General features: G+C 39.8%; 1 protein-coding gene across 1 annotated transcript; it reads right to left on the bottom strand.

Moving 5' to 3' along the window:
• Positions 1 to 30,168: 30,168 nt before the first annotated feature.
• On the bottom strand, positions 30,169 to 71,495 carry zbbx (zinc finger, B-box domain containing). Its single transcript, XM_028420016.1, has 20 exons — positions 71,360 to 71,495; positions 70,343 to 70,450; positions 69,783 to 69,896; positions 62,339 to 62,441; positions 61,839 to 61,890; positions 61,336 to 61,460; positions 58,788 to 58,883; positions 52,863 to 53,090; positions 51,469 to 51,679; positions 49,487 to 49,646; positions 45,878 to 45,978; positions 43,802 to 43,926; positions 43,619 to 43,671; positions 42,076 to 42,143; positions 40,685 to 41,485; positions 38,121 to 38,347; positions 36,044 to 36,212; positions 32,506 to 32,661; positions 30,323 to 30,619; positions 30,169 to 30,242 (listed from the first exon to the last, which is right to left on the bottom strand). The coding sequence occupies exons 2-20, from the start codon at positions 70,441 to 70,443 to the stop codon at positions 30,169 to 30,171; spliced, it is 3,261 nt and encodes a 1,086-aa protein (XP_028275817.1). The 5' UTR covers positions 70,444 to 70,450; positions 71,360 to 71,495.
• Positions 71,496 to 72,089: the final 594 nt, after the last annotated feature.

Below are 72,089 nucleotides of genomic sequence, written 5' to 3'. Positions count from 1 at the left end.
TTTTTTTTTTTTTTTTTTTTTTTTTTTAAATGCACAGCCCTCTTAAGGTCACACCAATATTATTATTTAAATTTAATTGAGGTGTGGACTTTGCATAAGCCATTCCAAAACCTTGATTCTTTTATTTTCCCTTGTTCTGGTTTGTGTTTTCAATCACTGTGTAGTTGCGTGACCCGACTTTAACCTCACGTTTGCCTCTAGAGTACTCTGTCCTGTGGCAGCAAAACAAGTCCAAAGTCATCACCCCTCGACTGCTATGCTTGACAGTGTGTATGAGGTGTTTCTGTTAAAATGCTGTTTGGTTTTTACCTCATGAAGGTGACCATTAAGACCAAACAACTTTGGTCTCATTGTCTACAGGAAATTGTTCCACAAGTGTTATAGTTTGTTTAGATGAAGGTTTCATGTAGCAGTAAGGGGGCACTTACTATTACCCACATGTTTTTGTTGTTGTTTTTTTTCATATGGTTTAAAAAAAAATTGAATTTAAAAAGGCACTTTTGAGCACCACTGCATTTCATAGTCTTTTGTGCTCTCTATCTCTATCTCTCTATCTATAATATAGCACAAATTGAGGAATTTAATACTTCAGTTGCCTGCAATTACTATAAACACTTAATGAGCGTCCACATCAAAAAGAGCAAATCTCTTCTCAAACTGTTTACATTAAAGTTCTTGTGCAATGCGGGTGTTAAAAATCCAATACAGACTGATAAGCTACTTCCACATCAGCAATGCCCTCTTTATATCTGATAGCAGAACCTTTGGCTCACATCTTCTATGCTGCTTTATAGGATCATCCTCAAAATGTAAAAAATCAGTCAGAAGCCAGAAGTGTGGTGATAGAGGCTGCCCTTCCTTCCACTGATTGCCTCTCACTTAAAATCTGCTGTTAGTGAGAAACCAACAATCACAGAAAGTTATTAATCACACTGCCCTGCACAATATTATATGTGTTAGATTTCATATTGATGGGCTGTAGCTCATTTACTGGTTACTGATCACCTGTTGTTGTTCCAAATGTCTAAGTTGTATTAAGAAATTATTGTGCCTTTCTTCTCTGTATAACAATAAGTCAGCATATTTTTTAAAGCATTTAGTTATGGAAACTCCATGTGCTTATTGTGTTAGGTCTGGGTATATGCTCAATAATACAAACTGAAGTTTCTCTTTTGCTGTGTTTGTGTTTCTGTCTTTCACACTGACAGTCCATCAAACCTCAGTCAGAGACACATACCTCAAAGAACTGGCCATTTATTGTCTTATAGAGCTACATTTAGTGACAACTATTTTAAGGGACAAATCTGAGCAAGATAAAAAGATAAAATATCTGAAGCTATCAAATAAATAAAGTAAAATAAGTGATGGGTATGACTTAGCTTTTTTCTGAAAATACTGCTAAGTTTGACAGCTGCACACTAAAGCAGCATATTTAACAACAATGCGGACAGCAGCTGTTCTCTGGTGACCATACGAGTTCCATCATCACACAAAGACAATCATAATTTCAGTCTGACTAAAGGTCTGACTGAGGTCACCCGTTTGTTTCTGAAGCGCTGTTTTGAGGCTTGGATGCTCTGACCAGAATCATTATTTGAACCAGGCTGTAAACAGGTTTATTTCTGCTGTAAAGTTTTTTTTGCCATGGGAGTCTATGGGTATTGACTCGCTTTTGGAGCCAGCCCACAGCGGTTGCAGTGTGAACTGCAACTTTTTACACTTGTGCGTTGTCTGCATCAAGTCTAAAGCCCAGAGGTTGCTTGGTCATGACCAGATGTTGTAACCAAGCACCTGATGAAAGAGCCAGTAATAGCAAGCTAATGCTAGCAGCCCTGCTCTACCTGAGGTAGTTCTAAACATGCACTCCATGCCTGAACAAAAATCTTATTGCACCTAGTATCTATATCTTTAAATCAGTCTAAAGGATGTGCAGTCACATTAACAGATAGGGATCAAAGTCCACTTATGTGGACCAGCTTTTGAAGTAAAACGAGATGATCCATATGTGGGTGGGGTGCAGGGGGAACAATGTGGACCGGGTTATGCTGCTGACAAAAAAGCAGAGATACAGGCAGTTTTGAACACTTTTAAATCTTGTGGGTTGGGCAAATATAACACATATTGTCACTGTCATGGGTACGCCTCAAAAAGCAGCAATCTTCCATATCCAATAAAAAAAACAAATACAAACACATACATATGTTACTGCTGTGTTTACTGACAAAAATACAAATCAGCTTCAAGTATTAAATTAACTAGTTTGTGTTAAACTGGTTTGTTTGTGGAGCTCAAAGGAAAATAATGAGGTTTTTAGCATGTGGCCAAGATGAAAGAACAATTCTGTTGAATTCAAGAGGTACATATAATAACTCGAAATAGTAGGAGAATAAATTAGAAGATAAGCACGTATGAGCTCAGATGTATGGATTTGTTTAAGTGGTGGTGAGCATGTCAGCAGTTTTTCTTCAGCTTCATGGTATGTGAGCTTGTCACTTCCAGCAACATGCTGGCTTGGACATTTCTTGCCTCATCGGGCTCCATCCGCTCTCCATCATGCTTACACTCATTAAAAAATACTTGGACTCAGCGCATTAGCATAAATACATAAATTCATGGCTTGACAGAGTAAACTGTCTTTCTAAAACACATGCAAACTCACATGTCTTAAAGGCTTATACAAAAGGAGTTCCTTCAAGGCACAAACTGGCTCCTCTCAGCTTCACTGTTAACTCCAGCTCTCTTTCTAACCATCAGTTCCAAAACAATGGTCGAGGAACTGCACATGATAAGTCTTTTGGTAGAGCAGAGCTGATCAATATGCCAATAAATACCTAGATTCAGTGTCGATGGAAAGAAGGGGAAGTTAAAGCTGGCATCTAGCTTGTTGCCAAATGTTCTGATGTGGATATGAGATGAATATAAAAAGCGCCAGAGAAAGGAACAGAGAGATTGTTATGGGGCATTTTGTGTGTGTGTGCATTTCTTGCACAGTGGTACTGCCTGAGCTCAGTAGCAGTGGAGCATGTATTGTAATCAATAGCACTTCAGCCAGAGAGCAAATCAATGGAGGCTACACTGTAATGGAATGCATGGTCAAGAGAGAAGTAGAGGGGATGGCTGAGTGGAGAGAAAGAGAACACAAAAAGAATGTAGGCTACAAGAGACAAGAGAGGTGGGAAAATGTGAAAAGGAGAATTAGTAGATAACAAAATACATTAACAGTAATACAGATGAAACAAAGACATAAATTAATGAGTCCAAGGTGTTAGGAACGAAGGTGAGCGAAAATACAGGTGTGATGGAGGAAAAAAAATACAGAGCCGTTAATCAACATTGGCAAATTTCTGCAGAAATTGTGCTGCCCTAGTGAGCTCATTCAACCCCCCTTTGGGGCTTAAGAAAAGCGATACAGGTAAATTGGCTCAGATGAGAGGAAAATTAACAATGAAGAGACAAAAACAAGAAAAAGACAAAGAAAGAAAACAGCATGGGAAGCAGGTAGTGTCTGGTGAGGGTGCATTTGCATAAAAAATGAAACAGAGGAATAAAAGAAGAAAAATCTGCATATGTCCTCAGTTTTATGTAGTCCAAATCCTTTCCCTTTGCTTCTCTGACCTGTGAATGCAGCTGACAGCAATATGACGCTGACCTGACTCCTTCCCTCTCAATTATTGGACTTTATATGGGGTCTGCGGAGCTTCAATAGAGACTGCAGATTTCCACTGGGACTTTATTGCAGTTTCACTATTACAACAGCTGCATTTTAAACTTATAATTACGGGTGGGCGATATGGCAAAAATTTTATATCACGATTCTTTAATGATAAAATCATTCAAATCTCGATTTTATCACGATTTGTTTTTACATTGACACTAATTTGCATGTTTCTGTGTAAATGACGTCAGGTAGCCTGCTCTGTCACTTTTCAAAAACTGTCAGTAGATGTTAAAGGCAAACAAAAACTCTGATAACGTGCACTCAGTATTAGTTTTCAATAAACATGAAAATTTAAATAATTTACAAAACAAAATTCATTCAACAGTCATTTAAACAGACTGAAGTGTGCCTCCTAAGGTTAAACAATAAATACAGTGTTGAGACTTATGTAACTCCTGAAGTTCAATGTGATTTAGAACAAATGATCAAACTTTAATGGGAATCATATCTAAGGACAAACGGAGCTGCTGCTGTCACCTCTGTCCACCGTTTACTAGAGTCCTCATATGGAGCCTCTTCATCAAATGCCTGCGTTATTGTTTTGGTGACGTCATTAGCTGTTGCCTCGGTCTGCATCTGATGTACACACAGCGGCCCTCCCACACACACACACACAGGTGCTGACGGCACAACAGCAGCGAACCTGAATATAACGAGCTGGAAACGTTCAGAAAGGTGGGCCCTTCCACTGCGACACACACACACACACAGGCTTAGAACACGCGCAGTACCGAACATAAAGGTGGAGTTGGTTTTAGGGACCAGTTGCTCCGTTCTCGTTTCTTTTTCAGCCGTAGCTTCCTAACAGGGAGGCTGTCAGTGGCTGGTCGTGTTCACATTAAGCGCACTGAGAGTTGGACGAGTGAAAAAACTCATGCGTCTGCGCGAACATAGAACTGCAATTAATAGAACGTGCTCTATGGACGATAAAACGATCTGTCCGTTCTGGTAGATCGCCGATACGTTCAAATCCTTCACAATCATTTATCATCAAATCGCACAGCCCTACTTATAATACAGCAGGCTGTAAGCCAACAAATGCCTTCAATGTTTAATTGTATGGAACAGGCGGTAATGGAGGTAGTTGTGAGTGTGCATACTGTACTAGGGATGTCCCGATCCGATCACATGATCGGAAATCGGGCCGATTAAGTGATTTCAGACTCGATTGGAATCGGACATTACCTCCCGATCAGGACTCGGATATATACTTATAAGGGCTCTCAAAGTTAACGCCTTCTGTGCAGGGTGGCTCTGTGTCTTGTAGTGCAGGGGTATGACAGCTGCTTTTGGTGACATGTCCTGGGTTCGAGACCTCGATGTGCTGCGTGTGTGAAATCTCCCAGTGTGGCGGCACACACACACACAGGCCTGTCGCGATAAACAATAAATCAATTAATTGCACGATAACTTTAAATGGGCTCGATAAGTTTTTCGGCCGCAATAAATTACATTTGCACGCTTGTTTGTTTTCTTCTCTCTCTCTCTCTCTCTCTCTCTCTCTCTCTCTCTCCCTCTCGCTGCCAAAGAGGCTGGATGACAAAAGGCGTCACTCCGGTGCGTCGTAGCGTATAAAGTGTGTAAAGTCCGGCCGTCAGATTTAATATGGCCCGCGGCTTCTGTTTCTTAAAATGTGTCAAATCAACATCTCTGCTATTTTATGTGTTTCTGTCTACATGGTGGCGTTTTTAAAATTCGCTGATGCGCATACACACACGCAAACGCGTGCGCACACAAACACATGTGCGCACAGGTGAGCCCACTCCCAGCAGCAGGTAGAGTTGTGTTGTTTGGCTCTCTGTTGCTCATGACGTGCTAGTTGGATTGACTTAACTCCATTGACTATGCTCAGATAAGCCATGATAATAGGCCTACCACTACTCATAATAATAATATTAATATCATTAATAATAACAATAATAATAATAGTGTTGATAATTGGGGACTTTCCAATGTTAAATGTTCTTTAGAAATTAAAGTTTATTGATCTTTGAAAGGGTGTACTTGCATTATATGTCATTATCATTATGTTAGTTGAACATTGATTTGACAATATTAAATCTGTTATCGTGACAGGCCTACACACACAAACATACACGGGTTTTGCCGCAATGAGTGCCTTTATAGAAAGTATCGGATCGGGACTCGGCAGATACTCAAAATCAAATGACTCAGACTCGGACTCGAGGGCAAAAAAACCTGATCAGGACATCCCTATACTGTACACAACCTAGTTTGGTGAACACAGAAATCCATCTTACAATACAAAGCTAGCATTAAGTAGGCATGAAGAAGTGCTGTGCAGTAAAATCATTCTGTGCATTATATTACATCTGATTTTTCAGTTCAACATTGAACAGCACATTCAAAGAGCTTATGGCGTAGATGGAGTCAACTGAAGTCTCCACCTTGGACCTCCAGAGTGTGGTCCACAGGCAGTCCACTGAACACAACCTTTACACAGAGCTAAAAACTGTAGTAACCAAGAAAGCTCAACATACTGCTGACATATTACAACTTTCTGTTGCTGTGTTATAATGTTGGATTTCCATCTTAAGTAAAACTAACTAAAGTTAGAGTAATCCCAGTCATCTGTTTAACAGTGCTGCGAATGCTAGATTTTTACACACATGCAAACAAACCAAAATTAAAAAAAAGGCAGAAAAATAAAAAAAAAAACAAGTAACACGAACAACAGCAGGAACACTCAGCAGCAAAGCAGAGATTTGTTTACCTCAAAAACTTTAATGCTGATATTGTTTAATGTTGTGTGATGTAATGTCGTCTCTCTGTCCGTATTTTAAAATGTAACATTTTAGGCTCATCTATGTAATTAATCAATCGTTAGAAGACAGAGATTCAGAAATAAAACTACAACAGGTCACACCAAAGATAAAGGGCTCCCCCTTTATGGAAAAAAACTACGGTGTCCCAGACTGTGGTAAACACCTGTTATTTGTTTGCTCGCTCTCTCTCTGTCCATATGTGTGTATGAGTGGCAGTTTAATGGGGATCGATAATTATGCGTTTGTTTTTTGATGAGCTAGGAGATGCGAGGGAATCTCTCTCAGCTGCATGTATATTAATAACGTTTGTGGTGTTTGGAGGAGATTCTACTGCATGACTATTACAGCTTGCTCTTGTGAATGTGTGCACGCGGACCTGATTTCCTTTCTAGCTCTCTCTCACACACACACACACACACACACACTTGCATCTTCTCTCTCTGGGTGTGATAAACTTGCTTATGACAGCTAATAACTCCCCTACTCCCTCTGGTCTTAATTAGAGCCAGTTATTACAGAGTGTTTGATGCTCTCTCTCTCTTTTCTTCCTCTCTCTCTCTCTCTTCTCTTCTCACACTGTTGCACAGCTTGATTCCTGCATGTTGTTCAGAGTGAAATGTGGAGAGGAAAGGAGGGAAAACGACTTCGCAAACTCCTCTCTGCCTCTCCGTCGGGGGTCTGTGCAACCAGTCAGCATCCCACACACGTATACACACACACACAGACAAACACACGTAATTACTATTCCCTGCTTTCTTCTATTTTGCATTTAGGTATTGTGGCTCAACTTTGCGTTTTGTAGCGTTGACCTTCGTTTCACTGCTTTTTTCAGTTCGGAGCTGAGAACGATGTAACAGACAGAGGGGAGGATGAGGTTATGAACTCAACTTGAACTGGCAACTTAACTGATGCTTCTTTCATCTCTCTAACTCAATATTCCAGGAGAAAGCGGTTCTGTCAGTCACCTGCAATCATAAATGTTTTCAGACTACTGTTTTGGGGGGTCAGGGTCACACAACCTGTTTGAATACAGAAAGGATGATGTAATGAAAAAAAAGGTTAAATTAGGAATAAAGAGGCCAATTACCAAAAATTCTCTAAACGGTTGACAGTCAGACTGGTGATTTAAGACTGCTGGTTGGAGGGCCCAGCAGCACTCTTAAATCACCACCAATAAAATCTGACACCAACAAACATTTGAAAAATGTATTTAAAAAATAATTTGTTTATTATTTATGTGTATAAATAATTTAAAAACTTCAAATATATAGAGAGGGCTCCTACTGCATTAATTATATTGCAAAATTTGTACATCGCCACTGCTGTACTTTAAAGTTGGTCAGGCCTCAGGGGTCTCCAACTGGTCTGGGCCCCCAAGCAGTTGCCCGCCTTGCCTGCTGACAAGCGGTGTTTTTGAGTAAGCCTGTAATTTCTCCTGCACATCTGTGGTTCTAAAGCTTACAAACTAAACTAAATGCTTTCAATTACAGTAAATTTTATTATTTATGACATTTATCTATAATCTATATAATTTGTACATCTTTTCTAAAATGTACATCAAATTATATATTTGTAACTGTAACCACCCACACACACACAAAGTCGGTGCGGTTAGCGAATATGTAGCGGCTCACATACTGTACCCACTCATGCACTCTTTCACTGCTTTATGCAGGTCATTCATAAGCTTTCCTTTACTTTCTGATAAATGCAGGAATGATCTATGCAACAACAGCCTCTAATGTTTTCCAGGGACATACAGAGTTACATGTTTAACTAAATTAGTTTTTTACAAGTTAACAAAAAAATACCACTCCATCTCCACCACTCACTTATTCTTAGGCCTTGAGTACATGGCACAAATAAAAGTGTGTTAAATCAAAAAAACAAAAACAAGAACAGAACTGAATGAGTTTTAGTTTGATTTGATGAGCAAGTGACCCTCATCTATTATGCAGGTATTATCTCTGGTCCCTACATGATGTCATGATCCAAGGAGGGGAGTATGGGCTCTACACATCAAATATTCATCATAACACACACACACACACACCATCTTACAGCATGTTAATTGGCTGTTTTGACTGCTGCAGTCTTGACTGGGATCAGATGACTCTGAAAGCTAAGGTCAACACACCGCTAGGAATACATTTTAAGAGCAAAGTTCACTAAACATCAAGCCATTTCTTGATACTTACTATGACTTAACAGACCCCTTTTATACAATGGCTGACTTGTTTTGTTTTTTTAGGACGATATTGTAGCTAATTTTCTGGTAGGTAATAACCAGTGTACCTGTTATTTTATGGCACATTGGTGCGTGGATAAAAACTGTTTTGCCATCAGGTTTTGCTTGGCAGTCTACATCACTCAGACCAGATGGTGCAGCTGAGCTGACTCTAAATTAGTTACATTTTTGCATGTTTTGTTGCCAGGGCAATCTGTGTGAACAAAACTTAAAGACATTCATGTGCAAGAATGAAAACTAAATTCATCTTTATTGCAGAATAAACTAATAAATTCAAAAAATAGCAGATGAACTCACTGATCTCATCTTGCAAAACTATATGTAGATTAAAATAAAGGTTTTAAAGAAGTAAAGTTAAATTAGCTACTAACTGTGGACAGTTCAAAAGTGTTCTTTAAAATAGTACCCCTTGAAAATGGGTTAACTTTTTCCATAACTCTACTTCATGATAGATGAAGCATGCAGTTCCAAGCTTCTCTTTTTAATAAGTTAGAATGGCTCCACTGTACATGGAGCTAACTTTATCCAAGACTACAACACGCTTTCCAACTCACTGAAGATTAAAAAATATATCTTGTTTATTTTAGGTGACAGGAAGGCAGAGCTTGTTTTGCATTGAGGGTAAAACCACATGCAGTACTCATGGCTGCAGTCTCTCATCCTGTTTGCCAATTCAGTGGTTTTATTTTTGTGTTAAAGTTGAAAGTGTCAATTAGAGCATCCAGGGATGTCATTACTCCTCTCTGAGTCTTTTCCATATGGGTAAACTGAGTGGGTTGTAATAGTGCGAGATGGCAGTTAACAACCTTGTAAGCTGCGATCCACCATCATCATGGCACAGTAGGTTATAGCCCGCAGTATGGGTGACGAGCACGGCTCAGTTTGAGAGGGAGTAAAAGGCACACTGCAGCAGAGCCTTGTCTTGATTTACCAACTAATGTGCAATATTAATTTTCCTAAGGAGGTAGTGATGGAGAGATGGACTACCATTTATGCTAATCCAACATTTATGGGTTTATAACCACTGTATTTTGCTTGTCAGAATAAAAGTTTTTTGTACTTTAATATACTTTAATAGTTTTAATTTGGGGTGTCCCAATCAGGTTTTTGTTGCCCTCGAGTCCAAGTCCAAATCATTTGATTTTGAGTATCTGCCGATACCGAGTCCAGATCCGATACTTTTAGGGTTCTCTACAAAGGCAAGTTAGGAAAAAAGTCACTCGTTGCAGTCATTTGTGCAATCCTGCACCTTTGCGCCATATAAATGATACTGCAATGCCTGCCTGTTATTGCAAGCAAAACTCGTGTGTGTGTCCAGACCGCTTTGCGCTGACTGTTCATCGCTGTCGCATCGACTGGATTTCCACATGTGCGCTGCTTCGCCAAACTGCCCACAAGGCATTGCCGCCAACTTTAAATGCTTCAGCCTTCCCAAGCTAGGACATTTCACACATGCAGTGGCTCCTTTTTTCGATTTTACATTTATTTTTTAAAATTTTATTTTTAGTCTCGTCTTGCCTTGTTTGCCTTGTTTGCAGTGGTAACAACTAAACTTTTCTTTTAGGGATCAATAGGACAAGTCTTGTTTTACCTTTTTTTGTCTCCATCTCTCTGGGTAGCACTTAAAAGGTAAAACCAGCCAGGAGAGTTGCTTTGACTGCTAGAACCCTAATACCTGTGCAACAGTCTACTGCCTTTCTCTCATTTGTTTCTCTATTAGTGAAATAAAGACAAGTTGATGAATGGATCTATATTTCTGAATCATTGCATGTTTGTCCAACACTGCAGCTAACCATACGTTGAGCACTGAGGGAGAAAACAACCTCAGCCTCATTTAGCATCTCCATGTTAATGTGTTGCACTTAAATTTTTATAAATAGTGCCATAGAGATCTATGGAGGGGCTAAGATGTTGTCTCTTTATAGATCTCTTCCAGGTAGATAAAACTATTTGATTTCCTGTCTTAAAGAAAGGAACACCCTCCTCCATACAACAGTAAGTGTCGGACCACTCACTCACAGGCCAAGAGTGTTGCCCCTAAGGGACGTTGACACTGCAAAGCCTTTAGCGTTGACAAGATAAAATGGCCAAAGCTTCCCTGAATGCTTCAGACAGGATCTGTCACCATGTTCAGGAGCTCCTTAAAATGTTCATCTACTGTCTGTCTTAATGTTCAATTCAAAAACAATCACAGTCACAGAAAATCTATTGGTAAGATGTATGATTGTCATTTGGGTCTAACGCAGGCCATGTAATGCTTCGTTAATGTAATAGATGGACTGTGACCTTAAGATACTGTACTACAACACTACAAACATTACTTTCGTATTACTTAAACTCAGCATTAAAAGGATTATCTGTTAATACGACTTTCATTGACAGAAAACAGACACACAAACACTCACACAAATCTCTCAGACTACAGCTAGGATGGCTCATTGACTTGCCATTAAAAGAGAGAGCCTTCATTATTTAGAACGTTCCTCCTAAAAGTATACCAACTGTGCATATTTGTGCGTGGGTGTGTATCAGAGTGTTGTGTTCAGAGACATATGCATCTACCCATCCAGCCTGGTCTGCAGCACAACGCAACACACCAAACAAAGGCATATTCATTAGCAGGAGGGGTGCTATTTCCCGGCCCTTGAAAACTCAGTGGAGCATTTGTGACTGTGGCTGGATGCAGAAAGTAAAAAAACAGATTGGAAGAGATTCAGACGAGCTGAATGGAAGAATGCAAGCGGAACATTAAAGAGCATTTCAGACCAGAATGTTAGCAAGAGACAATCAGCTCCGGTCAGGGACAACCAGGATCCGAGATGAATTCAGGCAGGAAGCGCACACATTTTCCAGGCAAGATATTTTACAACAGGAAGGACGAATAATGATAAAAAAAATCATGCTCAGCAGGCTGGACATAATATAATAGTAAGTAGTCTTCTGTGTCAAGGCGTGATTCTCTCTAACCAGTTTCCGCTCTTGGATTCAGAGTCATCAGACATCAGTTTAATATGTATAGCCTTGTAGTTTGGCACCTGGCATATATTTAGATTAATCTCACCTGCCTTCCATGTAGGAAAAAAATATAGGGTGGAAAATACTAAAGCATAAAAAAGCTTGAAAACATCCTTACATAACAGCTACTGGGTCTTTACTACCCTGATACTTTGCATCTGCTTCCAACCAGCGGAGACCGGTTGAACTGAAATCAAAGTCTCCTCAGAGAAATCGCCAACAACTATCCAGCAGATCGCAGCAGCAGACGATGGTCTTATTTATCGTAGTTTATTCGAACAGCAAGAAAACAATCCCATGTTTTCAGATAGAGACAGCCATCATTAATAATCCGTGGTCACTGAAGTGGGGCTGTATTTAAAGTACCTGATAGAGCTGATATATTGATGTATAGTGGTAAACTAAGAAGACCTGCCTCAAAAAACACAGCACACAAGGCTACAACTTATTTATAATCTAATGACGATAACTTCCAGTTACATTTATGCTGTTGACTTTTTCCCACCGTTGAGGTGAAGCATCACCTTGCAATCATACAGCCCATTATATTAATTGATAAGAGGCTCGATTCGATTTTTTTTTTTACAACAGTAATTTGAGCTTGCAGGGTTTAGACAGCTTCATGAGATGCTTGCTTGGCCTTCTACTACAATTACACTGACCATGAAAAAGATTATCAGACAATGGCCCTGTAATCCTACCCAAGCTCAGTAGAATGGCTCCAGCCTGATACATGTAGAGAGGACAACCATCAGGTAAACAGGCAGATTACTAGATGATGTTGTGAATCTCGCAGGAGCCTACAACATATGCATGTGTAAGCTACGCTATAGAAACGCATCTGGTGTGAATTGATGTCACGATTAAAACGTGCTAGATGCGTTACGTGCCGCTTATGCGTCCGATGTAAATCCGGGGCTATGGCCCAAAGCAGCATGTGCCAACAATGTGGATGACGATCTGGTTACATTAATGACAGACACATCTAGTGATACTGTGCTACAGACACCTGCGCCTTGTTTATTCTGCACTTGAGTCAGTCAAGATGTGCTTTCAGGTTAATGCACTTTCACTGATTTGATTGTTGTGACAATATCACACCGACATCCAATTAGTATTGGCTGGAGGAACAGTAACTCCTCTCAAGCTGCCGCCTCTCTGCTGTCATCATATTGAAAGGATTTACTGGGTGGATGTATTCAATTTAGTTAGGGGCAACTGATTAGCCACTTTTAGAGAGACTTCAAGAGCGCTATAGCACTGAGAAACATCCATTTTCCCCCCGTCACAGTTGCACCGCATCATATCAGCACAAAACAAGCTGTAGTCAAGTACTTGTCCTTGACGTATTGTACAATTAGTTCTGAGATAATTAACATAGCAGTTTGACACTCGGCCACTTGAACATGTAAGTAATGAATTGTAAATAAACAGCAGTTCCACACGTGCTTCACACACAAACAACAACACATTACTAATGCAGTGTCCCCTCTATCAACAAGCAGAGGGGGATACAGCAAATCTTAGGAAACCTTGAGAGTTAGAAAAAGTAATAACACCTTGAACATTAAGGCTTGAGCTTGAAAGTACAAAATAAAAAGACCAGTTCACACAAAGTGTAACATGAGTCTTTAAAGTGGAAATGAAAGTGGGCTCTCTCCTTTTACGATCCAGCACACTTCAGCTTTGTTCAACAACTTTTTACACAAACCGGCTGTTTTACTGCTACACACAACTTGGCTGGAGAAGATGCTGGCTTTTTGATCATAACCTCATACACTGGCAGAGCAAACAATAAGGAGCTCGTAGTTTCATGCAAATTAACCTGGTGATCTCAGGTGGATCTTTTAGCTTTTAACTTATATCCACTTTGATAATCAAGGGGAGATTTGATAGGTGGGATAAATGAGGATTAAGGCTACAAAGACGTGGATTGTGCACCAGTCAGGATTAGTTAAAAAACGTATTAAAATTTTGCACATCAACATTAGGTCACCCATCAGCCAGCATCAAATAACTCTCTAAAATGCCACAAAAAAAGAAAAAAATGATTATTAAATAAACTTACTGTAGGCTGTGTGTCCATTGCTCAACCACACAGACAAAACTGGTGGATGTAGTTAGGCAATCAGCAGCATAATGGTCATAATTACCAGCGGACTTGTATCTGACCTTAATGTAAAATACAGATGCATTCACACATCAATTTCTCACATGTCACCTGTGTCACGAATAGGCCTGTCAATTATGTCAATTACTGCGATAAGCGATAATATTGTCGTTTTGAGACCATGTTCAACTAATATGATGATAACGACATATGCAATGCAAGTACACATCGGCCCGCTGTGCGCAGACAGCTGCACCATGTAGACAGAAACGTATAAAATAAACTGATAGCAGAGATGGCACAAGAGGACTGAGCAAGAGGACTAATGGGTAGCGATGCCGCGAGTGTCGCCAGTAAGAAGGCAGAGAACTTCACTCATACAACACGGACTCTCTCTGATAGCACGTTGTATACGTAAGCATGTTTAGTCTCATGTTGAATTGTGTGAAGTGCTGAACCGGTGTTGTGCAGCTTCAGAGCTGCAAGCCCTGCAGCGCTGTGACGCATGGTAGCGACACAGACAGCAAGCTGACAGTGGTCTGCTCAGAACATCACGTAAACTTCACACAATGAGTTTAAAAAATAAGAACTACCTGTTGATTCGACACATTTTAAGACAGAAGCTGCGGGCCATATAAAGTCCGACGGCCAGACTTTGCACACCTTATATGCTACAATGCATGGGAGTGACGCCTTTTGCCATCCAGACTCTTTAGCAGGGAGAGGGAGAGAAACAGAGAGGAAAACAAACAAGGTGCAAATGTATTTTATCGCGGCCGAAAAACATATCGAGCCCATTTAAAGTTATCGTGCAATTAATTGATTTATTGCTTATCGTGACAGGCCTAGTCACGAACAACACTTTTTGCATGTGTATTGGAAAAACATGACTGCACTAATTTATGTCACATGGCCAAGAATTGTAGCACATGTCAGATTAAAGTCCACATCTTGATGATCTAAATCTAAAATACGAACGATTGGATTTGTGTGTTCATACAGGCCTGAAAAAAAGTCTGTCTTTTGCTATCATGTGTTCAGAAAAAAAAACTGATAAATTACATTGTTGAAAGGGAAAAAAAAATAATTTTAGTTACTTCACTTGATTATCTGAACAGAGCTACAGTGTCTTTTTTGCATACTTAAGTTTCAGCCTCTCAAATCTACTCTTTACTAATTACTTAGTGCAGGGTGGTGTGAGAACATTTTAGCTCAATTCACACATGACTACCATTATATAATAAACTTTCAGATGTGGAAGTTTACCCTTCTGTGCCAGCGTTTCATTTGGTGCGTTCAGACCAGATAATAAAGAATACAGTAATTATCATCCCTGAGGAGACAAAACACAGACACCTGGTGCAAATAAAGAAATACTTAGACATTTGTTGGGTAATATCCAGCCGTTTTCTTTCTTGCATAAAATGAGAGAAGATTTTTTTTTAAACACAAGAGACTTATGAAGTGACAATAAAAATCCAATTCATGCTGAAATTACATTACACAAAAGAAGTACAACTAAAATGAAGAGATATTTCATTAGTCAGTGATTGCTTTACTTTGCCGCGTGTGTGTATCGGAGCACTTCAGTTCCTTTATGCTCCTCTCCAACACAATTCTCAGCATGCAGACGGTGACTGTAATCATATCCACCATAAATCTGTGATGTAAAAACAGGCTCATCCCACTTAGTGCACCAATTCTTTAAGGTAAATGAATGTTGTTGTATTTACAATATTTAGCACTCCAACTTATTGATGAGCTCCTGTGTGAGTGTATGTACTGCACATATAAGTGCAGTTTGACCTTTGTAATTGTGATGGGGGATAGATAGATAAGCGGATGAATAATGGATAGAGAGCAAATTATGAAGATGTGCTACCAATCCTCACACATTCCCCGTAATCCCTCACAAACAACACAAACACTCACATACTGACTTACATGACACAATAGCCTGCATTTGCGCTGTCTCTCTCTCACTGCCCCCACCCCAATCAATCATTCCTGGTATATTAGGACATTTCATTCACTCCAATGCAGCAATTTGTTTTGTATTATATTATTATCTCTGCAGGGAAGATGTACCACCATGTCACTTTCTGCTGTCATCCCCAAATAGGTTGTGCAATTCATCTCCCTGTAAAATTCTATTAAGGTCTCCTACAGCACACGATCCTTCTTTAACCCTGTGTGTATTCGCAAATTCCCAGCAAGGAAGACACCATACATCCCCACAGCAAATCGCTTGAATATATTGTAAATATATATGAACCGTGAGACCATGAAATTGTCTGATGCTATCTATGCTGGGTGACTTAAAACATGTCTGTGAAAAATAACAATTCAACCACTACATGCACTCTGAATGAACCTGCTTCTATCTTTGAACTTCTTCCTCAACATCTCCCCTTTGAAAATACTAAATGGGCAAATGAGACGACCACAGGGACGAGAACAGCCAAGGACTGTCGGAAAAAAAAAGTGGCACAACAGAGAATCTCTTCATATTTAAAGACAAAAGATCTTTCATCTAGTCTTAGATTAAAAAAATCTACAGTAACATTGTACCCCTAAATAGATGACATCATATCACATCACCCTGGACACTCAGTCACACTGTTTCCATGGTGTCTCATGGGGAATGGGTTTCAAAAGCAGATTTGATTGGCCGCTGGGGCTGCTTCCCTCTGTGCCTCTAATTAGCACTCACATGGCTTCCCTCAGGTCTAGTGAAGTTGGTGGGACAACAGGCTTTTATAGTGAAATACACACACGGAAGCAAAGCGTGCACGCAAAAATACATGCACACAAATAAGCTCTCACAGTTAAGGACCCAATAAAGGGAAACAACAGAACAACGTGTGAAGATGAGTCAATTTAAGTGAATAGAAAATCATGACACGAAGCAAAACCTGAGAAATAAGCTGCCCCTCTCTCCATTTTCACTGGAATTTCCTTCATCTTCCCATCATTCTCCTGTAACTGCCTCCCTCTGCCTATTCACTGTTCTCGTTCCATCTATCTCTTCTCCTCTGTATCACCTGTACTCGCCTCTCATCTTCACACTGAAGACTCAAACAGAAGAGACACTGGAATTTCTTTTAAAATAAATGTGACACTCTTTTCAGATATATGTATATAGCTGTACACAAGTGGCAGAAAAGGTAACACTAATGAGTTTTGAGAACATATGATGAAGCAATGTGTAAATAAGGGAAGGTTAAAACCAAACTTGTGCTTTGTTATAGACTTTTTAATTACACAGCTTGAAGTTTGTGAAGTTTTTCACAGGGTTTTGGGGAGTTTTGAGTGTTGAATGCAATGAATGGTCTTATTGGACACCTAGACAGCTGACCTGGTTCTCAGCCCTATCACCTCATAAACTGAGGCTGTGGTCAGCAGCACAGTTTGCTTCCAGTCGGCGCCCTTTGCTGAATGTCATTCCCCGTCTCTCTCTACATTGCTTTTTATTCATTACCACTGTCAAATGCACACGACAAAAGCTCAAAAATATCCTATGCCAGAACTTCCTTACTTGCTTTGGTGAAGAGTGCAGTCCAATGGAAAACATACGTTGCTGACTTAAAGAGTGACAATACCACAGTTTCGTCTGTTCAGACACAGAACAGAAATCACACTCGGCTACAAGGTGACATTTAAGACAAACCTGCCCAGGTATGTCATGTATGTATATGTTACAAGTTCAGTCTGGAAAAATGTATTCAACACAGGTTTCAGTGCACGGTACTCTGCTTCTAGTCAAGAGTTTAAAAGAGAAAAAACACCCCTACCAGTAACCCAAACATTACCACATGTACTGCTGCTGGCTGCTACTCCTCTGTACTGTGTGCATCAACCTAACTTGACATAGCTGTAGCTCTATTCGAGTCACATTCTCAGTGCAGTGTTATTCTCAGTACCAGTCTGACAAAATATGATTAATGAGCTCTATCGAAGTTATATTGACCGACTCTTATTTTTCAACACATCCTCACAAAAATGCTACAAGGAATCAATAACAGACATGACAACTGGTTATGTTTAGTATGCAGAACATATGGATGTATTGCCCAATGTCATTTAATCACGGGCCGACGCAGCCAAAAAAAGTCCATGTATGAAGGTAGGTTGGGTGTGGTGGGGGTAGATGCAAAGCAGCAGACGTATACTAAGGAGTCAAAGGTTCGAGTCCCCCAGACCACTTGAGTTGTTTTGTTTTTGCCCACTGGTAAATTATGCTTTCGACTGTGGTTAACTTAATGTTTTGGATCGCAGTCAGATTTGCCATAAAAAGACTGCTGGTTAAGGTAAGGCATTACAAACAGGATAAGGGGTAAGGTAAAGATTATCTTAAAATAAATGAATTCATAACATTAAACACATTTCATGAAGTAAACTCCCATCTTGGTCCACAGTTTTGGCTCTATAAACACATTAGAGATGCAGCCAGAGAAATATACACGTTTCATTCTCAAGGACTGAAATATCGACAACATGTTACATTTTCCTGGTGAGGACAAAGTGTTTTTTTTTTTTTTTTTTTTGGAGAAAAGGTTTGTTAAACAGTCACAGAGAGTCCCACCATGCAACATATAAAGACCTTCTTGCTGATATCTTCATTAGCATCTATTACTTTCACACATGGAGGTGGATCTCATTTCAGAATTAAACCCTTTTCAGACATTAAAGGCAGAGCTCAATCTAACAAGTTCGCAGAGGCTTTTTTCCCCCTCTCTGATGCACTTCCTTGCATCATGCCCTCCTTCAAAACACTGTTTATAAGGATCATATAAAAATAAACTGCTATTCTCTGAGGGCGTACATGATGAAACAGATCAGTGTCAGATATGATGGAATTCGCATTTCAAATCAATACGGGGTTATACATCAGAGTTCAACAGCTCTTCTAACACCAGAGGCACTGACACGGCCTGCTGCGGGTGATTTATTCAAGGTCCGAACTTTTTAAGCCCAGAAGGAGAGGCGTGAGAAGGTGAGGACAGAGTTGGGTAAGTCAAACAAAAAAAATGTAGTTTAAGAAAGGGGAAATATGCAAAGGTAAGCATTATTTTGGAATGATCAGAACATAATGTTCACAGGTTGCACAAACATATGGGGGGGGGGGTGGTAAGAGATGTACAGCAGGTAAGGGAGATAATAAAGACATGTGAAAAAGTGAGACAGCAGAATGGATGGAGGCAGGGAGAGGGATGTTTATCCTCCCCATGATCATGTAGCCGTCTGTCTCTCATTTAGCCCAAGGTTCTGATTAAGTCGTTTGTGTTTAAAGAGGAGGAAGCCTCTAATTCCCCTCCTTTCATCTAATTTAATTATGTACTGACATTCTCCCTTTCTTCCTTGGAAGGATAAAAGCAGCTTAAGCTTTTATGTGGAGCTTTAATGACAGCGGCGGGGAAACTTTGCTGATTGCTTAGCCTTAAGTGTGTTTAGCCTTAACACAGTTCTGCACCAAGCACAGTTGTATAGATGCTCTCTCTCTCACACACACACACACACACACTGTATTTGGCATGGTTGTCCCACATGGGGAAACGGTAGCTTGCATCCACACTTTGGCAGTGAAACACAGCAAGTCTTTTTATGTTTAACTACGGTTCAGTCAGACAGCTGGAAACACTGCCTCTGCCTCTGGGTGTGTTTTTTTTGCATTTTGAAATTGTTGGTGGTTCAGTGGTTAGCACTGCTGCTACCAGCAAGAAGGTCTGGGGTTCAAATGGACTCTCCATGCTTAGATTTCTGTGTACAGTCAACATGCATTTTAAGACCCGTTTCCCAGAGGTGTGAATGGTTTTGTGTGTTTATTTCTTAGCCATGCTGAAGGCACTGGCTACACACACAATCATACAAAACATTCAGTGCCCCATTTGAAATTTAATCATTTAAATCACAGTGTCGTTTGTTCAAACTGCAGGCAAAAATGGCCCAAATCTGACAGCTCTTTTGTGACAGGGGAATTGTAAGATACAAACTGCCATTAAAAAAAAGCTCAGCAAATCCAAACCGAGCACAACAGTTTGCAGCCGAAATCACAAAGTCAACATGACACCCTGAAACCATCCTACTCAACATATTATTAAGGGCACAAGGCACTGAATACATCACAGTAGCAGGAAGGGAGTGTTTGTTAAAAAAAAAAGCCACACAACATGAACATGTGCATACGGCACAAGTGCAACAGAGCAGCTGAGATTTTTACTAAAATATGAAGGTCACTTTTTCCAGTGGAGATAAATATTAATAAAGGTCGAAACATTAAAACTTCATGTACAAAGCATCCATGCTGTGCGGAGCTGTAAACACAGCGATGTTTCCACTCTGCAGGCTCACCTGTGGTGGACCCCAGCTGCAAGGTAAGTGGTTTGAAGGATGGAATTTAAGGAAAAGAGCTTCAGTAAGGTCACTGTGGTTTTGACACAAAAGGCTCTCACAATAACTTAGACCACTATGAATTTGATATCCAGGACATTTCAGCTTGTCAGCCTATTGCGTCAAATGCATGCATTTTCATGAAAGTTACTCACTTCTACAAAGCAAAATAAAAGCAAAAACAAAAAAAAATCAAGTATAAAAACACCCTCGCACACATAATGCATACTCTCATGGACTTTTGTTAATAATGCTACACTTGACAAAAAAAAGCAATCATCCCATCCCCAAAAATCTTTAAAGACATTCATCAGTGCAGAGCTTCAGCGAGGTTCTTCAAAATCAGCACTACGAGGGCGGAGCACAGACAAATCAGCAGATATATCTTTAGTTAGGATGAGGGGAAGGAATACAGTAACACAGGCAAACAAACAAGTCATTAATCACCTCATACACACATTTTGTGAGAGTCAGGGAAGGTTGTGTGTCTGGGTGTGGACAGGGAGAGATAAGAAAGGCAAAAAGAGCAACGTGTGAGACAGCGAGATAAAAACATGAAGATATGGATATTCGGTACAAACGGCAAAGAGCATGACTGACAAGAAGAAAAGAGACGATGTTGCATACATAAATGGACATGTGAGTACACTTTAAAGTTACTAATAGCATTATGTTATAGTTCTGCTTTTGTATATGGTGTGAATTGAAAAATTCTAATTTGGGTTTAGGAGCATTTGTCAGAAAGGTTTTTGGATCAGAGTGAATAATGCACTGACAAGAGTTTTTAGAAGGTAGCTGATGGTTGTTAAATTTAAATTTAAACAGCTAAGCAGCAGTAGTCTCTTTTAGTGTTTGTTTGCATGTAAAAGATGTCACTGAACTAAAGAAAGTACAAAACAACAGCTAATAGAAGACATAAAAGACATCTGAATCCAGTTTGTGATACGCTCCAGAATGTGTTATGTGTTAGACCAATTAATCATCAACATCATAAGGACACCTGACTGGATTAGGAGAGGATAACCCGTCCTGTATCAACGGATACAACGTCATACTCAGTCACTGTCTCTCACGTTCATAACGGATTATGAGGGTGTGAATGCACATGTAAAGTAAAATCTTACTGCCAAATAATCACATTATTTTACTCAGCTATACGTTTATAAAAAATAAATACATAACATTGGATGGCTGAGTCTCCAGGTACAAACTTCTTAAACTAATTATACAGCAGAAGTCTGCAGGGTTCACACCTCTGAACAACACCAGGACCAACAAACCAGAACTCCGCACTCACACTGTAAAACTATGAGATGTGGTCTGTGAGGCTTTGACATTCTCAAAGTCACAGAGAAAAACAGGTGAATTTTTTTTAAAAAAACAACTTCTCTTTTCTTAATGCAACAGATAATAATATCACCGAGTGTGCCAGACACTTCCCTAAGACATCATTATCTCTTGGTGTACCTGCAAATAAACAGCAATAAATAAGTCCCAATAGTAATGAAAGAAAAGCAGACATTTTAGAACTTTCCTGCACTTTACTATTTTCAACACTGAAGCAGAACATCCAAGCTGATTTGGGTCCACAAATTAGACTTAAATTAGAACTTTCACATCGCCGATGTAAGATTCCATAGCTGTCAGTAATAGATTGTTGCATCACAAGCATCAAAAGACAGATCATTGTGCATGACATCATAACATCATGGGATAAATATTATTTATTATCGCTACAGTTTTATCTCTTCATCCACACACATTGGTGAGAGCCAAGCAACTCATTAGCGATGTGTCCCCCCACTTACCCCAGTCCCCCCTACCCACACCCCCACCCCCACCCCACATACTAAATAAAACAATGTGTGTACTTTTACAGCAGTGAGAGAAAAAAAAAATCAACCTTAAAGCAGAAGCCCTGTGCTGCTCCAGCATCCACCGCTGTGTCTGTCACTTTTTCTATCCTCTGCATTCTTAACTCAGACTTACAACCCAAAACATCACCTTCTGTTTTCGGAAGACTTGAAAATGCCATCCGCAAAAGTGCAGATTTTTATAATTAAACCAAAGGTAGGAGGCGCACACACACTGTACAGAGAGAAACTACAAGTCTAATGGGGCCTGAACAAGGGATGCCTAACAAGGAGCTCCAACAGGTGTTTCTAATTAAAGCTGGGAAAAAAACAAATGGAGTGCAGAGAGAGAAAGAGAGGAAGGATGTGAGGAGAGAAGCAAACGATGTGTTGATATATTCCCGTGTTATTCATTAGTGTCTTACAGGCTGCTGATATTAATGATTCACTGTCCATACGATTCCCCATCGCTGCTGCACCAACACCTCGCAAACACACTACATCATCGGCTTTTTCTCCTCTGCTCTCCGGCCTTTTGTATCCTTTCATCTGAAAAGCAGATTTGTCTTCCATTTTTTTCCAAATCCTGCTGTCTTGCCTCTTTAATGCAACAATTTTTGCACTGACCCCGTCTCTTAATGTTATTCTCGCCATCTGTGTGTGTGTGAGTAACCTCTGGTTATCCGCTGCAGGAGCCAATGACAGAGCAGGCTGATCAAACTCCAACCAACAGGTTGTCGAAGAGGGCCGCACACGTTTTACATTACTTGTCCTAATTAAGCAGCTGAACCCATCCATCACTGCGAGAGGCGCTCTGATTAACCCTCAACACCCCGTGCTTCCCCACACCTTACCTGCATCATCATCATTATCCCCCTCTCACCCACCACTGTTAGCAGCTCGCCGCGCCCGGGTGCCTCCTCCTCCATTAAGGACGGACTGCGCCAAAACCCACGTGCAAGTAGGGGAAGGGGGAGAGATGAAGGGGAGAGGAAGGGGGAGAGCAAGGGGGGGAGGGTTGCTCATTAAACACTTTGAGACCCGACAGAATCAATTACAGTGATGTATCGATTTGTCAGCAGGTCCCGGTGGCTCAACCAGTGCACCACCAGGAGGCTGCCACTGAACTGGAGGGATGGAGGGGACGAATGGAGGGGACGAATGGAGGGGACAAATGGAGGGATTAAAGGAGAAACTGAAGGAGGGGAGGGGAGGAGGGAGTGAAGGAGAAGCTGAGGGAGAGGAGGGGAGGAGGGAGTGAAGGGGAAATCTGGAGTCGTTAGGTAGAAATGGCTGTAGGAGGTGAAAGAGGAAGAGGTGGAGAAGAGAGACAGACAGAGCGAGAGAAATGTAGACCTGTAAAGGAGAGGGAGGGAAAATACATTTCCTTATCAAACTTGATAGTGTTCTCCCTCCTAGTGCCGCCCCATTTCTTTCATGTCCTCTGTTGACCTTTCTTTAATTTCTCCCTCCTCAGCCTCTCTGTTCTTTATATTTTCTCACTTCATCTCCTTCTCTCCTCCCCTCCATTATAACTTCCAACCGCCTGAACTTTTCATTCCAGGGCGTACTGTACCTCCGTCTCCAGCGTATGGGGGTCATTTAAGTATAGATGAGGCTGTAACCTTGGAAGTTATACCGAGCAAGAACTGAGTTACAGCAGCAACACGTGAGGACACTGCAGGGACACGTCAGGTCACGTAGAAATAATAACAATGTCCACAATACAGAGGTGTGAAGTTTGATGGTGAAGTGTGTTGTACCTCACCATCACAGCTAGTCACAAAGCCAGGAATAATAAGGTAGACACTTACAGTACAGCACCGGGTGCAAACTAAGCAGCTATGAGGCCTTTTTTTATCTTTCACAATGACAGACAACAGATCTTCTCTTCCTATAATGAGGCAGCAGGGCTCCAACAGACAACATGGGACATGATTATATAGCAAATATGCCTCCGACCTGACAACCACAGAAGGAATGAAGCCACTCATTCACACACTGGTGATGCAGAGAGCATACCTAAAGAGGCATATATATGGTGAGTACTGTCAGGGTCAAGGGTGTTCATGTTGTGGTTGAGAATACACAAACACCGATAGAATACAAGATTTGGGAGAAACAACAGAATCATATGGATATCTTAAGATTAAATATAATAAAATGCAGCTGTGGTTTGGAATTTAAAGTCAGACTGAAACAGTTTTATTTGTCTATGATTATTATTTCAGTCATTGGGTTAGCTGTAAGAGGTAAAGAAGGGCTACAGAGAGACTATGACTGATCCACATAAGGCTTCCTGCTAAATTTGCATTCATGGGCGTGTATAAGTGGGTAGATATGGCATACAAAAGCTATACACAGCTATATGCGGTATAGGTGTGTGACAAAATAATAAATCTGATCAATCCTGATGTTTGAATCAGACATCAGGGTGTGGATCCTAAAGATATGTGTTTAATTCAGACTCACAAATAGGCCTATGGTATTTACTGTGCACCTGAGCTGATGCAACACACTATGAGAGACACCATCACCACACCAATCTGCTTCATGTAAAAATAAATGAAGAAATACGCACAAATCTGTTTTATACAGCTTTTTGTTGTCAACATGGCCGACAGCATTCAGCACATGTTTATAGCCTAATGAATCAGGATTTCACTGCTATAAAACGTTTTTTCACGTCAGGCTGGTGTCACCAGGTGCACACACACACAGACTCACAGTTACCTTTTGCATCATTCATCTTTAAAGCAGGTTAATGGGGGAAGCAGCTGGACCTTCAAAGCTTCAAGTGTGGCCTGTGGTTAAAGATAACATTAAATGTGTCAATGTATGTTCATTTTAGCTTGTTTTCTAAGTGACAGTTGTATTATTGACGCAGACCACACAGCTAACCAGGACAGTTGTTCTCCGCTAACTCCTCGCTCTACGCCTAGCTTGTTGAATGTGGCGTCAAATAAACACAGCAGCACACACGTCAACACTGTGAACTAGCAGGTTTATCCGCTGTTAAGCTGCAGCATGCGGAGCAGCGTGTAAAGTTACCTGCTCCTGTGTGTTGCTTACACGCCGCTGTGGTCCTTTTGTAGCCTCCACCGCTAACAGCAGCCTGCTGCTGCTGCTGGCACGCAGCGTGGCAGCTACACCCTCTGGAGCGCCCATGCCAGGTGCTGTCAATCAAACACAGGGATACGCCCCTCCAGCAGGTGCTCCAAATAAACCACATTATTACTTATTTATATATTTATTTATTCTTCTAAACTGGTAGTACAAACATATTGTAAATATTAGACAGGTAGGAAGTACAAAAATAAATATAAATACTGAATTGCTGTAAAGATATAAAGAAAAGTGTTCACTGTAGTCTCACTGTCTTTATAGACAACCTTTGTTGACACTATAAACCTTTCTATTCATTGGATAGAGAGCAGATGTAGCCTCGGTCAAGAGGCTGTAATCATGTTCTTTGTTATCAAGAGCAGGACTTCAACAAATTGCTCATATCCTTGTTGATACACTGTTGACTCATCGAATGTGACCTGTGTCCGAATAGAGTGGGATGATGTATTTGTGTACTTTTATAGACCAATGCAAAAATCTCATCCGTTCTCTCAGCTTTTTTAGATTATTCCAGTAAAAGGCTTTTTTGTTCAGCAGGATAATCTTTACAAATGAGGGCCACTTTCACCATTTTTGAAGAAGTAAACAGCTTAATACCTACAACAAGGCCTCCCTCCTATAGATGCAAAGAGAACACACACACAAAACAGAAGACTACCAATTTGTGCAGTAAAATATTAACAGCCCGTTCCACTGACAGTTCATAAAAAGTGAAGAATGCATAGGGAAAGCAGCCTCTGCTATAACAGGAGTGCTTTCTCTTCCTCTTCTTCTTCCTCTTATTTTTTATTTACCCATTTTGCAGTTTATTTGTGGATTTAAACTGTCACACCAAAATGCGGCTGCCATCCATAGCAGCTGACTTGTATGACTGTAAACATGGGAGTCCTCTCAGGGTATTTGAGTGGAGAACATTGAATGGGGTTTTCAACAGAAAACACAAAGACTGGCAAAAAGTAAAATGTGTCCACTGTTAGGGACAAAGTCACCAAAATAAAAAAAATATGTTAAAAACAATCAAGGGACAAAGGAACAAACAACATGTGAGCTTCTTGTGTTTTTGTAACACACCTGGCCTGAACTCCAAGTTCCTGAGAAGGGGTCAGTTAATATAGTGGAGTTAAATGTCAACTCCTCCAGTTTCACTTTCTTTCTGACAGCATCAACAACATCACAGACAGCTCTAAATCTAACAAAGGTCAGCTCTCTTTTTCTCTTCTCTCATCCTGTTTGTATGCATGTATGTGTGTGTGTGTGTGTCCATGTGTGTGTGAGAGACTCAGATCTCAGAGTTGTTTAAACCCAGCCTGGCCGTTCAATATCCATCAGATTTATGTCTCTGTTATTTTCCTCTCCTAAACAGTAAGTGATAAACTCAGTGAAGGACACAATAACAAAGATCTACCTTTTCACCCCTCTCTCTCTCTTGTCTAACTCCCAGTCTCTCTGTCTTTCTCTCTCCGTCCCTGTGCTATCAATCAGTCTTGTGGTGATTGCTGTTGGATTACAGGGTATTTTGCTGTCTGCTCCTAGCGATTAACGTTGGGACAAATAAAATACCCTTATATCCCTTCACAGTGACTGGTGTAAAGAGCAGGGCCACATGCGCCCACGCTTACGCCGACACACACACAAAACAAAGTGCAGCACCAAAATTAACCTTAATCTTTCATTCAATGACAAAGTTTGCATCTATTGACGTGCGTTCCACGGCCCGTTTTTTCATATTGGTTGCGTAACACAAACGTGATCCTTTTGTTTTCCCACCTGCACGTCCTTGTTTGATCCTTACGTGCAAATCGGCTGGAGATAAAGTAGTGGATGGTGGGTTGTGAACTCAGCCAAGGCCAGTGGCAGCCATGATAGATTAAGACTGGCTGTGGGGAATAATGAAAAACAGCAGAACTGAGTGGGGGGAAAAAAAAACACAAATATACACACAAACACACACCAGCTGAGCATGTACATATTCACCACAGAGAAAACAAACCGCTTCCAGTGCCTGGTGTTTATCTTCCCCCACTCCTGCACTCACACACAGAGAGATGGCAGCGGCGACCACTGGCACAGCTCCTTATTCCCTTCCTACAAACATAATTTATCACCTGGAGAAGCCCTCTTCTGTGTGTGTGTGTGTGTGTGGACAGTCTGACCTGATCCAGTGCCACCCTAACCTTATTAAGAAACAAAATGATGACAACAGAGAAAAATGTTCTTCCTAACCCCTGAAGGTAAAATTGGCACCGCAGCCAACTGTCCCTCAACATCTGTCCCTGTAGAGTACATCTCAAACAGCACACACACACACACTGCAGACACACAGTCAACAGCATCCAAGCAGACTCCTGCTGAGAGAAAAACCAAAGTCATCATTTGTCTTCCCGTCACCTCCCCTCCTGTCCTGATCCTTTGCCTGTCTCATTATTTTGTTTCCTTGGCTAATCCCTCCACAGTCATGCATCTCACAGCTACAGAAGTAACACAAACAAAAATAACTTAAAAATAAACACAGTTTATTCAATTTCCATCAATATTTTTCAAAGAATTACATTCAAATATGTACCTATCAGTGCATATCTATTTAATAGTGCAAGAAGAGTTCCCTCACAATTTATTTTATTATTTTACACCGCATGAACACAAAATAAATTACATCTATAGCATGAACTTTTGTGTGCATGTGTCTGTGTGTGTCTCAGGGTAGTAAGAGGACACTCTGTCGGTCTCTCTTTATAGCTTCCTCCTCTTCATCCTCTTCCTCTCTGATTCTGCCCCTACAGGACCAAATCGCACAATCAAAGGCAGAACATACTGCATACAAAACACTTAAATTGTAACATGTAAATTTTTTTTAGAAACAAGTAAAAGTATTGTTAAAACCTGCACACAAAAGAGACACAATTAACTGCACCCTGCACTTTATACTCAGACATTTAGGTGATGCTTCTCCCACTTAGCATTCAGCTATGACAAGACCAAATTAACTTGGGAGTCATAATGACAGCAGGCCTATCAATGCCATCCACACCGCCCACCCGCCCTGACACTCGTGTCAGAAGAGGAGCGGCTCTATTGGTGACAGCTCAGCCTGCAGGTGAGGTGGCCTGGCTTTTTATTGTGAAACCTTTTCCTTTCTACACTGTTTTATGTCATGAGCACCCACTTATTCCCCTTTGTGTCAATGCGTATCACAGTGATTAGTTGTCGAAAAAAAGTTCTCTCAGTTTTAAACTGTTGCTTTGATAAAACTTTTAATTTGTCATTACTCAAAAGTCAATTCGAAATAGTGACTAGTGGTGGGCGATTAGACCAAAAGATCAAATGATTCAGTGCAATTACAAGTCAAGGACCTGAATCACAATTCTCTAAATATAGATTAATCGTGTGATCACATGATTAATTGCTTCCATGCAAAACCTGCTTTTAATGTGTGTGTGTGATTGTGTTTACAGCAATAATATGTGCATACAGAAACCAGACTTTTATCAGACTAAATGTGATATCACAAGCACAAGCAGGGAACAGAAAGCAGATGAGCCAGAGCAAAGGCACGTGAGGATCAGTTGTCGGGATAACTCACAGCAGACATAAATATCAAGGGATGTATGCGTGCTGCGTGCAATCTCCTGTGTCACATTCACATGTGTTGTTGTTCACATGTTGTGTTTGGTGTACAGTAGGCGTGCACATATCCTGTGACTGGAATATCTACCATAACAAATGTATGTTTGATATGTTTCATACAAGACGAGATTGAAAACCCACTAAAGTTCGCTCGATTACAGTATTATTCTATATGATGGTCTCCAGCAAAGACAGCTGAAGTCCATTTACATTCATCTTCCCTGCAAGGCAGCCGTAGCCACACTCCAAGAGCGCTGTCTTATGATGATGGTAGAGCGAACATATATAAAGGAAGCAATATCTAAGCTAAATTACTACACAGCAGTGGATTCTTTTTAAAAATGAATGTGTATTTTCCTTTTGTAACAACTGCTGTTGCAGCCACGTGTCACCTAATTGCATGAAAAGTTCCTTTTTTCCAAGAAAACAATGTTTTTGAGCAGAGTGTTGTCACAATGTTCAAGAACTGCATTTTAGGAGGAAAAATAGAAAGGTGAGGGTGAAACTATTAGAGTACAAGAACAAAAGATGATACCTGTACAGCTAAGCTAAAGATTAAGTGTGTGTGTGTTTTCAGGCGTGGGTGCGTGTATGTTTTAAGGATGTAAGGAGCTGTTTTGGGAGCTCTCTCTGTAGTAAGTTTTAATCCGTTTAATACACATCTCAATGTGATATTCACAGTGCTCCACTCAGCACAAGGCCTCTAGCACAGATTATGCCCTTCTACACGCGTGTATACACACACACACACACACACACACACACACACACAACATCAACAATACACAGACACATACACCCACACACTCAGTTTCTGATCTACAAGAAAAACACACTCTCCCTCTTTTCTTCTCACACTCACACACACACACATTAAGCAGCACATTAAGGCCCAATACCCAACATGCTGTCAAAGCTGAAGTCGTTCTGCTGGCTAACGATCCATTACACACCATCCCCATATCCGACAGAGAGACGGATTGAGGGAGTACAAAAAAAAGAGGGATTACCCCCCATCGTGACCACTGGAATGGGGAAAAGAGTGTAGGGAAGTGTATGGGGTGAAAAAGGAATGGATTACATGCTGATGATGGTGAAAAGGCACAGACACACAGTATGAAAACAGGAAGCCACAAAGCTTCACACTTACACACTTGATTCTTACAGGGGAGAAGTGCAAATCTGTATATTACACTTATCTACAGCAGCAACAAATACATGGTGAAGTTTACTTTTAAAGACAAGCTAATATATATATATATATATATATATTACGTGTGTGGATGGATACGCACCGGCTATAGCAGTTTCCCACGCTCATCTTGACTTGCGTTGTCTCCTATGGCAAACAGCAGAGCCTGATTTTCTGTTTCTGAAGTAAATATTCGAAGAGGTCATCTTTTGATTTTACATACTTATTTTGTTGTATATATTGTATATATTGATCTGCACCTTTGGCTGTAAGTCTCAGTTCCTGCTCCAGACTACAGAGCATGTGTGCAGTTGTATCTGTGTCCAGGTCAGGGTCCTCACAACCTGTCTGGTCCACATTACAGATCTCCATGATCTCCTGTGCTGCTCTTGACATCGGACGAAATGCTGAACCTACGTGTGAGCCCACTGTGGGACAATAAGGGCTAGCAGAGAGGGGATGAGAGACGCAGGGAGAGTCAGGTGCAGAGACGGGTCTTGGGTTTGTCCCCGGAGGGTGAGAGGGAATTGGTGTGGAATTGCCAGACAGCTCAGACCCTGTGTAATAACAAAACAGAGACAAAGTATGTGGAAAGAGGGTAGAGAAACACACAGGGATAGGGACGGATGGATGTAATGATGCACATGAATCTATACAAAAATATGATATCTTGTAAAAACAGCTTCAGGAGGCATGAGTCCAAGAAAGAGATAAGAGTAAATGAAGAAAGGAGAAGGTGAGAAGAAGAGGGTATGCAGCTCGGAATTCGGGGAAAGAGGGGTGAGAGGTACAAAAACGATCACAACAGTCAGTGGAAAGAGTGGTGGTGTGTCATCCCACTTCACTGCGAGCCACATCAAATTGAATCAGATTGAACATCCATCCTCACCTGCTCATTGTAAATTACATGGAGGCCCCCACTGAGAAGCTATGATGGTGTGTGTGCGTGTGTGTGTGTGCAGCACACTGATTCCTCATGCTGTGTGCTGTCTCACCAGTTTCAGCTCCAGTGTTAAGTCTTTCAGTCTTTCAATCTTCCATTGTCTCCTCACCTCTCCCTCCCTCCCTCTCCCCTCCTCTCGGTGCCTGGCTCTGTTTTTCAGCTGGCACAGAACCTCCACTTAGTGCTTTTACAACCACCTGCACTGTCAAACTAAGCAGCATGGGAGGAATGATGCACGCAGTGCGGTGCTGCTAACACACATGGTTGTGTGCATACCTTCAGACTCAAATTTCTACAAAGCAGATGGGACATATAGCTGGATTTCTGTTATCGATAAGGTTCAGCATGACTTTGAAATGTATTAGAGTGTAAAATGAGAGAAAGATTCAAATCTAATCTTCATCCTTGAGTTTCGTAAGAAGGTCAGATTTCAATCTTACTGTACTTTATGTTCGATATAGCTTTAAGTAATATTCAGATGCAATCAATATGTGTTATTTTCTTGGGGCAAATGATACCATCAGATATAAATCTGACCTGTGCAACACATTATGTGTAATGCTGTGAACTTTAAACAGAGTTCCCCACTTACAAATATGCTCAAGAGCACAGAAGCTATTTCAAGACATTCATTAAAGGCACAAGGGAGCCCAAAGCACAGATGTTTTGACGAGAATCATTCCTCACAGTGCAGTCAGACAGCACATTGGAACGGCACACTGACAACGCAGCACAATGAAGCCCTGTGAGTGAGGCAACTTGCCGAAACACCTGACTTATGTTCCCTTGTGGAAATAAAAATGCTGAAAACATGTTAGCACTTATGTGTCATTTTGATGCTATTATTAATAAGTTTGGATGGGATAAAGTTGATATGACCTTTACTTTATTGCACAAAATGTTGGCCTCGCAAAGAGAGTAATAAAAATTACTGAAAAATAGGTAAAAGGTCTGAAAATGTGGAAGAAATAATGTGGAAGATTTATGAAAACAATTTGACAGCACTGAAAGAAAAGAGTGGAGGAATTATTGGTCGTATTTAAATTCACTTGTTTCTGATAGAATGTGAGGGAGGATGGAAGAAGAAGATAATCTCGAGAATTGATTAGCCTTGTGGAGAATTTAAATATATCACTGAGTTAAACAGATTATCGTCTTGTCTCTCAGGTGTCAGTTTTTGTGTGTATCAGGCATAAACAGATTACGGCACTGATTCTATAATCTGGGTGAAGGAAGTGAGGAGAGGACGTCCTTCCTGGACTGATTCCCAATCCTGCAATGTGTGTGTACAGTGTGTATGTGATATGATGTGTGTTGCAAGTTTGTAACTGAGAGTGATACTGTATAATCTCTTTAAGAAAACCTGCCTACTGTGCCAAGGAAGTGCAGCTATATGCAGAAAGCAGGTGTATTAACTGTATATGAAACCGAGTGATGTGTGTATGTGAGTAAACAGGAGAAGCTCAGACAACATATACACACTGTGACGTGTGCACTTACCAGATGTTCCTACTTTATTTGCTGATATTTTCTGTCTCCTGGCTGAGTGATTATGAATTTCAGTTGGCTGCATGTGGATGTCCTTCATTACTTTAAAAGCCAGGTGCTCCTCAGTGTAGTTTCTGAGGCTGCTGCTTGATCCGGAACTATCTGACCCTGAAAGTTGAGAGAAAAAAAAGGGGGGTCATACCAAATCTTATAAAGCTCACCAAGACCAGGGAAACAATAAAAATGCATAGAAACTTTAAGATGAGAAAGAAATTACAGTCAACAGTATGTCAGCATTTACAAAGTACTGTTTTATATCCCATCAACTTCTCCTCTGGCTCCTCTTCTCGTGGCTCTGTTTTAAAGGCACCCCATCACTCCATCCACTTTCACATTCTTTTACTGCCTGCTTTAAAAGGGTGTATCTTGATACCATATAAATGAAATCCAAAGCCACAGATCTTGTATTGTCACACTGCTATCAGTTGGATGTATAGATACCAATTGGAAATTGCATTGAATTTGCTTTGCTATCTAACTCCAGCAGTGAGTTTTTCTTGTATAGCTCCAACACATGGAATAACTTTTTGGCCATGACTGCATATAAACACTACACACAGTATAAAGCTACTGAAACACAACAACAATCATCCTGCTGACAACAAGGTGTCTCAGTTTGCTCTAAAACTACCAGTATTACCCTCTTGATGCTAACAAATGGAAATGAAATGAAAAGTTCCATTGGTAAGATCTAAAGAAGCCTAGGGCACTGTCTCCTACCAGCTACATGACAGACATGAAACCAGGTCGATCTTCCTGGACCTTCCAATCTTCCTGGTTGGTAGTGATTGTGGTCTTATGGATCATATTTATCTGTGTCCAGCATGATATCAGACAATATATTTACCGTATGTAACACAAACTCTTCTTCTGGGACAAAAAGCCCTCAGCTTGTCAGGTTTGTGAAATCACCTCTAGATGCTGGCAGCTATTGCAGTGATTCACAGTGTACATATGTAAGTGGTGAAGAGGGAGCTAAGCCATAAGGTTAAGTTGTCAGTTTATGTTAATGACAGAACAAAACTGGGGTTTTTAACTACAGGAATGTGATAGAGACAGGGAGGACTGGGCTTCTCTGCTCCCCGTGCTGCTACAGTGACCCTATAATAAACTATAAAGTATAAAGAATGGATGAAATCAAGCGCTTTTGGTAATTACATTTGATACAATAATCTATTTGTCCATTCAGCAGCAGCATCTGTACCAAACCAATATTGCTTAACAAGGCTGCTCAGCCAATCCTGGCAGCTCCAATGCAATTACTACTGTTTTCTTCTTTCTCTCCAGTGGTCACCCAATTAATTAAAACTATTGACTGCATGGACTGCATCTACTAACTAGTCTAAATCAGCAGCAAATAAAAAGAGGAAAGGGGAGAGAGAGCTAGCTTGTAAAGGAAAGAAAACTAAGGATCTAAAGCTCTTTCAGAAAACAAAAACACATTCAAAATTGCGGCTGTAACTTTCAGGTGTGTTTGTTGTTCTTCTTGTCTTTGATCCTGGATTATTTATATAGTATTTTATAGTGTGATGACTATAAAGGCTCTCTAACAGGCTTTTTAACATATCTTGCAGACAATGTCCTCATACAGTTGCCTGTACATCTTCCCTCTTTCTCTGTTTAGGTGTTGCCGAAGTCATTGTCCTGCCTGTCTGTGTGTCTCTCTGTTCTTTTGTTGGGCTGGAAGCACACGTGACATCAGCTGCACACTAAAAACCTCATTTTCTGTCTGATGAAGTGACAGGGAGTAAAAGAAAAAGGAGTGGAAAGATGAAAAGGCTGAGCAGGAGACATATAAAACCTGTTGGATCTCAGCCCTGTCTGGAAAAAAAAAGGAGAGAGGAGACAGATGGAGGGATGGAGGGACATAAATGAGCACGGAGTGTTGTCAAGGTGATATTTCTCCTCTCTAACCTTTCCCTCTCATTAACTTTGGAGCTTTAACGATGGTGGCAGAGACAGTGCGGGTTTTGACGAGTGGATGGCTGCATGTTGCGAGGAGGGTAGTCGTGCCCTTGTGGGAGTCGCTCACTGTCAAGCTCATTCGTTTAACACAAGCGTTCACAGCGAAACACTTGATGAAGGAAAAGTTTGATGGGGTCATTTATTTTGTGCTGAGGCAATTTAGTTAAGCAAACAAAATATGAATTAAAAATCCTTGCTAAAACAAAACAGTAACTGCTGTTTGAAATGCATAGATTTCAACAGCATCACACAAGAGTATTAGGTGTAATAAAACACCATGTGATAGCATAAATTGTAGCAACTGATTCAATCCAAAAATTCATATTTTAACTCACAATTTGGAGGTTGGACAGTCAGAGTGCCTCCCAGACTGATCCAATTCACGAAAATTATTGTTAAAAAAAGTGTACACGCATGTGGTCGCAAATAGAAAATGTATCTCATATCTAGGGGCTGCAGGATGGAGCTCATGCTTTTGAGTTTATTTTGTTGCAGCAGAATTTGCCAGATGCATTTAAAAGTGAAAACTGGAAAGAAAGAAAAGGCAGAGGAGAAAATAAATGAATTAATAAATATTAAAAAAGTGCGTATATCTGTACTATGTTGTGTAAGAAGGACTGACACTAAAACTAATGTACCGATTGTACTGCACTGTTCCTAGTAATGGATAGTGAGGTGCTATTTTATAATACACTAGCTATAGCCCCTTTCACTCAGCTCGTTCAAGGTTGGGCTGTTCTGTGTAAAAAAAAAAAAAAAAAAGTATATGGAGGATGGACAAAAGAGCAACACAATAGCACACCCCTACAGAATTATAGCAGTTTTGTTTGGTGTTTAGTGTTCAGTGTCATTGGTGGGTCCAATGTTCAGGTGACGTAACTGTTGTACTATATGCTATACAATATGTCTTACAAGACATTTTTCTAAAGTAAAGTAAAAGTAGGCTTTGTGAAGGACACAGGCATCACTAGCTTCACTTTTCTGCTGAGAAAGAAACATGGAGATGGAGAGACCTCGTTGCCTGAGAGTATTTGTGAGTTTGGTGTTTAAGAAAATTGAGAAAAATAATATAGGTAAAAGGAAGCACAAAAGCTTGGATAGAAAGAAAATACATACATACAAAATAAAAATGGTACTTCAGTAAGAGTTCCCTTTGGACCAACCAGTAGTAAATTATCAGTGATGTCCCCGATCTCTTGTTTTTTTTACCAAGCAGCCAGCACTCCTCTGGGTTTAAAACTCATTTTCATGTCTCTTGTAAGCTCTACATTTTTACATATTTGTTCTAAATCCTATTATGAGGCTTTTGTGATATGAATAACGCTTGCAAATTGGAAAGCATCTCCAGGCAAAAGCTGGACACAGAGGTAATCTTCACAATCTAATCTCTTGAAGCACAAAAACAGTAATGACACTTTCTGATGTAGTTTAGAGGATTGTTTCAGAATTGGAGAAACTTTTGAAGCATAAAAATGCAAGGCACAGCCCGCACACGTTAAAAGACTTCTGTCCCTCTTTAACCTACCTATCTGGACTGAGTCATGCAGTGAAGATTGGGATGCGTGAAGTGGGTCACAGTGTGCACGTGGTGGTATGTCAGAGTGACCAGCATTCATGTCCAAACCTGGAGGCGAAAACCCATCCAGATCACAGAGCGGCTCTGATCCAGACCCAGCACTGTGGCTGTGCAACACCTAAGGGGATGTGGAAACAGATGGAGGGACAGAGGAGGAGGAGGGATGGGAAGAAGAAAGCGGGGTAAGTGGTATAAAGAGAAAAATAAAGAAAATGAAGACAGTGAGAAAAACAGGTCATGTTAGGATGCAACAGAGTGAATAAAGTACAGGGGTAATCAAAGCTTCATTTGATTTCAATCCTAGCACAATTAGTTCAAAGAACAATCTGACATGGCGTATCAATTCAATGTGTCAAGGGACCTAAATTTGTGTTTTTTTCATTTACACTGTTTAAATGCATGTTGATAAGCCAGTGTCTTTTACTGCAGATTATTCTCCTCTCTGTATCCTTTGTTTCCACTTGATGAATTGATTTTTTATTTAACCCCTAGAGCTGGTGAGAGGATTCCACAACGGAGTGGTGGATTTGCTGTTCCTTACATGCAAGTGTCCTCTGGGTGCTGGGTGAGATGAGGAAACGCTGTCTAGTTAAGATTAGATCTTACGCATTAGCATGCTAGCCTTGCAAGACAATGCAAATGGGCTGGGAGAGTATAGAAAGAGAGGCATATGGGAATAGGAAGGAGTGAATGTGGAGAAAGACATAACAATGGAACAGCAACACAATGATTTGAGATCTCTGTGCAAACCAATACTTCTTCGCTACGGTGCTGCAGATTACTGCATGTCTGAACTACAGAGAAAAGACACAAAAAAAGATGAAGGACAAAGGAAAAGGACATATCAACGGAAAGGCAGTGAGAGAAAAAAAAGCATGGAGGACAAAGGAGAAGAAGGTCCAAAGACAGAAACAGAGAGAGAGAGCTTGAAAAAACACCATCTAATCATTTTAGGAGCAGTTTGATTCAGACCCAGAGGCCACTGATACCCACCATCTTTACAATCACGAACCTCATTTTGTTCCAGCTTTTTAATAAAGCACTACCCTCCCCACCCCTACCCCTATATTTTTTCATTTCTCTGTCACAGTATAAAGGATTCATACCATTAAATGGCTGATAAGTCATTTGGGACCATTTAGGCAGTGCCTTTTTAATCCACTCTGTTTCTCTTCTCTTCCCTCAGTACTTGGCACCTTTAACATTACATCTTTGGATATCTCTGAGCAATAGATGAATAATGTAAAGCAATTAGTGTGATACAAATGTCTAATTATCTAATAGATCAGGTCACCTACAATATGACACTAACTGTATGTTGGTGAAGTCTCAAATTCTACACAGTGATCATGTCCAGTGTAATGAACTATTGTGCCAGTGTATTCCTTTTAATAATGGAGCCTTAAGCTAATGAAAAGACAAACTTCCTATTTATTAATTCATTTTTAAGCAATCAACTTTTTTTTGCCTTAGTAATAACTTTCAATTATTTTACAAGCTACATTTAGCTAAGGGGTTTTATAAGCCTTATAAGTCACACATCAGTTTTTCCACAAACATGTAGGCCATATTGACACAAACTTTATCTGGCTCATGTTGAAAAGTTTTTATCATATTTAAAATATAAATAATCCTCTGAGAAGCTTGCCCAAAATGCAAGATTGCAGCAGATGACTGCTAATTTTAGTTTATATAAAGGATATTGGTAATCTACACTTATTAATCCTAAAAAGAGGTTTGTGTTGGCTTCAGTGCTCGGACTGAATAATTCCTTAATATTTGAGATACTGCATTACACTCACACTGGACCAGCAACAACATCAGTATGCTTATGTCAATGTAATCTTATTTGCATTGATTCCTTACTATCAGCATGGTAACCCCTTACATACAGTACTTATGCAAAATACTCCAGAAGAGATTGTGCTTCCCATCAAACAATGCTATTACAGCTCTTAAGCCCAAAGTGCCCCCCCCCCCCCTTTTCAAGAAGCAAAAAGCACATGGGAGTGTGGAAACATGTTACCATGGATGGTTCTGACAGCTGTTCCAGCTTATCAGTCTGCAAATCTTTTTCTGTTTCTGCCTCTGCAGGAACAAAGGGATCTTCCAGATGAGATATGGCAGGATTCTGTTGCTCTTCTCTGGATTTCTCTCTCGTTAAACGTCTTTGCATCTTTGCTTCCTCGTCTGAAGAGTCTTCTTCAAGTAGACCCAGAGCCAGGCTATCACAGGACATTTCATCTTCACTGCCTTTATAAAAAATACACACACATGTGTTTATTGAGTGAAAGGTTTACTTTGAGTTACGATAGAGTTACGATAGATTGTGTTTTTCCAAAATACTGGACAATAATCTAAGCTAAAAAAGCTATTGTATTTAAGTGGTTCAAACATTGCAGGACTTTCAAAGTGAAACACACAGACTGACTGTGTTTATCAGGCTTTGAACCACTGAAGCAACATTTTCATCTTCAACATCCAAGGAAAAATGGAAGACATGATTTAAGTGCCCTTGACACTGTAAAGCTCTAATAAGCTGATAAAGCAGCCATTCAGTGTCAGGCAGGTCAAAAAGCTGAAGTGACGGATGCACAAGATGAAGGAAAATAGGAGAAGAGAGGTAGACCCGTAAAGTCAGGAAGCTGAAATGAGATAAAGTAAAAGAAAGATTAGAAAAAGTTGAGAAAGAATAGGTCTTTTTGAGCTGTCACATTTAACAAGAGACAAAGTGCTCTGTAGAAAGAATGGACTTTTGGCATACAAAAAAACAGGGACTGGATGACAACATGGACTTTGGTGCCTCAGTTTCAGTTAAATGCCTGAGCTGTCGGCTGAAATATTTTTGGCCTCTGCTGCTCCATAACTGACAGAGGCAACAGATGATTCACCACAGGAGCCATCACTAGTTAGCATAACACTTGCTCTGATGGCATGGCACAGGATACGTTTGAAAGCAGAGGAATGCATCACGTTTGACTGCTTGCATGTCCACATGCCGAGCACATCAGACAGTAATGTGGCCATTGCTGGATAAGGGAGACAATTACTAAATTCCAACCCTGTGTGCACAGCCCTCATCAAAATCATCTAGCAGGATATGCAAATAGTTATGAGAGTTGTTTTTAGAAGGAGAAACAAAAAATGATTATATGTCAGCAAAATAATTTCTAGGTAGAGTTTGCTAAAGAGCAAGATTACAAAATTTAATCGAGTCTAATTATACTGTTAATGTTACTTGGTGCCATGTTATTCCAGCTGGGTTAGGTTGTATTTAACATATGACATATGTTTCGATATATTTAATAATATATGGTGGTACAATTACTTGTGTATAATTAGTTAAAGCAGCTTGTATTTGTCCATAATTACAGTGAATCTAAGAGATGAATGTAAATGTCAAAGTGTAAATGGTTAACTCTGGTATGTGTAAGAAAAAAAAAATGTATTTACATCACTAAATCCTTGAGTGTGCGTGGATGCCCGTTTGTGTGCCATGTACTAAAGTGGCAATTCAGAGCCATTCTTTACAGTGTAATTACTTCCCTGTCTCTTGTAGCTTTATGTTGGGGTTTTACTTAAAAGCAAACTTTAATCAATATTAATAAAAAGAAACAGAAAACTTTTTTATGGTTGGATCTAAATTGGCTTTGACAGCCCAGTAGAATAAAAGGAAGCCATTACTGTGGAAATCCATGAGCAGTTCATTAACATAAACTGTCTGACCGCTGAAAATCGTGTTCAATCTGTGGCATGACAACGTATACCTGTGTTTCCCCATCTGTAAACATGTTTTGTTATTATATAATTTAAATATCACTTAACTTCTTACAGATTATTAACTTAGTTTTAAAACATTTTTCTAAACCTGAACCTACTTGTAAACTTTACAACATTGTTATGCATAGCCCATATTTATATTCCTTTTCCACCTTGCTATAGGTGAGATTATAGCACAGTGCTACTTTGACAGTTCCATGATATGTGCCATGAGAGCAGGGGTGGAAATGTTCTTTTTAAATCACATGGGCCTAGTTGGTGCTGTTAATTGTATGAGGTGTTAATTGGTACTGTCTTTCACATAATAAAAACTTATTATGTATCATTTGCCGGTGCTGTTTTTAAGTGATTAAGCAGCACATGTTGGCTATTCTTGGTGTAAGACATGTCATGGCACCTGATACAGTTGAAACCTTGCAGCCAAGTACATACGCCGTAAATACAGATTTTAAGTCTTTCATGTTTCAAATCAAACACAGAAATCTACAAACATCTTGCACTATTCCTTGAATCACATCTCAGATATTAAAACCACATCATAACTGTAACTTAGAACTTCAATCAGACATTCTGTATTTATAATGATGATGTATAATGATGATCACTTTTGAACATGAATCTGCTGTTTCCCAACTAGAAAGGAAACCATTGATGCAATAGCAGGTCTACAGATACAGGGGCCACGCTGCCTCCCATTCAGTGACATAGTGAATTTAAATGCTGTTTGATGTGAGGAAACACTTCCAACCAGTGATTCAAATCATGTAATAAATCAGAACATGAGCCTGGTTATTGTTACTCATCACATACCTGCTGATAGTTCCTCTTCATCCTCCATTTGTACAGCTGAAGGAGGAATCTGGATGACATTTGAAAAAAGGGATGATGGGACACAACGTGAACCCTGAGTAGATCTGTGGTCACCAGATATTGGTGTAGAGGACTTAAAAACTGGATCATCCCCATATCTTGACGTGGCATCTTGAGGGGACTCGTAAGACAGATATGCCCTTGATGGGGTCTTCACAGGTGACATGGGACTTATTTGTGCTTCTAAGGACTTTAGTGGTGGGCTGGGACTGACAGACACAGGTGACAGAGGCCACCGGAGTTGAGCGGACTGTGGGTCCATTGGGAAATGATGGGACCGCTGTGTGGCCATCGGATTTCTTTTTGGTGATTCACAAAACTTTGGAGGTAAGATCGCTTTTGACTGTGGTTGTTCTGACAAACTAAAGGACCCTGAGCCTTTCTGTGGATGGAAGGCTTTGGGCAACAAATTTAATTCAGTGGAGCTTGATGGTGAGACTGTGAAAGTCGACCTAAGGTGAATGGATACAGATGAAGATGGGGAGTCATTCTCTTCCGGGAGTTGTGACCTGTCACTATCTAAAGCATCCACTGGAAATGAAGAATCTGAGTGAGAAGATTTGTGGATCTCAGGCTGGGGGTGTAGTAAAGAGGAAAAAGGTGGTGATCCAGAGATAGCCTTTGATTTGTGAATAGTTGGAGAGCAAATGACCCTTGGTGGCTTTGAGGTGGGTGTTTTGACTGATGCTTTTGGAGTCTCGGCAGTTAGACGTGGTGATGGCTTACTTTTAGGTGGCAAGGCTGTGCAGAAACACAAAGGTACAAATAGTTTAAGTATAGTAGTTGCTAGTAATAACAGTAGCAGTAGTTAACAGAATCAGTGCAGCCACACCAACTGGACTCAAGATTGCACTAATGTTACATCACACTGTTACGCCCCCCTGGGTCCTGTGTGTGAGTGACGTTGTGTGTGAGTGTGTGTGTGGAGGTGTGTCTGACTGACAGGGGCGTGGGCCAGTTGTGTGTGTGAATATAGGAGTTCCTCAGGTAAATGGGCTCCTTTGTGAGTGGCTGGCCAGAAGATCGCCACACCAATGAACATTTTTATTTTCTAGTTGTGAGATTTGTTTCCTAGTATTTATTTATTGTTTTGTATTTTTACTACCAACCAAGTAAAGAAATATTCCGCTTACAGCCGGCCTTCTTTATTTTGTTTTATCTTTATTTAATGTTTACATCCCCAACTCCCTAGACCTACTGGGATGTAACATACACCTGCATTTGACTTGTTTTTGTAAAAGACACACTATATTTAACCAGGTGTTCTGTTCGTGAAAGCAGAGGCTTTGATGAGTGGAGCTTCTGATGAGTGGCTGACCCAGATGACCCACCACTTGAAAGGGCTGTTTGGGATTCCTGTGTTGTTTCTTTACTGGAGACCCGCTGAACAGAGGGGACCCTGGGTAAAAAAAATAATAATAAATAAATAATTAAAAAAACATTTTAGAATGTCCACCAATTACTTGCTTAATATAGCTTTCCAGGTACTTATGTGTTCAAACTGATGTATTTTAGGTTGTCAGCATGCAACTTTTACCATTATTCTCCTGTGAATTATTAGGTCTATGATGCTAATAAAATGTCTTATTCTTAATTTTTCTCTACAGTATGATAAATAATATTTTTTGTTGGGTCAAATAAAAATCAAGTGTTTTTTTTTTGTTAAATTCTCTACTTCGGACATATGATTACATCAGATGTGTAGCATGTGAGAAGCACTGAAGAGCCTTTTTAGTTGCATTATATTACATTCATTAGAACATTCATTAGAATCCATTAGAATGGATTGGATAGACAGGCCCATCTCAACTCTACATTCCCCATCTGTAAACATGTTTTGTTATTATATAATTTAAATATCACTTAACTTCTTACAGATTATTCTAACTTAGTTTTAAAACATTTTTCTAAACCTGAACCTACTTGTAAACTTTACAACATTGTTATGCATAGCCCATATTTATATTCCTTTTCCACCTTGCTATAGGTGAGATTATAGCACAGTGCTACTTTGACAGTTCCATGATATGCGCCATGAGAGCAGGGGTGGAAATGTTCTTTTTAAATCACATGGGCCTAGTTGGTGCTGTTAATTGTATGAGGTGTTAATTGGTACTGTCTTTCACATAATAAAAAAACGTATTATGTATCATTTGCCGGTGCTGTTTTTAAGTGATTAAGCAGCATATGTTGGCTATTCTTGGTGTAAGACATGTCATGGCACCTGATGATACATTTGAAACCTTGCAGCCAAGTACATACGCCGTAAATACAGATTTTAAGTCTTTCATGTTCCAAATCAAACACAGAAATCTACAAACATCTTGCACTATTCCTTGAATCACATCTCAGATATTAAAACCACACCATAACTGTAACTTAGAACTTCAATCAGACATTCTGTATTTATAATGATGTGGCATATACATGAATGCAATCACTTTTGAACATTAATCTGCTGTTTCCCAACTAGAAAGGAAACCATTGATGCAACAGCAGGTCTACAGATACAGATACCATGCTGCCTCCCATTTTTTTGTTAAATTCTCTACTTTGGACATATGATTACATCAGATATGCAGCATGTGAGAAGCACTGAAGAGCCTTTTTAGTTGCATTATATTATATTCATTAGAAATTGGATAGACAGGTCCATCTCAAATCTACATTACTCAAAAACTATTGATTAAGAATTGATCAATAATGAATGGATTTTCTTTGTTGTTTAGTAAAACAGCACAATAATGTCAAATTCCCTTGTCTTTAGTTGACTTGCCTTTCCCTGTGTAAAAGCGAGGCGTAACCTGTCCTTATAAACCAAAAAAGAGAACACAGATCTGTGTGTTTTTTGTTTTTTTTTTAAACGAGGCTTACTCTATTTTGCTGTCCGTCCTTGATTCAGCACCGCAGATTTCTTCCATGTGTGTCTAGAGAAAAAAAAAAGTGCTGTCACACGTTTTTGTATGAAACAATAATCATCACTGGTCTTTCTTGCGTTGTGCAGGTGTTCATTCAAGTAATCTGTTTTTAAATAAAATCCTCTTCAGTCATTCTCACCTCATCCAGGATTTCTATGACGAGGCATGATTCAGATGAAGGAGTCTGTAGCACAGTACTTCTCTTGCTAACAGGAACAGTGAGCAGTGATGCACAATAGCGTCGAAAATCACCTTCTTCTTCATCTAACGAACACGCATGCATGAATAAAGACAGCAGAAGAGGAAGATAATATCATGCTACTGCTTGTGGTGTAAGAACTTTGGGTATTAGTTACATACATACATACATTCTTAAATCTGTGGATGAGCATCCACAGATATACGCAATATATTATGTACCATTAGTTATATAAGCTTAGCTAACCAACGTGCAGGTTACCACTAATCTGACTGTCAATCATGCTAATGGACATGCCTAGTAGCAACAGAAAAAACCTCTTTTTCCCCTCTCTCTGCTCCTCCTCCTCCTCCAGGGATCAGAAGGGTTATAGCGAGCTGGACACTTGGGTCTGTATTAATTTATTATCTTGTTTAAACTGAAAGATGTTGCTGACGCAGCAGGAGCTGAATGATGGTCTTACTGCTAAGGACGCCTCACCAGGTAAAGAACTGCGGACACATTAACACTGTATGTTGTGGTACAGTTCCTGTACATCTGTGTGTTTTGGAAACATGTGTACAGACAGGTTACATTCATATAGATTAAAAAATGTTGATTCTTTTTTAATTTGAGTAAAGTTTTGCCCTTTTTTTAATCCTTGCAAGATTATTTCTTGTGTCCCCTCTCTCTTCCTCTCATACTAACAATCCTTCTATCATGTCACCACATGGGTCTGACAGCTCATGAAAATGAGGTATCATGTGCTCCCCCCATGATACCGGAAAACAGCTTTTATTATTCATGGTCAGACACACACACACACACACACACTCGCACATTGCCCACCTTTTCAATGACAAGAGAGGAGGGAAAACTCTGCAACCTGTTGTAAGCGGACTGAATTAGAAAATTCTACAGCAGGTGTAGGGAATAGTTTATCAGATGCTGAACAGACACTAAAAAGACACCGGTGCTGTCTTCCCTGCATCTGCTTGTAACTAAAACAATGCAGCATCGATTATTAAAAGGCAGGAGAATTGTTTTAATGTGAATTTGTTTTGGTAATGCAAAAGGACTGATGTATTTACTCCTACAAACATTTCCTTCACTTTTTTGAAGAATGTCTGATGCATCCATAAAAAAAGTGTACCACGCTCAACTTGACATAATTAGAAAATGTAAATGACTCAGTTTTTAGAGTCATAAAACCCAATATCTGTCTGAAATGGCCTATTCTTTAGTTTATGACTTTTTTGTGCTTTGACTCAGCAACTCAGCTAAGGATGTGTTACATTATGAAAGTTTTCTTTTCTGAACTCCAAATTACTCTTTGAATTGCTTGTCTGTTTTATATTAAAAAGCACAGAGGAAGCCTTTGACTCTTTAGTTTTTTTAGTTTTTGAAAAAACAACTTGAAATAGACAGCTATGGGTGGAAAAATAGGCAAGAGGGCTTATGGAGGATCCTAACGAGGTCAGAACTGGACTGAATTGTGATTGATGTGATGAGAGGCAGTTGACAGCCGCGGGGTCCAGAGGTTTGAAAGGGGAAAGATAATCCTGCTGTACCCATCTCTTTCCAGCCCCAGCTGGGGGGCAAAAAGTCAAGACACTCCACTGACTGATGAGCTCCAGGCTCTGAGCTCTAGACTTATAGGCCGAACCTCACCGCACCCCTCTCCCTGCCCCATTCTTACCCTGTCAGTCTTGAGCCAATTCTAACGGCCCTCTGCCCACACAATCACAGGCAGTGATTACCCATCACACCGCCACGGATGGATGGGCAGGCACTGATATGTCTGACCCTTCGAGAGCTAGAGATTTTGCTATTGTGTGTTTGTACGTGAGAGATTGTGTGCGTGCGTGTTCACGCAGGTCAACTGTCAAACTATTCTGTCCTTAGCTTTTCTTTGTTTGGTTTAAGGATCTGTTTGTGGTGTGCTATCAGAAAGGTGGACAAGATCATACTTTTCCACATAGTAGATGTTCATGGGCATAACATATAGTTGTGTGTGTCAGCATGGGTGTACATTACCAATTGGATTGCTTGTAGTATCCTCTTCTATGTTTATATCAGGTTGGGATTTTAAATCTGTGCCAGATTTTGATGGTGGATGATAGATTTCAACTTGTGTCCTGTAAACAGAAAAATCATATATAGATGAGTAAGCAAGGTAAGTAAAAGTAGTACAGACTAAGGTTTTCTTCTGCCTCTTCCCATATAAACAGCAGCCACCACTGTGCTGTAGTCTGTCCATTAGAGGCCATGTGATACTTCCATAAGCAGCAGGATGAGTTGCTTGTAGTTTTTATAATCCATTCTTTCTACTTAGTCCACATCTTCTCTCAGACTGTGTAATGTACACAGATGGTTATAAATTATCCCATTGCACTGAATTTTCTTAGCGCTCCATGTGCAGCTCTCTTTCTCCTTACATACAGTGCTTTATATATATATATATATATATATATATATATATATATATATATATCTTACACAATATTTAATTATTTAGATATAATAAAAAGGTAAAAGAGGGAGCTGGGGAAAAAGAGACCTTCAACCAACTAAGCCTGGTTTAGGAATCCAGAGAGGCAAGGAACATCCCTGGTAGTGTCCTTGAAGAGGATTTTAAATCCCTACAAAACTACTTTGTACTCTGTAAGGTAGAGGGAGAGGAGAGTTATCTCTCTGCTTTAAAAGAACTGAGTTATGGTGTAACCATATCAATGCTACAGACAAATTAAAAAACACTTTATTATTATGTAAACAGATGACGAGCAGCTACGTAATGTGCAAGGCAGGTTTTCTGGCTTGTTTGTTCATAGTAATTATGTTTATTCAAATGCTTCATTTTAGATTTTTATCTATTTTTATTTTTTATATCTACCTCTGATTTTTGGATTCTAGATTGAAGCAAAACAAGCAAGTGGGATGAACTGTTTTTAGTGCTATATTTTTCTAGGGCGCAGAGGTTAGTTCAATCAAATTTGATGCTATGTGCTAAATGGCTTTACAGAAGTCACCACATCTATCAGAGGTGATACTTTCCCCATTACTGCAGCTATTCAAGCTTCTACGTCTGTACCTTAAACTGAACTTTGGCTCTAAGTAAGTCAGTGGCTCAGGTCAATGTCAGTCCTTTCTTTACTTCAAAATACAATTGACAGTTTGTAGCCAGAGAAAATAAAAAGCGTAGACACAACTTTGAGGGGTTTACAGGCTGACTGGAGAAACACAAAAAATATTACAGATGAGTGAGAAATGAAGAGGAAATAATTAACTGGAATTAACTTGTTGTTCTGGTGTCTAGTCTATGAGAGCCTACAAAAAACATCTGAAAAAAAGAGTTTTCTCTGTTGTTCATTCTGTTTTTTCTTGCAATGGAGCAATGTCACCATAATACCAAGATCACTGCTCTGTGGTTATTAAACCCTATTTGTGTTTTCACCAATGTGCCATATTGTGTGCCAGCCATATTAGGTTGGCTCAAAGGGTGTAATTATTTTACCTTTGAGAGCATGGCAGTGTTTAGAGGCTGTTTTCCTTGGATGAGAAGAAAAAAATAAAACAAGCCAGATTTGGGTGTCAAATTTGGCAGTAGCCTGGTGCAGTCAAATCAAAGGTTGGTTCAGATCTCACTTTTATGACTGCACAGACTTTTATTTCAGGGTTTAGTGCTTTGATCACAAGTACTTTAAATCTGGCAGTTGATGGAAGGACGTGCATTCACTTAACCCACCCACACTGCCCAGCCAGCTCAGAAAATCAGACTGATGCCCTCCCTCATCGTGAGCTAGCTTTCCGTAACCTGCAGGCCATGCACAAATCTACCAAGGTTATGAAGTTTATGACTGTAATATAGCTGAGCACTTTTAGCAAGATTCCGTAAAGCTCCTTCTTCCTCCACACTCCCTCCTTCCTTTCACTCCGTTTCCCATTATTATTGAAGCTTGTTAAAATTCAACCTCTCCTTCATTCTTTCTTTCTGCCAGCCATCCAGTCTCTGTGTCTCTCCATTATGCTCTGCCACCATCACCGCTGCAGGCTTATTGCACTCTGGATTGGCTCTCTAGTCTATTCCACAGTTAACGGCTGCTACAGCTGGGGACTTAGAGTATTCCTGCTCAGGTAGTCGAAGGGCCTAAAATTGCACTCTGCCCCCCTCTCCCCTGACCTCCTCTTCAGCCGACTACTCAGCCCAAAAGGAGCTGCTTAAATAAAGGCTGTAATAATGGGACCTGCTGTAGCCAAGCCTGCGGGCAGTGTACTGCACAATAAGTGCTAAGAAACTGCTTTGTACACTGGTGACTTATGTAGGCTGACTATGGAGACCACAGGGGGGCATGTGCAATATGTAACAATAAGGTGTGTGTGAAAGATAAGAAAAACATATGTGTGTGTGCTCATATGAGAATGTATTTGTGTTTCAATTAATAGCAAGCGTGAGAAAGTGTGTGTGGGAAGCTTGATGTGAAAATGGTGTGTGCATGTAGTTATATTTATGTTCCCAGTTGTATAGCTAGCTCTCATGTTTGGTAATAAAAGTTACAGATGTTAATTGGGGTTCGGTACTTAACTCTGATTAGAGACAAATACCATTACTACAAAGTACACAAGCAACACTTGCAGCAATATTTGTAAAGTTGTTCATGTGGGGCAACAACCTGAGAAAAACCCCTGATTAAACACAAAATGCTTTGAACATTGTTCTGAATCTGTTCAGTTAAACCATCCATGGGTGACAAAAATGTAAGTGATATTAAAGACATTAAGAACGTGAACGTGATATCTACAAGTAATATAAATGCATTTCCTAAGGGGATGGGAGTTTGATTGCTGCAGCTGTATAATTGCTGTGAACTGCTGAAGAATATGAAATCCAAATTAAATTTGGTGAAAAATGCTGAAGAATCTGAAAAGATGAAAACCTTCAATACTGTAGAAAACATTTAACTGTATGAGTGATATGGATTAAAAAAACGCTGAATATAAGGTTGAAGTGGCAAAGAGGATAGATGTTCACGATTAAAAGTTGCCTTTCTTGATTGATATTAGTCAGGGCAGTCCAATGACTGATATGAGTGCTTTATTTATTTAAATAAAAAAACAACCACATGAATTAATTAACATTACATTAACATTAACATTAATTGGCTAATTAAGATACGTATGTTAGATATTACATGTTAGGATAAGGTATTACTTAGTATGTCAGAAAACGCTGTACTATTAGCTGAGAAATAATAAGCACACTCTACAGTAGTGGCAACAATGGTAACCCCCCAAACAAAATGTTGAAAATAAAATCAATATACATAATTAGTGCACAGATAATACCAACCTCCTAAAAACATCACAGATTTGACTGAGGTAGGGCCTAATAAACATATTATATTAAAACTACAGTAATTACTATAATGTAGTCATTATTTAAAGGACACACATTTGAATGCCAAAAGCAGGGTTAGCAAACACATTTAGACCGAAAAGACACAAAACACAATCATGAACTACCTCAACCTCTACAATTATTCTCAGTTGACAGGCCTAGCAAAGTGCATTGCCTCAACTCTATGACAGAAGCCTCTACAAGGTTTAGAATATACAGAATGCGTGCTGCATGCACAATGTTGTCTGTACCTGCGGTGCTTCTTGAGAAGCAACCTGTCCATGTAGGTAAGGCTGTTTTCTGTGAACTCCACCTTGACAGGTACCCTCTCCTTTTCCCCACCTCTTCTTTGTCCTTCCGCTCCTCTGTCTGCTGGGAGGTCAGCCTGGGTAGCCATAGCTGACACTGATACTGGAAAAAAAATGGGGAGGGGGAGATCACACAAAAAGTAAAGTTAAGATAAGAGGAGGAAAACATAGCCTAAAGGTAAGTAAAGTCAGACAAAGGTAGAAAAGGCAGCAGAAAACATAATCCGCCAGCTTCTCAGCACACCTCCCCTCATGAAGTGAGAAGACACCTTGTCACCATGCCAAAAGTGCCAAAACACAAACAGACAGGAGAGAGCCCCTCGGGAATAAGTAAAAGAAGTACACAATACAAAAGGAACATAGGGAGTGCATGAGAGAAAAGGAAAGATAGAAGTAAGAAAGAGAAATGTTATGATTGTACTCCAGACACTTTGGCAGTCCACAGTGGCAGTTTTAAATTGGGCCTGGGTGCCATTGGCCTGACAGAAATAATTAGGGCTGGAGGGGCTAGCAGCAATTTGCAGAGCAGAGCGAAGGGAAAGAAGAGCAGAGTCGGTCCAAGCAGCAAAGCAGAGAAAATAGGAGGTCTAATAAAAAGCACAAACACCTAGATACACACACACACTTAGAGCCTGGAATAATAGTGCTGATAATACACACCCACAAAACCTGGTAACACAAACACTGCTGCGCATGAGCACAAGAGGACACCTGCTATATGAAAAGGCACAGAAATTGCCTTACACAGTGGAGTTTGTACACATAAGCACACACACAAACTGAGGCGATTAGTGCTGTGGTGTAGTATAGGGCCACCCCTAACACTGCTCTCATTATCTCAATATGCAACAGCCATGGATTACCCTCCTACTGCAGTGGTAAGCACTTTCTATAAGGCCTTAACAGATCAGAGAGAAGACAGGGAGAGGGGAAGCAGGAAGCTGAGCTGAAAATGGGAGCTATGAAGCAGAGTAAGTAGCGGACAAGATGAAAACATTTAAAATTGTATATAATCTTTACTCATATAATCATGTCATTGCCATAGTTACATAGTGAATTGTCCTATATACATTCCACTGCACTTCCACTCCACTGCAGTAGTCTTTGCACAACTTGGACCACTTACAACCTGCCACTCTTCAGAATTAAGGCTGACATTTTCTTTTTATGCGGTTACTTAAGCACTTTTTAAAGCAGGACTTTGGCTTTTAATGGAGCAGGGTTACCTACTTCCACTTGAAGCTTCACTAATCAATATTTGTATACTACTAATTGTTAAATGACTGTACAATGAGAAAAGCCAACACAGAGTTACTAAACTCTGCATCTCTACACAGGAGTCCAGCCTGTTAGACTGACAAGAAGAGGAGAGTGAGGATATATAAAAAAGAAACAGGGCATGGACTCTTGCAGTTTAACTCTCTCAACCACAGCCTATATATTATAGTTCAATGTAACTCTTTTACTCAACTCATACACCAACCCCTGATACACACATGTAGAAACGGAACAATCAGCAATATGAAAATAGACATATGAGATTATATCCTCATCATTCTCATTTAAATGACAGATTATTTTTTAATCTTGTGAGGCAATAATGCAGGACAAAATGTGGGGTATGTCTTTCTACCAAATTAAGGCTGGTTATTGTGACTATGACTGTGTTTGACTTTGACATCTCCCATTGATTTTAAGGCTATTGTTTTCTGTTGGCTTTCACCAGAAGTGATTACATACTGTTTGTGGGCAAGAGGGTGATGCCAAACAGAGAACACCCAACTCAAGTCACCAGATGAAGGACACCTACACTTGTGGCCTCTAAATGATCAAACCAGCAGAAATAACATAACTTGTCTACTATGTTTAATTCTCAGTACACCATTAAATCAGCAAATAAAAAAAGTTAGAGAATGGCAGCTCACCTGGTCTGACAGGTGTCCACATTTTATTGGCAGTTATGAGTCCTCCTCCGCTATTACTCTTCTCTCTTCTCCACTGCATCACAGCCTCCTGAAATGATTTTAAAGACTCCTCCTCATTGTACTCTCCACTAAGAAGAGAGGAAGAAAATCCTTTTTCATTATCTTCCATCAGTCCCACCTTATCCTCCTCTTCATGGTGGACAACTAACACCTATGACAAAAGGAACACATTTTAATGTTTGTAGTTCATGTAATTTTAGGAAACCTGTGCTACTTCACTTTACAAGTAGTATAATCAAGTGTTAAACCTCAATAAATACTACTCAGTTTTCTTCTTTGACTGTTTGGCAAATGTTTTGCATTACTTGTTCATTTCAGGTGACTGCAATTAAATTATTTTTAATTATATTAATCATATTATTAATGCTGCAGGCACACAATTGTCTGTTGATTCCACAGACAAGGACAATGTGTCATTAAAGTGCACACAGACACAGCCTCGGCTGCACTCTTGTTGTTACATTACTTAAAAATGGACAGGACATCTACCTGGCTTCATATTTGATCCAATATCATAACTTTTATCATTATCATTATTATTATTAGTGGGGGCTTCCATTAGGAGAACTATGTTAGCTCATTTTGTCTACACGCCAGTAGCATGGTTGATATGTTTTACTTATGTGGGCTTGATCTCAAACCAAGCAAGTCACTGTGTTGTTTCTTGTATTAGTGGCTATTTAAGCATCCTGGCTCTATAGGAAGCCTTAACATGTATGCTGAAGACAAGCTTGATATGTACAGAATTTTCTCAGTACCTCCTGACCCCAGCTGTTTGAAATGACTGCTGTGAGAAAAAGGTCAACTGAGCTCTATGGTGTAAAGAGTCAGAAATGTCAATCTAACTGTTTTTTGCCAGACCTACACTGCTGAGGGGCATTTTCTAGTCCAAAGGTACATGCAATTCACAAGCCTGCCTGTAGCTACAGCCTGTGGATATAACGTCAATTAGGGTTTGTTTGAAGTCTTTTCAATTGACTCCCAGGGTGCAGAGGTAAAACTCACACAGTGCAGAGGCTTGTTTGATATATTTCTACTGTACTGTCACAGCCAGTGAAAGATAAATGGAGAGAAATTTCCTCCATGGGTCAATAAACATTTAAAAGAAAGAAAGCTGTTTATGCAAAACAACAAAATATAATAATGTGGAAAAAAGCAATGCAGGAAAAGTATGTATTAAGCTTTGGCTAAAATAAAAATAGCCACTGACTCAGTTTCAAGTCAATGTATGCTCACATAACTGTATTTTTACAGACCAAACCCAGTTCTTAAACACTTTCATTACCCTTAGTCAACTGATGAGGCTGATTAAATAAGTAGTAGTTTCCACACACCTGGGTGTCACCAGTGTGACATTGCACATGTTTTTCCTCCACCTCGGTTCTGTTTTCTAGGCTGTAATTTCCTCTTCTTCTTCTTGATGTGGTGGTGTAAGTGGGATTGGGAGAGGTGCTGGGACTGAGATTAGGCCTCGTAGAGGCACTGGGACAGGAACTTGGGTTGATCGGTTTCTGGAAGAGCCTAACGACATCCTGAGTGTTCACATGGGTTTGTAGTTCCTTCTGTAACAGAGACCCAAAGTTAATAATGCTAGACTAATATTGTTGCTTTGTAAAAAAAAACCTGTGATAGTATTGCATAATAAATTGGCATTACACAAACTTTGTATTCTTTCAAAATTGTATTTATTTCTATTTATTTATTTATTGTTATTTTGGATTAAAAGCTTGCAGCTCACTCCCAATGTTGGCCTGTAGACTGGAGACTCTAGAACTGAATGTCCCAACCTGTATTTAGATTATGATAAAGTTCACCGCTCAAAAACATGCTGAACATTTATGTGAGAGCCCATTTTGTCAATCATGCAAGACGTTAAGTCTGTTGTAAAACTATGGTTGTGGTTAGAAATCCAGAAGAGTAAGAAGACTCTTCATCAGCAATGCTGTTATGTCAATGAATAACAATAAAAGTGCTAATTGTCAAACCAAGCAATATATCAGTACCAACTTTTCAACAGATTAAGGCAATAAGGCCCAAGCAAGCTCCCCTTGATGTACACTGATGACATAAAGGCAATGAGATGGGACCACTGTAGACAGCTGCCATGAACCCCATTTAGAGGGCACAACCTAATCATTTTAAGTGCTCATACCTAGATCCCTGGCATAACCTTGAAAGCCAGAACTCTGTTTTATAGAGTTGAATGCACCTTTATTTTATGTAAATGAAGCTACAAAGAGCCTGTCCAGGGAGACATTGGAAATGTAACGGATGACATAAGCAAGCTAGCACCACACCTCACATCTATACAGCATTTACATTAAATACAGAGCCACAAAGACAAATGGCAAATAGACGTATTGACAAACCACATCCAATAACAGATCACACTCAATTTCTCCTGGCATAATCAGATATTGCCATACTGGACAAGAGGAAATGCTAGGCACACTGTGTAAGTGCTGATTGATTTTCTATACACCACATGCCTTAATGAATATTCTGTAGGACTGCAGAGGTTAACCCCTCTTTAGACCTACATCTCGTCCTTTGAAGGTGTCAAGCAGATTTCACAATCACACGTTAAAGGCATGAAGAAACTGAGGGTTTCAAGCAAGGCTTAGAAGACAGATTATAATGTTATCATGTTATTGCTGGTTTTTCATTTACACTACCTTGCTGCTAATTACTGATTATAAAGAAGCTCTGTTGCTCAACCCACTGTCATTATTAGTTGCTCTCACAGAAATCATTAGACAATTGTGGTCATTAAAGACAATTAATTAAGACGCCGCAATGGTGTTGTTCCACCCTGAGTAGGCTGCCATTATCAGAAACATGTTGTGGATAGCTGACAATATATAATGTCTATGACAAGCAAGGCCTAGCAGGAGCTTTGATAGTGGGTGACATAAGTAACAATAAGAGAAGTGGCTGATGGCATTTAGGTGACAACAAATGCTGTGTCAACTGGAAAGATAAATGGCTTACTTTCCTTACATGCTCCCTTACTAAAGTAAAAGCTAAAGATATTTACAACATTATGATCTTGGTTTTACATGTGTGCACAAACGATCAGGTAATTAAACGGCTTTCAAATAATCCTTTACCCTATTCTATACTAATGGGCAAAATAAACTACATGACATGTGGTTACTATAACATCCAGCTACAAGACAAAGAGTCAACAACAAATCTTCATGTTAATGTAATGAAGTGATTCTCATCTCTTATCTTGATCTGGACTGACAACCTTCCTGTGTCCACAGCTGCAATGTTCGCGTAACCAAGTAGGGATTATATGGGAGCATTTGATGGATCACTGATGGCATTACGCACTACACTTTCAACTCCTCTTTAAAATCACACAGTTGGCTGGTCAAACCAGCAGCTTAGCTGGCCTCTGATATGATCCACCTCCTGATAAAATAGCATCCAAAAGTACTCTTCTGGATTTTCCTGCTTGCCTTGAAGATTGACTGTCATCCAAGCAGCATGAGACCAGTAGTAGACTTTAGATGATTTCTCTATAGTAGCCCCTGAAGCTGATCCAACAGAAGCCACACAAACACTCTGAAAATACTACTACTGAATGAAAAGATTCTAAAGGACACAAGCTGTGTTGGCCGTATTAACGTTAATGTATACATGATTTAACATGTTGTTGGGGTATTTATTTAACAAAAGCCTTTTGCCGCATAAGATCACTTCTGTTAGTAACATTGATATTGTTCCCTGTAAGAAAGAAGCACTATGATATGTTTGGCAAATGCTAGTCAGAACCTTTTTGTTTATGTGATGGATGCTTCGTCTGGTCTTGTACAGTTGCAAAAATGTTGTCATAATGTTGTCACATAAATTAATGAATTTGTATATGCCTAATTTGGCAAAGGGAGAAACTGGTTGGCCATATGAAATATCTATGGTCCTATCAGTAATAACAGAATAACATACAGCTGTTTCTGTATTTCTCTATACATGTGTAAAATTCAGTATCTCGTGGGAGGGAACTTGCCTGTGGATATAGCATCTTTAAGAAATCTCTGCAAATAATCCCACCAGCCTGAGAACATTGGTGTTAGACCGACCTTCTGTTGGCAAGTCTTTAATGCAAGACGTTTTGAATAATAAAGCATTCCGTGTTCCCTTTTATTTTTTGGTCATCAGCCAGCAGATGTGCATCGATGGACACTGAAGGCCTGGTACTTTATATATATTTTAAATAATGCTGCAGAAATGTATCACTCTATCCTCAAATAGATAATGTATCATGTCATCAATAATGTAATAAAACATTGCATTTAAATCTAAAATCAAGATTGTAGCAGAGGACATTTAAAACTTATGAATGAACAAAAACAGTAAAATATCTTTTTGTGGAGACAGGGGAAAATCTGCTACCACTTTGACCCAACGTTGTAAAATTACAACATAGACTTAACAAGCTCTATCAGTAAATTCAATAATATGATAATACACATATTGCAGAAAAAAATATTTCTGGCATTGCACTTACTTTAGTCGCATGTTATAGACAAAAAACGGACTGAAGACAAGTTCATGGCCATGTAACCACACCTATATACACTCAATCTGCTGTTATACCACAACATACAGCACTTATCTAGTAGTCTACACAGGTTAGCCTAAAACTAATACCCAGAATACTTTGCAAACATTAACTGAACCAGGTCTGTATGTGTGTGTAAGGCTGGACACATGAGCTGATGAGGCACTGATGAAAGCCCCAGCACAGCATCGTGATGAAATTAATAATATTTTTGTCTTTCTGGCTCTCCTTCTGCCTACCTCCCTTATTCATTCCAAGGCAAATGAAACAGGATTAGCAGAGGAGAGACAGAGATGTGCATGCGTCAGCTGCATGTGTGTGTAATCCCCAGTCTTTATGTTCTGCCAAAATACACAGTTTTGCCTTACCAGTGATTCGAGCGAGTGTGGAAACAGAGATGCAGGGAGAGAGAATTGTCTTGTGTGGTTTCACGGAGCTGTTTCAGTGTGTGCACTTTTTGTCTCTGTCAGTGTGTATGGCTTTGTTCCACCGTGGTGGCTACCCAATGCACAGTGCGTTAACCCAACCGGCAGACAGGTAATGCATTGACATGAAGACTGAACAAGAGCTCTCTATAAAAGCTGAGCTCTGGATAGTTCTATGCATATACACAAAAACAGTCCCAGCTTCACACATGGAAGCAAATTTTACCACATAAATCAAAGAACGCGCTTTATATTTCCACAACCATATCTACGCACAAAGTGCACATCATAGCATAGTCAATCCCTTTGTGAGTAGTTCTAGATGAAAATAATGGCACCCCAGAAAACAACAAACAGGCTGGCAAAATTGCACACATCCAAGGAGGGAAAAGAGTCCAGCTAGCAGAAAATAGACAAGGCCCAAAGCCAAGAGTACATGGAGTGACTGCATAATGCATATGTACCAGCCTTGAAGAAACACTGGAAAAGAAAATGACTACATGTATTCTCAACATAGTAGGAACAAAAGGACAAGAGGTGAAACTTTTACATTGCATGCAAGCTACGAGATGCAAGTACTCCGCTTGAAAATGGCAATCGCATTAACTTGTTCTTTCCCAGAGACAATACCTGCATAGTTGTGCTACCACATGGAAGTTACTAATTACAGTACTGTATGCTGCATTAGACTTTATCACAGGCTGGCATGCCACATTTTTACAGTAAGAACAGTGGCAGGTACATATCCCTTGAACCAAATAACTGATAATTAGACAGCACTGTTTGTGAGCTTAAGTCTACTTAAGGTCACAAACGAGTCCATATATTTATAATTATACACTTAAAAATGTACAACACATTTTCTATCTCATTAGGACTATTTGTTATACAGTATCTTTGAATAGATGAGTTCCCCCTGTTAAAATGCTTCCCATGCAGATTTGCTTTAATAGGCCATTGCTTAACAAATAACAAAACCCATTGTTAGAGTGTGTCTGTGTGTGTAAGTTGCTGCTTATGCGCTGGTTTGCGGTCGGCATTGTGCATGAAAATATATTTGTTTTGTTCCAGTTTGTGTCTAAATATCATACAAGATGTACACAAACATTATGTTATATTATTGCATTATTATATTACTGTGTAAAATCTATGCACAGCATTGCATTGTCCAATTTCAACAGATGGATCAACAGCTTGCATCATTTCATTTCTTTATGTGAAAGAACTGAATGTTTACATTTGTCGTGTGTGACTTATCATTGGAGTTCACAACTATTTACTATATTTTTGTGGTCTGTAGTCACTTGTGGCTTAATTAAAGTTGTGTCATTGACCTGTTCTGTCACTTTGTATCTCATGAAAAAAAAATCTTTTTACTGGTAAGAACATGCTGATTGTTAACCAGGTCTTTCACCAGTCTATATCCCACATTCTCAATAATTCTGCTGTAGCCAACAGTATCTATGGACAATCTGACAGTCTCAGCAAATAATAGTACAAAGTAACTCTTAAGTAAAATCACATCAGAAAGCTGAATATTCCAATCAGTGTGATTAGCTATCCAATTAATTTGTTTCAAATATTTCCAAACCCCAACCAGTTCTACTAAATTAGCAGGAGAGGTCAGGAAGAGATAGTGGTAGCTAATGAAGAAAGAGATGTGGGAGAAGAGGAGGAGGACAGTAGCCAAAATGCTGTCGTGGGAAAGCCACTTAGGGAATAAGCAACAGGTATTACTTAATAATGAATTTAAGAAATTATACATCCTCCCATGCGGTCCACAGTGAATTCTATCAGCTACTTCATTTATTTTACTGGCAGGCACAACTAGTATTATCAAGTTATACCATATTAAAGCATGATTATTTTTGTTTATTCATTATTTCATTAGTTGTTAAGGGTCCTCTGCTCATGTTGCCTGTAACCCAAGAGTCCAAGAAAGACAAGGACAATTCTAATCATAAAACCACAGATGGTAAGTTGACCAAATTCCTTCACTAGTAGACAATTTCATTCACATTTGGTGACTGCTAATTCCCAACCCCAGGGCATCAAATGTAGTATTCAGCCCTTCAATAGAGAAAGAGGAAACATTTGGAAGGGAGAGATGAGGAGATACTGTAGTAAGTGATGCGGTTAATGCAAAACAGAGAGTCTGATGGAGTGAAGTAAAGGGAGCATGGGATCTGAAGTATTGGTAGAAGACAAAGACAGAAAGAGACACACTGACGAGACAGACTTGATGTACATGCGATAATGCTCACCTGAATAGGGATCATTTTGTGGAGCTTCAGTGCCCCCTTCTGGTGAAATCTGGCAAAGCAGCCAATGCAGTAGCTCTCAGTGCATTCAGCACATACCTTTAAAACAGAGATACATGTTGCAGTCAGTGTGGGTGGGCTTGTGATTGTGTGTTTGCAAGAGAGAGAAAAAAAACATATGTAAAAATCTGATCATTTGTGTGTCTTAGTAAAGCAGAACAGATTGATCAGTGTAAGCATTTTGTGCATGTGCACTAGCAAGAAGAACAAACTTGAGCTAAAGATTTAAACCTAAATCCGGATTTCTTTTCCTTTCCTCTAACCGCAACCTTGCCATACAAACTTTGTCAGAAGGGATGAATATTGAAATGGCTTCTATGGGAGGATGCTGCCAGGTTTGTGTGTGTGCCTTTGTGTGGTTGTGTAGAGTGTGTGTTGGTGTGTATGTGAGGGAGAGGAAATTAAAAAGAGAGAGAGCAGAGGAAGGAGTGCATGTTTGTACCTGTATATGCAGTGTGTGTGTGTGTGTGGCTGAGTGAATGCATCTTAAGGGAGGTCATTATCATTTCTATCTGTAAGAATCCGCTCTTATTAGTGTGGGGGAAAGTCCTTGCATCAGCAGGTTTGGGAGAGAGGCCTAGACCGGGTGGACAGAGCACACAGGCAAGGCCAGAAGGAGGGGAGATGCAAAGAAGATGGAGATGTGAGATGGAGAAATTGAGCTAGGCTCAACAAACAGTAAAGAACTCTTCCTTATTTCTTAGGTTTACCTCATTTGGGCATGCAAGTTTGCTTTTTATGGTGGCCCATGGGTTTCATCACCACTATCATGTCAGATGTAGAAAGTATAGTTAAGTGCACTTTCAAAAAGTAGTTCCAGAAAAACTTTGTGGAGGAACTTTTTTCACAGTGTGACATATGTCTGCATCTAATGACTTGGAACCTCCCTTTGTTGCTCACAACAAATTGCAAATTTGGTACTTCTTTACCAGTTTATTTATTGCCTTCCTACCAAACACATAACAAAATTCGAAACAAAATTCTCATACTAATTTTTAACAGTGGTTTTACCTTTATCTCATTTTCTCCCCAGTTATCTCTTTACTATGTTTTACTATAATCAAGGCATTAGTGTCTGATATTGTGTTAATTTTTTGGTGTTGTGTTTTTTGTGTGTGAGCATGCACGTGCAAGCCTACAGCTGCAATATTGCCACTTAATGGTCCAATAAAACAGGGCCTCATTTCCCCTCTCAGGCCTGAGGATAAATTACAACCACTCTCCAGGGACTAGGCATCCCTATCTGGCTGCAAGCAGCATATCACCGCACTCTCTATGCTGCTCTGAAAGAAATGAGGTACTCTTTTTTGCCTGGATGACTCTGGAATACAGCGCAAGGCTAGGTGTGCACTGTGTACGGGTGTGTGTGCATGAATGTGTGTGTGTGTGAATCTGTAAATTCTGTGCCAGCATGTGTGAGTAATACTTTAAAACAAGCACCGTTGTGTGCATGACTGTGTTTGTGTGACCATTTGTGTGCGTATGTGCAGTTCCAGACAGAATAGCAGACACAGTTGTAACGCTTTCCATTATTGCCGTCATTATAGCATACAAGGGCTATCCAAAAATGTGTGTGTGCATCAGTGTGTAGTGTATATTTCTGTGTGCATTTAGCCTATGTGCTTGCCCAGGCTTCTATAAGCACAGCCATTAAGCCCATCAGTATGGGGCACTGGGGCACTGGGCTCTCCATTGGACAGTTTAGTGCCATTATCATCAAATACAAATCATCAAGCAAATTACCACATTACAATTTAACACATTGTATGTGCTGCACTTAAATAACTCATTCCACAACAAAAGGGACAGACAAATGGTGGATGTCAGCTCAATCAGTTCAACCTCTCTCTCTCTCTCCTTTATTTCCCCCCTAACTATCTCTCGCTCTCACTACCACTGCTCAGAAGCATCAGCTGTTCAATACTAAAGTCTGCTGCCTTCATACAGAAACACAGGGTAGGAATTGAGGATTTACGAGGCGGTGATGTGAGGGGCAACTGGTCATCAAGCATGCATTACGCAGCTTAGTTTGCCACAGTCTATTATACACACACACACACACACACACTGTGAGGCTTTTCATTTCTCTCTCTCTCCCTCTTATTCACACATACAGTGGCAGACCGTGGTCCCTCCTCTTGAGCGGTAGTGGATGAAGAGTGAGAAAGAATAAACAATGGTGCCCTCAGAGGTCTCAAGTATGGATGAACAGATCCAACTAAACTGTTATCAGTGCAAACACAAACACACAGATAGACCAACAGATTGGGCAGTTGAGGCAGACAGAGAGGGAGGGAAGGGAGAAGAAAGGAACATGCATAAACCTGACGGAGAGAGTGCAGGAAAAAAAAACAGATCCAAATTTGGCAGATGTGGTGTGTGGAAGAACATAGGTAAGACAATGGGTATTTAAACTGCTGATGCAGGACAGATGGAGGAGAAATAGTTACAACAATGTTTCATTTGTGTATGTGTGTGTTTGTATATATACCAGTCCTGCAGTCTTAGCTTCACATTGTCCACAGATCACTCCATTCAGTCTTTTCTTTGTCATCTGAAGGCCATTGGGAGGGAATGGAGGCTTACGTGGAAGCTTAGGTGGAGGCTGAGGTGGAGCTGAAAAAACGTTGTTAAACTTGTCAGGAGGATTTCATTTAATATTATTACAGTTAAATGACTTTTGTAACGGACCTTACACTGTGCGTATGTACATCAAATTATTCTGTGTGGTTTTTGTGGAAGAAATTAATTATATCCAGGAGTCATAAGGGCGAAACTGAAGACTATGACCTGCTAAAGAAAGCCCATCAAAGGAAGTCCTTGAAACATTGAAATACCTGTAAATATGCAATTATGCACCTTTGCATTTGAATGTTATGGTGCACATTGCGGGTAATAAGAATTTCTTTATAAAGTCAAAAGACCATCATTTCTGAGTACACGTCCCTGTCATGTCTACCTGATCTCATATTTGAAACTGAAGTTGTGGCTCACCTATCAGTGGGACGTCATTCAGCACCCGGATCTTCAGTTTGCCTGCTGACAGCTGTTGAATAGACATTGAACAATTTTTGTAATTCATCCTGCTATATTTTATATTGTGTTATTGATACTGTAACATATAGATGGGGTGTATTCATGTTAGTATGCAAGCCTTTTGTGATGGGTCATGGTCAAGGTTTTTCATATGCAAATGGAATCTCAAGTCTGCTATGTGTGGAACATTAAAGGATTGGTAGTGGAAAGACACATGATGCCTCCAAAGACATGCAAACAATACACAACCTACACAAAGAACTTGTGAGAAAATGAGTCATGTTTTAGGACAACTATTGTATGTTAGTTTTCAATACTAACAAAAAAGCAACAAGCAAATATTTTGTGTTTATAATCATCTAATCATCAACAAGCACATTTTTGAATGACATTTTTTGCACCAACTTTAAAATGAGATATCAAATATCACACAAACATTTAAACGATTTGTATGGCACCTTTTCGAGTTTGTCCTGCTGGCTCTTCTTGGAGCTGGCTGTTAGAGAATAGCTGTTCAGAGGCCCACTTTGTCCAGCTGTCCATCTGAACTTCCCTGAATGTCTAAACAGCCAGAGAGAGAGGGAGAGAAATGATCAAAATATGAAACACCAGAATTCTGTTTCATTTTTGCCTTTCACTTGTTTAGGCATCTGTCCACACAGCATTTACATGGTCACATTAAATGAAATAAATCAGAACGTCCTCAAACTATGCTGGACCTTACTAGCAAAAACTGTTTCTTTGCTATTTATGAATTTTCAATAAGGTGTAAGTGAAAGGCTGGCTTGACATAACAAAACTCAGAGTTAATGCATTTTAATCCATTTATTTACCTAAGGGGTAGTATGTACTGTGCAGGGTTTAAGAAGAGAAGGGATGTAAGAAAGGTATGGCACCAGCATTACAAAATCCAAAGTTTCTCACCTTAAATCTGTCAATAAATAAAAAAAGAAGTTTTCATTAAAAATATCTCCAAACATAGGATATATGAGTGGGTGTGTGTCTCTCTAAATTTGTCTGTTGGATGCTGGGTAATGCAGGGTGCCTCACAGCTTGAGATTAAAAGCTGTTGCAGACTGTGGGAAGTCAAGTTGGAACAGAAGAGTTTGACATGTCATTGCACCGAAGTCAAACAGTGATCATGTCTTGAAGCCTGTTCATAAGAGTAAAACTTCTCACATACCATTCCCCCAGTGCTACTTACAGCAACATTGCATTAACCTTGTGCAGGGCCAAGGAATGTTGGTTGTTTTGCTCTGTACTGCTAAATTGTGAAGAGAAGCTTGTCCAGTTCCAACTCAATGAAATAGCTTTCATAACCTGTGGTCTATCAGTAAGGAGGCCTAAAATCCAATTACATAGTGGAGGTGAAGCCAGGCTGGTTTAGTTTTTCAAATAGCTTTTGTAGGATGGTGGTATTAAAGGCAGAGCTGAAGTCCAGAAAGCACACAGCAGGATATTTCTAACCAGGAGGGTCAGCACAGTGTGGTGCACAATTAAACAATGCATTCTCTGTAGAAGTTCAAATGAATAGGAGAGAAGGTGAAATGCCATGACAACTGAACTAATCAGACATGTCGAAGCTGAAATCTGTAGGATGGAAAAGGCATTGGTGGTTTAAAGTCTGGCTTCGTTTGGCAAGATGTTTAAGATTGCTAGTGCATCCACCAGCTGGTGGTGGTGGATTCCCTTGAATGTTGCTGGCACCAATTGCTGTGAGGCTTGAGTTTGGGATAAGTGCTCTTCACTTCAGCTGTGATTAGGCAGAGGATCTACTCATTTTTCCGAGCAGCTGTATTCATCAGTGGAAGGTTGTTGAGATTTGAGTTTTTGAGGCTATGACTATTGTTGACCTACAGGTTTTTGTCATCTCCTGTGTCACAAAGGCCCCAAATGAAATCACTGTGGCTGTCCTCAGTTGGAGCTCATTATGCATTTTAATGGCTGACTTGTTTTTGGAAGTGCTATGTCCATGTGAAACAGTAATGTGCAAGAAGGAATCCCATGTACATGCTGTAAAACATGTCTGTCATTCCTCACTAGAATTGTACCTATCCACACACAAACGTAGATGCATAAACACAAATGTACGCCCGCACACACACACTCATGCAGGACACTCCTGTCAGTTGCAAGTAAAGAGAGGAATCTTCATTTAGATGGGAGTTATTCATGCTCATGTTGTTGAATTATTTATGCTATTTATGCTATTGTGTTGTCAGGCTGTCTTTGAAAGAAGTTTATTTTGGATTGAGCTGGCAGCCTGTCAAGGCACAGGAACTCAGACTGAATGGGTATTTGTGATGGCAAGACTTGCCAACATCTCTGATGCCGTCGCAGTGCTCCGCTGACTCTGAGGGTGGGTGTCAGGTAATCATTCTAGCGACATCACCTAGGTAACTGGACTGTCGCTAGGGGAGACAATTGAGGCACACCTCTGTCGCTGCAGGATGACAGGGTGTCCCCTTAGGACACGCAACCTGGAGAGATAAAGTGTCTGTTTGTGTATCTCTGCAGACCGCATAAACTAAGGTTACAGGTAAGATACAGACACATATACATAAATTAGTTATTGTTCATAATAATAATAGCTGTTTTTTTAAACATACTGTATGTTCAGGTACAGTCACATACCATAGTTGTTTTACAAACACTGCAGTGTATATCTGTGTATATTTGTAAGAAACACTATGAACCTTGCAAATGAGGACATTTTTGCAAGTATTCACTCCTACTGAAACCTGTTTGAAGGTGAGGATAATACAGTCGTACATTCTGAGGGGAAAATCAGATCATTTCTCAAAACCCACACATTTTGAAAAATAGATACTGAGAAGATGTGCAGTGAAAAAAAAGATATAAACAACAGCAAAATCACACCACAATCATACCATTAGATAGATAGCTGGTGATTGCATATCGGAAACAATAAACTCAACATAAAAAAGCCACTTTGTCAAAAAGTATTTCTTTAACACATTGAACAGTACAATCTCACATTAGCTTAGTGCAAACATTTGGAGCTATATTGCAATGAAACAAGATGAAACTATTTCAATGTTAACCCAAGGCAAACATCACCTGTCAGTCCTGGACACACTCAAGCCTGGGACACACACACACACACACGCGCGCATCACCTTTAACTGACCCATCTCACCCAAAGGGAGAAGCGACAACATCTGCGTCCCTCATGCACACACGCACAAACATGCAAATTCAGACACACTTTGAAGTCTAATGCCAAAGTAATTGTGCCTATTTTCAATACTCAGAGTAAGAAGGGGAGGGCAGTGCTAAAACAGAGTGTTGAGGCAGAAAGAACCTAGCAAAGACAACTACAAAATACCTATACACAATAACACATCTTCTTCCAAGCATGAGCAGTGTCAGGTCACAGGGTCACCAAATACACATTTGTAGAAATTCTGCATAAACAGGAACTGGATAAAGCCAAATACCTAAGAAAGAACAGCAGAAACAAATAATAAAAAAGACAGCAAAGAGTATGGGAAGCACAGCAAAAGAAGCAAGAAAAAATAACCCTCAACCATACTTTTAGATAAGACAAGAGCTACTGTGTAAGTTGTAAGGACTAAAGACAAAGCTACTTTAAATCTGTGACTCGGCCAGGCCACATCAGAGAATGATGTACTACGTTTGCCCCAAGCTGCTGCTCTGGCTTTATTATCGCCTGTGTACCCTTCACAAACTGATTATACCACACCTCCTCTCAGCAAACTGAATTTGTTCGCGTATTCTTTAGGTGCATACATGGGTGTGTGTGTGTGTGTGTGTGTAGCCTGACTCTAAGACAAAGATGAACAATTCATCTGCTGCGAGAGCTCTGCGATCTAACAGACACGGAGAGAAAAACAGAGTGGTGCATAGCGCAGACACACTTCACACTGCACAGACTGAGAATAATTCACAGCTTGAAGATCTGCAGTAAAGATTTGTCAAAGACACACACACACATGTTCAGAGACAGGTAAGAGAGGAAGTCGGGAGAAAATTCAGGTAACCTTCACATCACATGAGAACAACTGATTAACCAAATTAGCCAAATCCACATCTTTATCTGCTTTCTGTCATGTCAATCAGAAAGGAACTAATAAGAAACTGTTTCATCTTTTTCATTAGAGGTGTACCAATTAATTCATTCAAGCTGTTAGGCAGGGTTTCACATCTAAGGCGCTGCTGCATCACTTCACACAGCTTTCAGACAAAAGGTAGGAAGGAAATGCAGCTAGATTGATGTGGAATTTAAATGTAAAAGCCTGACAGTGGGTGAATATCAGTTCAGTTTTAGTACTTGTTACCCAGTCTGTGGTGATGTGCTCTCACAAACTTCTACTTTTTATCCTATTACGATCAGTGTGGCCACTGTATTAAGAAGTGTTGAGCTTGACACAACAAATACACCACACACACACACACACAGCAACCTCTCGAGCCATGTGCCAAACACTGCAGATCCTGAAATGACCACTTGAGTAGTGAGTAAATCCCCATAGACCTCTATGTTGAAATGTGTCATTTTATAGCTGAAGTAAACTGTTTTATAGCCCGGCATAAAATGGTTTTGATCCCTTCAGAAATGTTTCTCCATCATTAACAACTGCACACTCCCTCATTTTAATTATATTAAGGCACAGGTTATGCATATTTAAAGGAATTTAGGTGTAAAATTCCCCCCATTTTAAATACAAACCCTGCTGTGGTAGCACAGTGAGTGATCCTCCATCCCATTTTTACCAAACCCACTACATTACTACGTTTTTTTGATAACATTGTATTAGTAATCAATATTGGCCTGTCGGAAAATAAAGGGTGTGTAATTATTTCTCTACAATAACAAGGAAAATTTACATAACCATGGTAAATACGGTAAATACCCAATATTTACACTTCTACATATCTTTCGCCTACATCCACACAATCTCTCTCACACATACACACACTCTCATTATCAGTTTTAAGCGCCCACACAAATGTAAACTTTCACAAACTAGTCAAAAAGTATACTGTAAAAAGACACAGAGCTTGGCAGAGCTTGGCATGGATTTCTGAGGCACAGCTCTGTGCGTCTTTACTGATTAAAAACGACAAAAATCTAACTCTGTAATCCACAAACTGTTAAAAACACACAAAGTAGTGCCGTCATTTATGAAAGGCCAGTATCAAAAAAATACACACAGGCAGCCATGCACACATCTGGTGGTAGCTTGAAGAGTAGTAAATGTTACAGTATTTCAGTGAGACAGAAAACACTGTGTTTATGTGCTTATCAGGTGCAGACTGGAAAAGATGGACCTGCCCCCATACTGATGCATGGTTTCATAATTAGAACTAGTCCCCTACTGAAAAATCATGTGCCCATGCACAGTCCTAAAAATGATATATATGATGCATTTCCTCACAATGATTACGATATATATATGGACCAATAGAAATCTCTCTAACCACACCTGCAGTCTTAATAACATAATGTAATTGGCAATAATGCTTTTAAGTGTTTGTATATACAGTACACTTTTCCATAATTTAAGAGAGGCTGTACAAAATGCATACACCGCTTCTCCTCAAAGCTGTGTCTGAGTTATGTACTCATGTTTGTAATACACACCCCTGTTACGCTGTTACACTTTTCAGAGTTATTAATGAAATGAGATTAAATGAGGTTGTTACGTGCCGGTACTTGTTGTGTGTATGTCTGTCTCTGCTTTCTGTGCAGGTTTCCAAGTGCTTCCAGTGGACCAAGTGGATGATCCACACCTGAGTCCACTTGGTCCTCATCAGCAGAAGTATATCAGCTGGAGGTGTGCACATGGCCAGGGCCAGTGTGGGCCAACTTGTGGACGCTCACACCATGCGTCTTTGCTCCGTCCAGAGGGACGAGAGCAGGATAATCAGTGCTGATCTTTTTAGTTTTGCTTTTGTGTTTGATTTATTATTTTGTTATTCGTTTAAGTTAATAAATTTAATTAATAGTCACTGTTTCCAACTGCTGTCTCTTTCTCAGGCCTGGGTAACATTATTGTTGCTTCCCCTCATCCCCTGGACTAATTGGGGAACGTAACAAGGTGAACTGGGAACAGAGAATAAAACCATCTTATTAATAATCGGTGTTTGTTTTCATCCTGCAAATTAATTTCCTGCTCACATGGGCTGGAATGCCCTTCAATCTGAATGTGTTAGATAGTAGACGTAGTAATGGCCCAGATACATGTATTGTAATGAAATTAGAAAAGAAACACTGTTTTATTTGTTAAATGTGTTTATCTAATGTTATTTTATTTGGGAAAGCCAATGCGAAATCCAAATATTTATTATGCCTGCAAAAAGGTGACACCTGTCATCAGAAGGGTTCTGATTTTTTGTTGCTACTGAAAAGATGACACTATCTATATTCAAGACTTTGAACGTTAGCCATGCAGGTCAAAAAAGTAAAGTTCTATGCAAGTTGCTCCACTGACCTTTCGAATGTAGTCCACTACATTGGACATGAACCCACTACATCTATGACTGACTTTCTGACTTTTCCTTTATTGCATCCATGGCAACCTTTTCTTGACCTTTATAAGGAGAGAAGTCACTGACCTCCCCCTTTTCTCATTTGGTGCCCTCCTCTGTCACTACTCTGTGTCTCTACTTTGTCTCTTGCTATTTTACAGCTATGGCAGTCTTTTCTCACCTTTACTGCCTCCCACACTTCATCATGTCTCTCCATTAGTCACCTACTCTGTTCCCCATGTCTCCAAGGTCAATATTTGTTCCTGGTAGTCCTTATTGTTTGCCAAGGCTTCATTTTAGCATGTCCCTTTTATTTTTCTCCCCTTTTTCTCTAACATTGTCTATTATCAGATTATTTTTCTGCATGTTGGTCCTTTATTGGATAATGACAGTGACGACAGAAGAAAATGTGTCAAGGCCCAGCCAACTTGAAGTGAAACTGGGCAACTCAGCCCTCTACCACTTATCCTGTCATAGGGAGAATTCACCCAAAAGGCCAACATTCATTGCGAGACAGTTACACCACCCAGTTTGTAGTGGCGCTTCTGTGCCATTATCAAACAACATCAACGCTGCTGACAGCTAAAAATGAGTGGAAAATCTTGAAGTTGGAGCTAATACATTACAGCAAAATGGACAGCAGAAATAAGAGAAGATGTTGGACATTGTGAATTTTCACTGATTGCCATTCTGCGTTATTCAAGTAGTCCAGTCACAGTTCTTACAATCATCATACAGAGGGTACACTGCATTGCTGACCTGTGCCAGTATAAACCAAGCTTTGCTCATTGCTCATTATTGATTGCTTAGAATATTAGAATATTCTCATTGAATATTTTAGGATCACAGTGCACAATGCTATAGATACAGTCAAATTGTAATACATGCTCAACTATAATTGTAACTTTCCATTGTATATTGAGGAATTATTTGTGAATGCTGACTTGACACGTGGTCAAACTTTTGGACAGTCTGATAGATGAACGGCTTCATCCTTACAGCCTTGTGCTTTGTGGGTTTTGTAATATCAAGTCCAACACAAGTTGAACCACAAGTGAATAATACAACTATTCCACATGATGGGGTGCAGACAATACAGGATAAGTACCTGTGCAGAAAGCTGGAACTTGATTCAGGAATATACTAAATCCTCCTCCTTCTGTTTTCTGTTCCATCCTGCTCATACTTATTCACTATCCTATCTTTTATTATCTTCTCTGACTCAACCTCTCCCACATCGGACTGTCTGCTGACTTCTGGTGTTTTTCTCTCAATCTCACCTTCCCACTTAAATGTGACCCTATTCCCTTGCTCTCCCTTGCGCTCCACCTCCCCCTGTCCACTGTGCTTCTTCTCTAGGACCTTAACTGTAACATTAATACTCACCCTCTCTCCGCTTTCTCTTTACTCATGCTGTCTTTCAGCTGTTGCAGTTTCTCCTCCATCTCTTTGCTCTCATTTTCCAGAGCTACAGTCTCCATTTGCATTTCCTTTAGGTTCCTATGGCAACATGAACACATGCACATTTATGAAATCAAACAGCAGCAATCAATCATACAAATTACCTACTCAGCCAGGCTCTCATCAATATGTTCAATTCATCTTCGGAACTAGAAGATCCTTGTTGCCATGACTAATCAATATTTTAATCAATTAGTTACTATATCTAGGTACCACCATGCCAGGCATCAATGCAGTCAATTACCTGTTGTGAGAAACTACAGTAGGAGACCTGACCACATTTTGCATTTGGCATTATGAAGAAAATTATAAGACAGCATGGAAAACTACAGAATTCAGCTCACTTGACAGAGAGTCCTTTTTTGTGTGAAATTCATTGGATATAATTTGAATGACCACAGACGAAAATAGTATGGCAGCCAAGTAACCCTAATGGGCTTTCACTAAATGACTTAAGTCACATTATTGATCTTCTCTCATCTTACCTGGCATTGAGCTTGACAGATTTGGCCTTGTTGTTAGGAAGCACCACAAAGTTATTTGAATTCATGTCTCTTCTTCCTCGTGGCTGAGGTATTCCCGCCATGTCTCATCTGCAATAAAAACCAACAGTAATGGCATAAAAACTGGATATCAGAGAACCCAGTCTAAATCATATGCAGCCATAAAAGAATACTGCAGCAGAATTAGAAGGGACACATTTACTTAAAAGAATAAGGGGAAGTTAAAACAAGCAATCCTGTGTGTTTAAACTGTATCTGACAGACTTGTGTAGATGATGAATGTTTTTCTGCAGTAAAAGCCAATTTAGAAAAGTAGCTGGTAAAATGTTGTTATAGCAAGACAGCTGCACTTGCAAGCATTTCAGCTGGTGGCTGAAAGTGACATTAGTCATAGGTGAAAGTGAGTGAGGCACTGCAGGTTTGACACCGAGTTTTCCTAATAGAACAAAATGAATACTGTAAAATATGCAGGTTAAAATCAGAAACACAATGAAAATGTGTGCTTTACAATCTTATCTAACCGAAGATGTTAAGCTTGACAACATAAATTAGTCTACAGGCAAAGTCGGTGTCTATTAGAGGTGTTAGCCAAGTTAGCTTAGCTAGCAACATTTTCCAGGAAGTAGTCGGTGTAAAATGACATTTTACTATCAAAAGCTACAGTTGACTCGACTAAAAGGTTCAAGTATGTGTAAAATACAGGTGATAGAAAAAGGAATCAACTTTCTTTCTTTCTTTGTTTCTTTTTTACGCCAAACACTTGTATCAGCATAGCAGCAAAACACATACATTATGGCGCAGTATATTTTCTGGGTTTGTGGATGCTGCTTGGTTTGAGCAATTTACTCTGACTCGTAATTTTAGTTAGGGATGTTAATGTTTGTCATTCTACCGGTGCCTCATCTTAAACTCATTTTACACTTGCCAACGTTAAGCTGACGGCGTACATGAACGCAGCGTTTACGCCTTCATGTAAACTGTTAAGAATATTGTACTTACCCACTTCTCTCTGTCACACTCTTCTCTGACAGCTTGTACTGGCTTTAACTCATTTTACGTCAATATTTCACCTGTGTTTCAGTGTTGGAGGGGTACAACGACAGCACGCTGCTCTTCTGTAAACACAGCGTTTCTGTTTGGCTGGCGTTACTATGGCAACCTGTGCCAATCTCGCGATAGCCTGACATCAAATATTCATGGTTTCACAGTTCGTGCGTGTTTGTGTGTGTGCTGTTGTGATCTCCTCCCTGTCTGTTTTTATTGACTATTCTTCAACTTTTTAAAAGAATTATGATGGTATGTCTTTGTTTGTTAGGGGAGTAAACACTGGATTCAAAGACATCAATTCCCTTAATGCCTAAGTAATCGTGGGTAGTGGGAATTCCCATCTAATTAAAGCCCTCACAGCATCAACATAAATTTTGTAGCACTGATTAGAGCTTTGAACCTTCCTTATTTTTTTCCAGCAGACTTTAGAGTTCTCTTTAGTCATCTAAGATGACGATGTTTAGATATTTCATGTTGACAAGCATTACAGATCAGAAGCAAATAATTTCCCATTAGCCCCATACGACATGTGTTGGAATGAATTCAAAAAGCCCAAAGCGAGGGATAGAGTGTCTATGTGTAGCATTTAACTTTTACATTTTACATTTTCATGTAAAAAAGACAAAAATACAAAAATAGCATGACACCACAAATCCAGCCAGTTATACAGTAAGTGAGAAAT

The sequence above is a fragment of the Parambassis ranga genome, chromosome 13 (assembly GCF_900634625.1).
Source record: "Parambassis ranga chromosome 13, fParRan2.1, whole genome shotgun sequence".
Lineage (NCBI taxonomy): Eukaryota > Metazoa > Chordata > Actinopteri > Ambassidae > Parambassis > Parambassis ranga.
The sequence above is the reverse complement of the archived record's forward strand: the minus strand, read 5'-3'. Positions and strand labels throughout refer to the sequence as shown.

Bases quoted from the DNA above. Each gene is read 5' to 3' on its own strand.
- zbbx (XM_028420016.1), bottom strand. From the start codon at position 70,443: ATGGCGGGAATACCTCAGCCACGAGGAAGAAGAGACATGAATTCAAAT. The intron at 61,891-62,338 runs GTGCCATACAAA...TCTATTCAACAG, and splicing joins AGCAGGACAAACTCGAAAAG to CTGTCAGCAGGCAAACTGAA. The intron at 41,486-42,075 runs GTGGGTCATCTG...GTTTCTGCACAG, and splicing joins CCAAACAGCCCTTTCAAGTG to CCTTGCCACCTAAAAGTAAG.